The following is a 72,089-nucleotide window of genomic DNA, read 5'->3' as shown; positions in this document are numbered from 1 at the left end:
ATATAAATCAACAAGTAAATGCCTAAAAATCATTCTAGAATGATAATATAATAGCATGGAACAATAAAAAATTATAGATACGCTGGAGACATATCAGCATCCCCAAGCTTAATTCCTTCTCGTCCTGGAGTAGGTAAATGATAAAAACAAATTTTTTGATGTGACATGCTACCCAACATGTAATCTTCGTAGGTATGATCATTGAGAAAAGATGAATTAACAAACATTAACATAGTAATATCCATAAACATAAGTAACATCATCATCAATTTTAAAAATATTTGATCCTCAAAGAATGTTTACCCCCCATTCATTTTATCATATTAGCATGGCATGGCTCCTTCTTTGATACGTATCCAATGTATCAATAATTTATGAAGTATTCATGCCAATATTCTACAACTTCCATATACTTTTGGCAACACTTTATATTATTTTTTGGGACTAACTTACTTACCCAGTGCCCAGTGTGAGTTCCTATTTTTTTGTGTTTTTTGTTTCACAGAAATTCCATATCAAAGAAAGTCCATACGCGCTAAAAAATTACGGAGATTTTTTTTTGGAGTATATGTGAATTTTTGCAAGAAGAATCAACGCTACATGGTGCCCGAGGAAGGCACAAGCCAACAGGGCACGACCATGGGGGTTGGCCGCACCCTGATGGCTTGTGGCTACCACTTAAGTCGGTTGGGGGCCTTCTTTCGCTGCAATGAAGATTTTTCATGATCCACGTGCATGCAAAGTTGACGCTCTTCAAAAATAGTGGGATTATCATCAACTAAAGTCATGACTTCTCTAAACCCACTTTCAACATTGTTGTAAATATCATATTCATCATGAGGTTTGAACAAATTTTCAAGATCATAAGAAAAATCATCACCCCAATCATGACCTTTGCAACAAGTAGTGGTCATAGCAAGACTAGCATCCCCAAGCTTAGGGTTTTGCATAATTTTAGCATGATTGTCACTAATAGAATTTATAGTGAAACCATCGCAATCATGCTTTTCATCCAAGGATCCTTCATGAATCACTTCATAAGTTTCTTCATCACGATTTTCAGACTCACGCATCTCAAGCAAAACTCCATAAAGATAGTCAAGTGCCCTCAACTCACTAGCAATTCGTTCCACATAAGTGGGTCTCTTAAAGAGATTAGCTAGTGGATGAGGATCCATATCACTAGATTTTCAGCAAGCGAAGATGCAAGCATAATGAAGGCACATGGCACACAAGCGAACAGAAAGCAAGCCAGAGAAAAGGGCGAACGAAAAGGCAAACGAAAAAGGCAAAGGAGAAAGGCAAACGAAAACGGCAAATGGGAAGTGGGGGAGAGGAAAACGAGAGGCAACTGGCAAAAAAAGTAAATGCAGGAGATGAGTTTGTGAGACCTACTTGGATAGATCTCTCCTCCCCGGCAACGGCGCCAGAAATACTTCTGCTACTGCAACAAAAGACCTTCCAACGGCGCCAGAAACACGTGCTGACGGGAGACTGTTCTTGTCTTGATTCTCCTCATCAACGACACCAGGAATCCTTCTGCTACGGCTATGCCTTTAGGGACTTCCTAGGCAAATATGCAAAGGATTTCCCCGTGGCCTTGGAGCCTTGTGTTGGTGTTCCCTCAAAGTATTTCCCTCAGTTTTGAGAACCAAGGTATCGATCCAGTGAAGGAGTATCACAAGTGCCTGCACAAACACAAAGAACCTGCTCCCAACGCTATAAAGGGGTTGTCAATCCCTTATATATTGTTCGCAAAGTGAGATCTGAAAGCAACAAAGTAACAAAGCAAAGTAAAAGCGGAGGTGTAAACGATAGATGTGAATAGACCCGGGGGCCGTAGTGTTTACTAGTGGCTTCTCTCATGAAAGCAAGTAGACGGTGGGTGAACAAATTACTGTCGAGCAATTGATAGAGCCGCGCAAAGTCGTGACGTCATCTATGGCAATGATTATATCTATAGGCATCACGTCCAAAACAAGTAGACCGATACTGTCTGCATCTACTACTATTACTCCACACGTCGACCGCTATCCATCATGCATCTAGTGTATTAAGTCCAAAAGAACAGAGTAACGCCTTAAGCAAGATGACATGATGTAGATGGACAATCTCATATCAATGACAGAGCCCACCTTGTTACCCTTGATGGCAACTACTTAATGTGTGCCTTGCTGCCCCTACTGTCACTGGGAAAGGTCACCACATGGTAAGAACCCAAAACCAACTTCTCCCATTGCAAGAATCATAGATCTAGTTGGCCACACAAAACCCAAGACTCGGAGAGACTTACAAGGATATCAAATCATGCATATAAGAAATCACCAAAGACTCAAATATATATCATAGATAATCTGATCACAAATCCACAATTCATCGGATCTCGACAAACACACCGCCAAAGAAGATTACATCGGATAGATCTCCATGAAGATCATGGAGAACTTTGTATTGAAGATCCAAGAGAGAGAAGAAGCCATCTAGCTACTAACTACGGACCCGTAGGTCTGAAGTGAACTACTCACGAGTCATTGGAGGGGCGATGATGATGATGAAGAAGCCCTCCAACTCCAAAGTCCCCTCCGGTAGGGTGCCGGGAAGGGTCTCCAGATGAGATCTCGCGGAAACGGAAGCGTGCGGCGGCGGAAAAGTATTTTCGAGGCTCCCTTGATTTTTTCTGCTTTTTAGGGAATATATAGGCGCAAGATCTAGGTCAGGGGGGCGCCAGGGAGGCCACAAGTCGTGCCACTGTGGCGGAGTGGGGGCTTGTGGGCTCCCTGCAGCCCTCCTGGCTTGGCCCACAGGCCCCCTGATCTTCTTCCGTTCGGGAAAAAATCATTTCGGGTATTTTATTCCGTTTGGACTCCGTTCCAGAACCAGATCTGAAAAGAGCCAAAAACACAGAAAAAACAGGAACTGGCACTTGGCACTGAATTAATAAGTTAGTCCCAAAAAATATATAAAAGGTACATAAAACATCCAAAGATGATAAGATAACAGCTTGAAACCATAAAAAATATAGATACGTTTGAGACGTATCAAGCATCCCCAAGCTTAACTCCTGCTCGTCCTCGAGTAGGGAAATGATAAAGAATGAATTGTTGATGCTTTCATGCTACCTAACATAGATGTCTGTTGTAACTCCTCTTATGTGACGTGAATGTTCAGATCCATTTGATTCAAAACAATAGTTTGCTATTGACGTGGAAACAATAATAATTCAAGCAAACTAAGAAGGTAATCATGAACTTTCAAAATAACAAGGCCAAAAGAAAGTTATCCCTACAAAAGCATATAGTCTGGTTATGCTCTATCAACATTGCACAACGAATTTAAATCATGCACAACCCCGGTATTGGCCAAGTAATTGTTTCACACCTTTACTTTCTCAAACCTTTTCAACTCTCACGCAATACATGAGCATGAGCCATGGTTATAGCACTATAAGTGGTGTGGAGTGTGGTGGAGGTTGCAAGACAAAAAAAGAGAAGATAGTCACATTAACTAGGCATATCAATGAGCTGTGGAGATGCTCATCAATAGATATCAATGTGAATGAGTAGGGATTGCCATACAAATGATGCACTAGAGCTAAGAGTAAGTGAAAGCTCTTAAAGAAAACTAGTGGGTGTGCATCCAACTTGCTTGCTCACGAAGACCTAAGGCAATTTTGAGGAAGCCTATCATTGGAATATACAAGCCAAGTTATATAATGAAAATTTCCCACTAGCTATATGGTGGTGAAAAAACAAGACTCTCAATCATGAAGATCATGGTGCTTAATATGCACAAGTGTGGAAAAGTGGTAGCATTGTCCCTTCTCTCTTTTTATCTCATTTTTTTTATTTTTTTTTTGGTGGGCTCTTTGGCCTCTTTTTTTTATTTTGGTGGGCTTCTTTGGCCTCTTTTATTTCCTCACATGGGACAATGCCCCATCAATGATAATCATCACACTTTCAACTCAAAACTTAGAGCAACGATGACTCTATATGGAATGCCTTCGGTAGTGTACCGTGGCAATGATCTAGCATGGCATAGACATTATGGAAACATCATGCTAGCTATCTTACGATCATGCAATGGCAATGTAGACGTGGTGGCACATGTCATGGTGGTAGTTGCATGGCAATATATCTCGAATGACTTTGAAAAAGCCATGGTAGGTAGGTATGGTGGCTGTTTTGAGGAAGGCTAATGGTGGGTTTTGTGCACCGGCGAAAGTTGCACGGCACTAAGAAGATAGTGATGGTGATAGGTAAAAGTGCATCTAAACCATGGACTCAACATTAGTCATGAAGAACTCATATACTTGTTGCAAAAGTTTTATTAGTAATCGAAACAAAGCATTCAACGCATACTCCTAGGGGAAGGGTTGGTAGGTATAAACCATCGCGCGATCCCGACCGCCACGCAAAGGATGACAATCAATAGACTAATCATGCTCAGATTTCATCACATAGCGGTTCACCATACGTGCATGCTACGGGAATCACTAAATTGAACACAAGTATTTCTAGATCCACAACACCTTACTAGCATGACTTCAATATTACCATAACCACAACTCAAAACTAATTGAGATGAATCAAACTTCTCTAACTATTCAATGCACATGAAGGTGGAAGTTTTCGTATCCCTTTGGTTAACTACACATTTTGAGACTACTTTCAAAGCATAGATCAACTACCAAGCCACGTACCGCTGTGCTCTAAAAGATATAAGTGAAGCACACAGAGCAAAAGTATCTAGCTCAAAAGATATAAGTGAAGCACATGTGAGCTGAATTGTCTACCAAAAGATATAAGTGAAGCTCGACAAAATCACGGTGTGTGCATGTCTCTCTCTCTAGGTGTGCAGCAAGGATGATTGTGACACAAAAAAAATAAAAAAACTCCTACGATACAAGACGCTCCAAGCAAAAACACATAACATGTAGTGAATAAAAATATAGCCCCAAGTAACGTTACCGATGGATTGAAGACGAGAGAGGGGATGCCTTCCCGGGGCATCCCCAAGCTTAGGCTTTTACGACATCCTTGAATCTCTTGGGGTGCCTTGGGCATCCCCAAGCTTGAGCTCTTGCCACTCTTTATCTCTTTGTCCATAAGAACTTCACCCAAAACTTGAAAACTTCACAACACGAAACTTAAACAGAAACTCGTGATAACATTAGTATGAGAAAGCAAACCACCACTTCCTTAGGTACTGTAGCAAACTCAAATTCTACTTATGCTGATGTTGAGTTACTGTATTTTCAATCTTCCATGGCTAATACACCCGATACTATCCATAGTTTCATCAAAATAAGCAACCAACACAACAAAAACAGAATCTGTTAACAGCAGACCAGTCTGTAGTAATCTGTATATTTAGTATACCTCTGGTACTTCAAAAATTCTGAACAATTACGACAGTCTGAAGAATTTGCGTAGAAAACATCAGCAAAAAGAATCAACTCAAAAGCTCTTACAGAACAAAAATGAAAATTCTTTTTGTGAGCAGAAAGTTTCTGTCTTTTCCAGCATGACCAAAGGATCATCCCCAAGACTAATCATAACAGTTTTGCTTGGCACAAACGCAAAAATAAACACAAAAAACACAATCATAACAGAATTATTAAAGTGTGGAAAACACAAAACAAAAGAAAAAAAGGAGATTCGTTGGGTTGCCTCCCAACAAACGCTATTGTTTAACGCCCTTAGCTAGGCATTCAATGATGCTCTCACAAAAGACAAGAATTGAAGCACAACGAGGGCATCCTAAAGCATGTGAAAATCCCATCTAAGTATAACATACTTCCTATGCATAGGCATTTTATAGGAAAATAAATTTTCAAGACAACCAATAGCTTCCATATGCAAGGAAGAAGAAAGAGACAAGAGCAATCTCAACATCACGAGAGGTGATTTGGTAATATGTAAGTTTGTACCAAAATATTTTCCTCTCTCATAGCAATTACATGTGGGATCATATTAAAATTCAACAATATAGCTATCCCATAGGATATTCTTTTCATGATCCACATGCATGCAAAGTTGACGCTCTTCAAAAATAGTGGGATTATCATCAACTAAAGTCATGACTTCTCCAAACCCACTTTCAATATTGTTGCAAATATCATATTCATCATGAGGTTTGAACAAATTTTCAAGATCATAAGAAAAATCATCACCCCAATCATGATCTTTGCAACAAGTAGTGGTCATAGCAAGACTAGCATCCCCAAGCTTAGGGTTTTGCATAATTTTAGCATGATTGTCACTAATAGAATTTATAGTGAAACCATTGCAATCATGCTTTTCATCCAAGGAGCCCTCGTGAATCACTTCATAAGTTTCTTCATCACGATTTTCAGATTCACGCATCTCAAGAAAAACTCCATAAAGATAGTCAAGTGCCCTCAACTCACTAGCAATTCGTTCCACATAAGTGGGTCTCTTAAAGAGATTAGCTAGTGGATGAGGATCCATATCACTAGATTTTCAGCAAGCATAATGAAGGCACATGGCTCACAAGCAAACAGAAAGCAAGCGAGATAAAAGGGCGAACGAAAAGGCAAACGAAAAAGGCAAAGGAGAAAGGCAAACAAAAACGGCAAATGTGAAGTGGGGGAGAGGAAAACGAGAGGCAACTGGAAAAAAAAGTAAATGCAGGAGATGAGTTTGTGAGACCTACTTGGATAGATCTCTCCTCCCCGGCAACGGCGCCAGAAATTCTTCTGCTACTGCAACAAAAGACCTTCCAACAGCGCCAGAAACACGGGCTGACGGGAGACTATTCTTGTCTTGATTCTCCTCAGCAACGGCACCAGGAATCCTTCTGTTACGGCTACGCCTTAAAGGACTTCCTAGGCAAATATGCAAAGGATTTCCCCGTGGCCTTGGAGCCTTGCGTTGGTGTTCCCTCGAAGCGGAAAGGGTGATGAGGGGCAGCGGTGGTAAGTATTTCCCTCAGTTTTGAGAACCAAGGTATCGATCCAGTGAAGGAGTATCACAAGTGTCTGCACAAACACAAAGAACCTGCTCCCAACGCTATAAAGGGGTTGTCAATCCCTTATAGATTGTTCGCAAAGTGAGATCTGAAAGCAACAAAGTAACAAAGCAAAGTAAAAGCGGAGGTGTAAACGATAGATGTGAATAGACCCGGGGGCTGTAGTGTTTACTAGTGGCTTCTCTCATGAAAGCAAGTAGACGGTGGGTGAACAAATTACTGTCGAGCAATTGATAGAACCGCACAAAGTCGTGACGTCATATATGGCAATGATTATATCTATAGGCATCACGTCCAAAACAAGTAGACCGATACTGTCTGCATCTACTACTATTACTCCACACGTCGACCGCTATCCAGCATGCATCTAGTGTATTAAGTCCAAAAGAACAGAGTAACGCCTTAAGCAAGATGACATGATGTAGATGGACAATCTCATATCAACGACAGAGCCCACCTTGTTACCCTTGATGGCAACTACTTAATATGTGCCTTGCTGCCCCTAGTGTCACTAGGAAAGGTCACCACATGGTAAGAACCCAAAACCAAGCACTTCTCCCATTGCAAGAATCATAGATCTAGTTGGCCAAACAAAACCCAAGATTCGGAGAGACTTACAAGGATATCAAATCATGCATATAATAAATCAACAAAGACTCAAATATATATCATAGATAATCTGATCACAAATCCACAATTCATCGGATCTTGACAAACACACCGCCAAAGAAGATTACATCGGATAGATCTCCATGAAGATCATGGAGAACTTTGTATTGAAGATCCAAGAGAGAGAAGAAGCCATCTAGCTACTAACTACGGACCCGTAGGTCTGAAGTGAACTACTCACGATTCATTGGAGGGGCGATGATGATGATGATGAAGCCCTCCAACTCCAAAGTCCCCTCCGGCAGGGTGGCGGGAAGGGTCTCCAGATGAGATCTCGCGGAGACGGAAGCTTGCGGCGGTCAAAAAGTATTTTTGAGGCTCCCTTGATTTTTTTCTGATTTTTAGGGAATATATAGGCGCAAGATCTAGGTCAGGGGGGCGCCAGGGAGGCCACAAGCCCCGCCACCGCCGCCTCCCCCTGGTGGTGGAGTGGGGGCTTGTGGGCTCCCTGCAGCCCTCCTGGCTTGGCCCACAGGCCCCCTGATCTTCTTCCGTTCGCGAAAAACATCATTTCGTGGATTTTATTCCGTTTGGACTCCGTTCCAAAATCAGATCTGAAAAGAGCCAAAAACACAGAAAAAACAGGAACTGGCACTTGGCACTGAATTAATAAGTTAGTCCCAAAAAAGATATAAAAGGTACATAAAACATCCAAAGATGATAAGACAACAACGTGAAACCATCAAAAATTATAGATACGTTTGAGACGTATCACATATGAGCAATATTGGAGCAAAGAACCACCATAGGGGAGCCACCTGTGGGCCATAAGGCAACAGAGTGCGAGCACCCCCCTAATCGCGTGTTGATGCCTTGTGGGGCCCACATGGCTCCGTTTGGCGTGATTCCATCGCAAAAAGTTCCTATACACACACACACACACACACACACACACACAAAAACCCTTAGAAATAAAAGGAGAACTTTCGCTTCGCCACTGCAATTTTCTGTATCAACGAAAAACCCATCTAGAGCCTTTCCAGTACCCTGTCGGAGAGGGGAAATCATCTTCGATAGCCATCTTCATCATCCCGGTGGACGCCATGACGAGGAGGGAGTATTTCACCCTCGGGGCTGAGGGTATGTACCAGTAGCTATGTGTTTGATCTCTCTCTCTCTCTCTCTCTCTCTCTCTCTCCCGTGTTCTTGACATATCCCGATCTTGATGTTTCACGGAATTTCTTCATATGGTTAGATCATATGGTGTTCTTCCCTTGCTATCTTGTTGTGATGAATTGAATCTTTCCCTTTGGGATCTCATTATGTTGGATTGAATATTGGATTTGAGAACACTTGGTGTATGTCTTTCATGCAGATACCCGTAGTGACATTGGGGTATTCTATTGATACACTTGATATACGTTATGGCATCAACTTGCGGATTCTGGTGACCCTAGGGATCTATCCATAGGGCTTGATTGCACGTTTTCATACTACATTCTTTGATAGAAATCTTAGGGCACTCTTGGATGTTCTTTGTGTTGGATTGAATATGATGAATGTGAAATTGTTTGATGCATGTCGCATAATTAGACCACTCATACTTGAGGTGACATTGTAGTATCTAGGTGACATGAGGGTTGATTGATATGTACCATGGGTGTTATTCTAGTATGAACTCTAGGGTTGTTTGTGACACTTACAAGAATAGCTCAAAAGATTGACAAGAAATAATAACTTTGAGTTGGTTCGACTACCTACACCAATCTCATCTTATGTTCTCCGCTACGTATGAACTATCGAATGATTCTTTGTTGTACATTGAGGGATGATCATATTATTCTACTATGTTAGCATTGTTGAGAGATTGCATTAGTGAAATTATGTAACCTAGGCATTATTTCCAAGCATTTATACAACGTTTTTCTCGTTGTTTTCTACTTGCTACCTTGCTGGGTTTTTTTCAGATTATAAAAACCTATATCTACTATCCATACTACAATTGTATCGCCATCTCTTTGCTGAACTAGTGCACCTATACACTTTGCCATTGTATTGAGTGTGTTGGGGACACAAGAGATTTCTTGTATTTGATTGCAGAGTTATTTGAGAGAGACCATCTTCATCCTACACCTCCCACAAATTGATAAACCTTAGGTCATCCACTTGAGGGAAATTTGTTGTTGTACTACAAAACTCTACACTTGGAGGCCCGACAATGTGTACAATAATAAATTTGCATAGTATACATGAGGGAGACTCTCTCCCCCTCTCTTTCGGTGGCGCCGTAGTACCGTCAGCGGAACCATCGTTGCGGTGATTGTCTTCGTCAACATCACCGCCTCCATCACCTCCCCTCATATATCTATGGCGGTCCACTCTCCCGCACCCCGATGTAATCCCCTACTTGAACATGGTGTTTCATGCCACATTTTATTAATCAATGATGTGTTGACATCCTATGATGTTTGAGTAGATTTATATTGTCATTTGGGTTGATTGATGATCTTGATTGATTTGAGTGTATGCTTTATTTTTGTGTTGTCCTATGGTGCCCTTCGTGCTGCGCACATGTGAGTGAATTCTTGTTGTACAATTTGCAATATGTTCATAATTCGCTTATAGTGGGTGGCTAGAGTGACAGAAGCTTACACCCGAGTAAGGGAGTTGTTTGTGTATAGGAGTAAAGGGGACTTGATGTTTAATCTATGGTTGGGTTTACCTTAATGATTTCTAGAAGTTGCGGATGCTTGCTAGAGATCCAATCATAAGTTCACAAGATCCAAGTACAGAAAGTATGTTAACTCATGTCTCTCCCTCATATAAAATTACAAGAATGATTACCGATCTTGTTATCAATTGCCTAGGATGATTCCACACACAACACCATCATTATTCCACGCTCCCTATTTGTAATATATTATTATATATTCTAACTTTATTTAGACAGTGACTATTTTCATATTTTTGTACTCCAATTTCATGCAAAGATATGCCCTTTATACCCACAACGCAGTTTTATTTTTTGTTACTAGATAGAAGCAAACGTTCGGTGTATGTAGAGTCGTACCGGTGGCAGATAGGGCTTGAGAGAATATTGATCTTACCTTTTGATCCTTGTGTTTTCGATTCTCCATACTTATTGTTAGAGCATATATCTCCGTATGTGGTTTTGGTAATTGATGACAATTCCTATGGACTAATGGTTGCCTTAAGTTATATTTATAGGATTTGTCCATAGGCACTTCTTGAAGTCCATCTGTTGGGTTCAAGGAGTTTATATGATGATCAAGATGGTATTCAAGGTATTATCCAAAGAATGGTCATAAAGACACAAGGTTGATCAAGATCTCAGACAAAGAGTAAATCAAGATGATCAACACACAAAGCGTACAAGATGTACCGAGAGGGATCAAGTGATCCCATGGTATGGTAAGCATTGTCCATTACGTGTTTGTGTACTAACCCATGGTCTTTGTGAGAGTTCTATGTGGGGTTAGGTGTGTTTCCATGGGCTTGTGTCTAGAGGAAGATCTCATACAACCTATGAAGGATGACGTCAAGTGATGATCGTCATCAAGATTGCGGCGTGCAAGTTCAAGTGGATTAGCACGAAGATATCATGCTTGGAGTTTGTTTTCCATTGTGGTGGCAATGGGCTTGTGAAGATATGCTGGAAAGAGGCTCACCCATGTTGTGTATGGGGGAGCAATCAACTAGTCTTCATCAAGCCAACGCAATCAAGAAGGTGGTTCATCTTTAGGAAGCCAAGATCATCATCATCTAGCTCAAGAGGTCGAGGTGCAAGGTATAGGTTTTCCCTTGATAGGTTATCTGTTTTAGGATAGAATGTTGTACTGTCAAGGGGGGCTCTCAAGTGAGTAACTTGATCGTATCGTTCGATGAGAGCACAAACCATTTGCATCCTTGCATCATACTTCTTCGTTCTCCTTTGGTGTTTCTCATTGTGAGTTTTAGAGCTTATGATCATCTTCATGACAAGCTCGAGTTTATCGAAAACAGAGTCAATATGCATCTACTATGATGTTTTTGATGTTGGAGTTTTTGCCGGTTTATCATTCATAGAGGTCTCACATCTCTATATCATTGGCATTTTCATATCTGCATGGTCATATTTGTGAGGTCGCTGTTTGGATAGCTCTTGTCGTCCTGAATCCGACAAGCTTGGGTTTGCTCGATTCGGAGCTCGCATGCGAAAGTTATGGCTGTTTCAGTGACGAGCGGTAGTACCGTTGGACCTAGCGGTAGTACGGCTGGCCCTAGCGGTGGTACCGCTAGAGCTGGTGGTAGTACTGCTGGCCCTAGCGGTGGTACCGCTAGCGCTAGCGGTAGTACCGCCCCTGGTCAGCGGTAGTACCGCTCCAGGACTTTAGTACCATCATCTTTGCGGCTGTACAACGTCGGACTTTTTGCGAAGACTTTTTGGTGGTGGTTGGCCTGGTAGTATCTTTGCGCTACCATGGGCTCAGCGGTAGTACCGCTGCAGCCAGCAGTGGTACCGCTGGAGGGCGAGCGGTAGTACCGCTAGAGCGAGCGGTAGTACCGCTGGGCTCGGGCTGTAAGTGGGGGTAACGGTCTGATTCCCTCATGGGCTGATCTATCCGTTGAGCTCATGTTCTACCTCCATTGTTGACATTCTTAGAGCTTGCTTACTCTCAATCCCTCCAATGATTCTTGCTTGTTCTTGAGGGAAAAGAGAGAGGAGATTTAGATCCACATCTCCACCAATCACTTTCTCCTCTATGTGAGGGGAACCCCTTGGATCTAGATCTTGGAGTTCTTTGTGAGCTCCTTGTTCTTCCTCTTATATTTCTCCATAGCTTTTGTTGTCGTGGAGGGATTTGAGTGTGAGGGACTTGTCCACTTCGTGTGTTCTTGCCATTGCATTAGTTGCATCGGTTTGAGTTCTCCACGATGATACGTGGAAGTGAAGTTTGAGAAGCTTATTACCTTTGGTACTTAGTACCCTAGATATTGTTCTTCGTGGATGCTTTGGCGTCCTAAAAGCTTGGTGGTGTCTCAGAGCTCAATCGTTGTGGTGTAAAGCTCCGGGAAAGCGTCGGGGTCTTCAATTAGGTTGTGGAGATTCCCCGAGCAATTTGTACGGGTACCGGTGACCGCCCCCAAGGTTTGCCATTTGTACGCGTTTGGTGACCGCCCTCAAGGGTCCCTTAGTGGAATCACAGCATCTTGCATTGTGCGAGGGCGTGAGGAGATTACGGTGGCCTTAGTGGCATCTTGGGGAGCATTGTGCCTCCACACCGCTCCAACGGAGATTAGCATCCGCAAGGGTGAACTTCGGGATACATCATCGTCTCTGCGTGCCTCGGTTATCTCTTACCCAAACCCTTTACTTATGCACTTTACTTTGTGATAGTCATATTGTCTCTTGTCATATATCTTGCTATCACTTAGTTGTTTATCTTGCTTAGCATAAGTTGTTGGTGCACATAGGTGAGCCTAGTTGTTTTAGGTTTTTTGCTTGACATATTAAACGTTAGTTTTATTCCGCATTTGTTCAAGCCTAAACCTTAATTATTTTAAAGCGCATATTCGCCCCTCCTCTGGGGGACATCCACGTCCTTTCACTTATCACTTCCATCTTTCAAAAATGCTACGATTATTCCTTGCACTTGGGGATTATCAAGCTCTTTCCTCGTGTCGTTGTCAAGGATAAATAGTGTAGGGTTAATATTTTCGTGTATGCTTGTTTGCTTCTATCACTAAGTAGATTTTGTTTTCCTTTTATTTCTGTTTTCTTGTTTTATTTAATTAGTTGTGGTTTAAAAGAATAAAAAAATAAAAACACAAAAAATACTTGCCTTTTATAAGAGAAGCGATTGGAAAGGTATACCTTGAAGAAGTGGGGGTCGACCTTGGACACTTGTGTTCATGCTCATGGAAACAATGTAGATTTTTTCATGGAAGTTTCTCATAAAAATAGTTATCACCTTGTATATACCATTGTACCATAAAAATAATGTGCTTGTCATAATTTCCATGATGCTCTTTTGCATGTTACACGAGCTATGCTTATGTGAGCCTCATTAAAATTATCATGCCTAGCTAAAAGGATTTAAAGAAAAGCGCTCATTGGGAGACAACCCAACACTTATCATTTATGTTTATGTGTGTTCACATGATTAATCTACTATATTAATCATGTTTTGTGTCTCTTATTTTAATAATTTTCCAAGTAAAGACTTTAGGATGATTTGGATGATAAGTAGAAATGATACAATGCAAAAAACAGAAACTTTGATGTCGAGTGCAGAATTTCTACGATTTTATTGGAACACCTTTTTAATATTAATTTTCTGCACAACATTAATATACAAATTCCCCAGGTCCTCCTAATTATCAGAATTATTTGAGTTACACAACTTTAGTATTTGTGTTGATCATTACAAATTGTTCTCTTTTATATAGATTCTGTTTTTTGCTTGCATAGTTTGCTTGTTTTTATGATGCTATAAATTGTATCGGAGGGTATAATCCATGGAGAAGTTAGAATACGGTAACTTATGCAATAATTAAATATGAATCAATTTATAATGGTACCTAAAGTTTATGATTTGCCTATTATACTAACACATCTCACGAGGTTTCTGTTAAGTTTTGCGTGATTGAAGTTTTCAAGTTTTGGGTGAGATACCGATATGAGGAGAATAAGAAGCTTAAATACCCTAAACTTGGGGATGCCCAAGAAACCACCAATGTAATATCGAAGGAAGACTCAAGCGTCTAAGCTTCAGGATAACCCAGAAGGCATCCCCTCTTTCGTCTTCAACACTATCGGTATATCTTACTTGGAGCTATTTTTTTTGTCGCATAATATGTGTTTTTCTTAGAGCGTCATTTTATTTTTTTAGTATTTGCTTTATGTTACTTACAATCTTGTTTATCAACAAAAAGTTCCAAGAATTGCCTTTGAATGTTTGAATTGCATGTGTGAGGTCTGCTGTATAAAAACAGAAACTGTTGTTGTGGTATTCGAATTATTAGATTTTACTCGAACTTGGAAAATATCTGAAATTTTTATACAGTACTTTCATACAAATTCTTTAGCCTTCCCTAGATTTTCAGAATTTGTGGAGATACATAAGTAGATTTTTCAAATGAATTGCTACAGACTGTTCTATTTGGGTAGATTGTTATCATAGTTTTGTTATCTACTTATCATAGAGTTTTCACGGCTTATATTGGTAGATATAAATTGTGGAAATGATAGTATACAGTACTTTGTATTTGAAAATTATTATGAAACTTGCCTTGTAAATACATGAAGTATAGAATTATTCTTATGTGTACTAAACTATCTCATGAATTCTTTTCAAGTTTTCTCTGGATGAAGTTTTCGAGACTTACATGAAACCGGAATATGATATGATTGAACGGAATACAAAAGCTCAAGCTTGGGGATGCCCCTGAGCGATTTGGCTCTTTGGATCAGATGAGCCCGGCATGAACAGTAAAATCGTAGAAAATAGAAAAATAGTTCAAAAAAAATCTAATTTTTTTGTGGTGAAAGATGCATGAATGTCTAATGTTCGTACCAAATTTGAGATAATTTGGACATCTGAGAAGCTCCGAGCAAAAAAGACAAAATTGGGAGCTGTGAAAAAGTTTATTGTTTTGTACTGTTTAGACCTGATTTTATCATTTTTACTGAGACCTGCTCAAATGCCTAAATGCTCTGAAAATTGGCACGGAGATCACGCACTCATGCATCTTTTACCACAAAAAATCAGAATTTTTTTTTATTTTACTCTTCACCGGATGCATCTCAGCTTGGGCTCAGAGATGGATTATCGATTCTCTTCCACGTATTATTGCAGCTTGAGAAGAGAAGTGGTCCTCGTGCACTCATCCTCCGCCGCCCGCCTCTCCACGCCACACCTTGTCAAGACACGGCGTGGCACGACGCGGGTTACGAGAATGAGCCGAGTCAAGGTCATACATATGCGCTTTATGCGTAAATGTTTATGTTGTTAGCGTAGTGTGTGCTTGTGTGATCAAATATCAACATGTGTTTAATATTGTTAGTGTCATGCTCCTCGTTGTTTCTTGGATTAAATTAATCAAAAAAATCCTATTTACTCGACAATTCAAAAACCTAATTTATTTAGGCAATTTATAATTCAAGGTTTTGTTGTTGCACTGAAACCGACACCGTTTACGGAGACATACTTTAAGCGTTGGCGGACCAAATTCACACTGTGGCTCATTGCTATGAACGTGTTATGAGTCGCTGGTGCGACTTGCGTAAAAACGATTGCTCCTGAAAAGGAAAAGCCATTCACGAAGGCCATCGTCGTATTTGTCGGAGTAGTTCCGAGCGTGATGAGAGATAAGTTGGTTAACGTATATTTACATACGGAGCTTCTTAAGGACTGGTGGGAGACGTTCGAATCTAAATTCAGTGCCAGTAATGCTGGAAGCGAAATGTATGTCATCGAGCAGTTTTACGATTACAAAATGGTTGAAAACCGTTCTGCATTGAAACAGGCCCATGAGCTACAGTGCATCGCTAAGGAGCTGGATGCGGTTGGCGTTGGAGATGCCCTAATTTGATCTGAACCTAATTTTCTGTATCTAAATAGCTAGCCCCCATTAACTATTGATCTCAACATGCAAGCACGCCGCATCATCCCACAACATGCGTGAAAAAAAAGCCCACCTTCACTATCATATGTCTTTCAACATGTAAGAATGTCACTTCATCATTAAACATGCGTGAAAAAAAGACTCATCTCAACATGCAAACACACATGAATTTATTTTATTTTATTACGTAACTTATATTTAATAAACATTTTACAACTATATAGTAATTAAACATAATAAATTGTATGTATTCTTAGTTCTAGCTTACTTCAAATATTCATATTTCATATTACAAAATATTCGCGCAAGTGTGGTTTATCGTCTACTCCCTCCGTTACTAAATATAAGTCTTTGTAGATATTTCACTAATGGACTACATACAGATGTATATAAACATACTTTAAAGTATAGATTCAATCATTTTGCTCCGTATATAGACCCTTAGTGAAATCGCTTAAAACTTATATTTAGAAACGGAGGAGGGAGTACTGGTTATAGATGCGAGGGGCGACACACTGGGGCCGTGATCATGGTGCAGAACCGGAGATGTAAAATAGCAGCACTGCACAAGCACAAGCACTGGATTTAACGTGCATGTTTCCATGTTTGGTGCATGCACGCCCCGCAATATCTGGAGCCGTGCTTCCGTCGATGCAGAGAAGAAGATGGGCAACAAAATAATAGAGTAGTTTTCAGTGTGGCATTCAAGTCCGGTGCCTCTCTCTCCGGGTCTACAAAATTAAGCAGGGACGGTGAGGAGATCAATTCAGATAGATGGGTTTACGCGCATGGTGCCAAGCCGGGAACTGCTGCCTATGGCAGGAGCGCTACATGGGGGCGTGCAGGCTTTTGTTGGTTCGGGAGGCGGGCCCTCTGCCTCTGGCCGTAGATATTTGCGCATGCCCTGGCTGACATGGCGGGCCCCGTCTTGGGTAGTAGATGGTAGGGTAGCTGTGCGTATTTGCTCCAGCATTGACTGCCTGCCTGACCGACATGGAACCGTGAAGAAAATTGCGATGGGTTCTTCCATGTTGGCTTGAGATCCAAATACATATTCCCTCCTTCTGGAATTACTCGTCGTATAAATGTATGAAAGTAAATGTATCTAGAATTAAAGTATTGTTAGATGCATTCATTTTTATGACAAGTATTTTTAGACGGAGGAAGTATCAACCAAGATGCCACGAATGGTTTCGAAAATTCAAGTGTGATTTTTGGAGATTTTTGGACGAAACATCGTTGAACCCCCCTTCGTCTTTGCGGCTGCCAAGCAAAGCTAAACACGTGCGCATGGCTGCTGCCACATGCATGGCGATGGTGCCGCTGCGTGTTGCACTATCCCATACCGTACCCATGGGTATGTATGTAATGTACGTGTTCTTGGACCGGATTTAATTAGCCTCCTGTCAGCATTGAAATTAGTCAAGGAAACCGTATGGCTTATGCGTTTGTTGTCAGATGATGCGAGGGTCATACACAAGGCAGCACGGTGATTGAGCAGATGCCGACGGTTTCTTTGGTCAGGTGATCTAAGAAATGCCCACGCACTACTCCGCTGATCATTTTGCCGCCGTTAGTTAATAACCGTATCGGATCCCAAGATTTCCACACTGTAACGTATGCTGACCCCCATTGATTTCTTTCTTTTCCCTAGCTCCGTCCCGTGCCATCAGCCCAGCAGTTGATTAATATCGAGGCTGACGGCTCGGGCGAGGAGTATGTCCACTAACAGTCATCTACTAATGCAGAATCAGGACAAACATTGTGACAGTTTGAATAAAATTTGTCTCAAAAAAAACTAATGCAGAATCAGGATAAGCCCTCCGTTTCCTTGAGGGAAAAAAATCGTACGGTGGACGACGTGCCAGCAGCCCAGCATGTGATGTTTCTACGCATTCGTTGTCGGCTACTGTAGGTACGAGAGCGAGAGAGTGGCTGGTGAATGACCGGTGCAGCAGGCACTGCAGCACGGTGATTGAGCCAGTGATGAAGGCGACGCCCATGCTTTCCTTAAGTTGCTCATAGAAATGTCCACGTGTATTAGCTTTGACGCCGTTAATTGGCATACCAGGGGCAAGATTTCCGTTACGCTGTTGTAACATACGCTGACCCACATTGATTGCTTTTCCTCGCTACGTCTTGTACCATTTCTTTGGTCGGATATTTGATTCGATTGGACGGCTCGGATGAGTGGTACGTATCTCGACACGCACTTTTTCTTTTGGGATGACATTTTGGATTAGGACGTCCGGTCACTTTCCATGTGTCTGACCGATCCTGCACGCTTGATTCCGTCTTCCATTCCATTGGACGGTCGGGTCAGTAGTCTAATCTCTAATATCCAGTGTTGCCTTGTTTGTTACGCTCTAAAATAATCGAGGACGACGTCTCGCACCAGGGAAGCTCAGCCTTCATTTTTCGATAATGAGACAAGACACTGCAGCACAAATGTGTAGCCAAATGAGATAATGCATCATTCGCATCACTGGCCATGCAGCGTGACAGGACGCGAGCCGCAGCATTTTATGGCCAGATCGCCGGGACAAGTTAGAATTTGAGAGGAAGAATATAAAGAGCGAGAAGAAAGAAACATTTCTCAAATGGAAGCTTGAGAAGGAGATGTTGCAATTTGCTCTAGACACACGAAGAATTTAAGAATAATGTTGATGAACACAAGCCTTTTGGACCAAGAAGAAAGTGGCTTGAGGAGAAGATCAACGAACGTAAAAAAATAATACAAAATGATGAGGCAAAACAGGTGGCACCGGATGGCGCCCATGCAAGTGATCTCGTGTTGGGCAGCCGTGGCTCGGACTTGGATTTTATTGTGACATGTCCATGTTCATTTGTTGAAGAACGATTTAATTTTGCTTTGTTGAATTGTGATAAATTTATGCTATATGAACGTGAATTTGAGGAGTGTGACGGTCCCGCAGCAAATAGGAGGGACTTCCGGTGCTGTTTGCGGACACATCCACAGACGTCAATCATGCACACGCAAGCAAGATCAAGATTGGGTTTGCTTTGGGGGCTTTTCTTCTGCTGCTCCTTGAATTGTGTGACCCGAAGATGGATTTTTCTTTCTTTTTTGTCACTGAAGCGACCGTGTGCTTGTGCGTGTGTGTGACATGGCAGCAGCAGGAATGCTTGCTTCCAACCGGGGAAAAGAATCTTGAGACAGACCACAGGCCAAGAATCTCACAAGTTCCAACTCTTGGGGGGCAGCTGGCCACTGTTCTAGATAATGCGGCTCCACATTGCATCAGAGCTGGAAACTTCTGCTAAAAGCAAACAGGAATCAGGGTTGAAAATCTCATGTAGTTATTCAACACCCTCTTTTTTCTTTTGAGAATTAGTTATTCAACATTCTCTAGCATGGAATACATGTAACAGACACAAATCTCATGTTCCTTTTTTCCTTTCATTGCTGGAACTTTACAACGCACGTGTTCAAAGAATGGCAGCTGGAACATTATGATGTTTCTATTCATATTACATTCACAAAATGTACAGGGGAGAACTTTGATGTCTTGATCAGATGATTAGGACCCTATGTTGCAGTATCGTCCACTGGCCCAGACTCCATCCCATTGGTGGCAGCAGCATTCAGAGTTTCCTCACCCACAGAATTGCCCATGTCAGGGCATTTGCTTCCAGCGTTTTCAAGATCACTTTCCTGTCTTAGCAGCTCTGGTGCCAAAAGGAAATCCCTTTTGACGAGGTCGTTGCGGTCCTCTTTATCGGTGACCGACGAAATGTTATCAGATTCAGTAACAACGCTCTGCTTCGACACGCTCTTGTCGCTGAACTGCCTCTGGAAGTACCAAAGGAAATCCTTGTTGAAGTCGGCGCGCTCCTCTTGATCGCCGACCATAGAAATGGTGTCGGATTCAGAAACAACGGTTACTTTCGACACGCTCTTGTCGCTGAACTGCCTCTGGAAATACCAACGGAAGTCCTTATTCATGAGGTCACTGTGTTCCTCCTGATCAGCGACCAAAGGAAGGGTATCTAGCTCAGAAACAACGCTCAGCCTCGACAAGCTCTTGTCACTAAACCACCTCTGGAAATCCTTCTTGACGAGGTCGTTGCACTCCTCCTGATCGGCGACCGAAGAAAGGGTATCAGACTCGGACACAGCGCTCAGTTTCGAGAAGCTCCTGTCACTGAACTGCCTCTGGAAACTGCCCGCGCTTTCTTCCTCGATGTCCATTGCATCGAGCACAAAACATGGCTTGAATCTAGAACGTTGTCTCTCTTGGCCGCCAAAGTTGAAGGTATCATGCCTCTTGAAGACCATGTCTCGGCGGGAACCTGTCATGATTTCTTGAGAGTCCAAGTTATCATCTGCAGATACACCACTATCATCTGATTGTTCAGAAGGGGGTTCAAACAGGTTATTTCGCCGATGCATGATTGAAGGAGCCGAGCCAGGAATGGCTGCCTCATCAGGATCAGAAGCAAGGTCAAAAGGGTTTCTCCTTGATACTGAAATAGGCTGAACTTGCATACGGAACCGTGAAAATCTATCTGCACTCTGACAAGCATCATTTCCATCAAGATCAAATATTATGTTCTTCCTTGATCTTCTCTTGGCCATCAAGAACTCCAACCTACGACTTCTTTCCACCTCGGAGTACCCAAGATCCATCGCATTTTTATCTTCATCTGATGTCCCAAGAAATCCAGGTTTATTCCCATCATCATCCTTCTTCTCTTCTCCGTCCTTAGCATCATTCTCAGCTTTACCAGTATCGGCCTTGTTGTTAGTATCACTGTCCATTTGAGAATCCGGACAGCAGAAGTTGGAACCACAGCCAGAATCATCATTGTCAATGGGATCAGGGCTAGGGAAATCGTTGCCTAAAGGAGGATCAATCTCATCAAGCATTGGAGCACAGTCAGCCATAGTGGTATCACAAGAGAAACTCTCTGGCTTGACAGAATCATCATTGCCTGAAGGAGGATCAATCTCATTGAGCATTGGAGCAACATCAGCCATAGTGATATCAGAAGAGGAACTCTTCGGCTTGGCAGAACCAAAACCTGACGAAACATCATGGTCACTAACTCTTGCACATGGTGAAACTAGAGAAGAGTCTAATTGGCTGTTGACACCAACATTGATAGCCTCAATCTTTATGCCATCAAGCTTCTTTCTTTGACGCACGGAAAAAGCACGGCCCCATTTACAAGTAGGTGCAGGTTTTTGAGCTGGTTCATCTTCTGAAGCCCCTCTCACATTATCACTTTGTGAATCTGTTAGCTCCCTTTCTTGGTTTTCCTTGGCCACCGCTTCACCATTTTCCCTATCATTCTCACCAGAAGAGCATAAGCCAAATGCAACCTCCTTCTCATCAACTCTACTCTGATCGACATCCTCAAAGAAATTATCATAATCAGTACTCTTATCACAGCTGGAAAATGGATCTTTGGACTCGCGTTCGTGACTAGCCTTCATGAATTTCTCCATACAAAACTCTTGCTGCAGTGTCACCATGGAAGGAATAGAAGAGATCACTTCATTGAGTCTATCATCTGCTTCAACCCTCTCATCTCCTTGATCAACTGATCCCTTCAGAAGAGGAACAGTATCATCCAGCTCAGCAAACTTGAGAGCCCTCTCCTTGCCAAAACTTGGGTTTCTGATTTCCCAGCATTTGAAGCCAACCGTGTTGTCCTCAACTGCAGGCACTGAAAATTCCTTATGTGCTTCAAAATGAATATTTCCTGGAAAACATCCAAACTTGGGAGCTGAATAATCTGCGTCAGTCTTCCGGTCTTCAACGGCCTCAGGAAGATCTGTGCTCCCATAACTCAGCAGTATGCCAAGAAGAAAGGTGGCACATATAACTACAGGGGACGAGGATATAATGAAACCGAAAAGACCCGGTGAAGACCTGTACAGCAGGTAGAGCAGCAGGACTAGACTGAAGAGAGCCCAGTGTTCAGAGGCACATCTATAGCTTATTCTGATCGAGCACCTCAGAACTCTCTTGATGCCTAATGTACCACTACCATGCTTTGCCTCAGCACCCATGGCCACTCCTCTCTCACCTCCCAGCACAAACCTAGCAGAAGAAAAAAAAAACGGCAACATTAGCTCATTGAAATGAATTCTGCCAGAGGTTTAATTCTTCAAAAAACTTGTGTTACGACGCTAAACCATATTAAAGTTTATCCTGCTTCAGTTATAGACTATATTAGACTGAACCACAGATGTCGAAGCACATTCAATAATGCAATTCACACTCTGGAGACGCCAAATTTTGTTATGTATAAAGCCAAATCTAATCGTGCAAACGGGCGGCTAATTAATCTCTATTAGCCTCCATCTCAGCGGCATTAGTTACGATGTCTCAAACGGATATAGACTAATCGATCGGTAGCATCAGAAGTCGGTACCTTTAAGCGGACGCCGATCGGAGCCCGAGATCCGATGGGCGGGCCAAGAACAGAGGACCGGAGCCACCGGGGAACTCCGGCGTCAGGCAGCAGCAGAGGCAGAAAAGGCTAGCAAGCCAGGGTGATTGCCGCCGCTTCAGACGAGACCGCGGCCAGCGGCGCGCAGATGCAACGCAGTACGGCGAAGGCTTGGACCGCCGGCCGTGCAGCAGGCAGGCGGCAATGGTGATCCGAAAGAAAAAGGGCAGGGCAGGGAAGGAAAGGCAAGGAAGGGAGAAGACGACAGACGTACGAGCTCAAGAAAGTGAAGCAGGTGACGGACTGACCGACTGGCGAGCCACGAAGTAGCGGCGCCGCGCCGATCGCTGGTAGTGGGGGAAGGTGGCGGGGCCTCACACCTTCTGTTGTGCTAGTACTTCCGCCTTCCGCGGTAGTAGTTGTCCCCGGCCGTCGCCGGACACGGGTGAGGCGGTGGCACGTGCGCCCACGCCGACGGTGGGGCCGACGAGCCAGCGGGGTGGTGGGTGTTGCGTTTTACCTTTCCCGCGTGTTTGGTCGTGGAGGGGGAGCCGCGCCGCGCGGTGGTGGCCGTCGCCATCGCGTTTCTGCGGGATCTCGATCTGCATCTGCCGCCGCCGCTTTCATGCAAAGACTTTTCCGGGGCCGGACGGACCCATGGACGGTGCCGAAAAGCTTCTTTCCGGATTCTTTTCTTTGGTCCCTGATGACTCCCTGTGGTGTTCATGATGGTAACAGGTCAGTCACTGAATTTTTCTCAAAACAAAAGGCCATTGTCTCATTGATGCACCGATTTGAGCTCTTCCCTTTTTGCAAGGCATTCTTTTTTCTCCCCATGTGCTTACGAATTGTTCACATAACAATAGTAGCATGCTTCTTTATAAATAATGAAAATTAATTTAATAGCATGCGTAAATCAGTCAAGAAGTTAGATGAGTGCAATGATGTTTCATTTATAATATTGGGCCTGTGATATCCATGCTCAAATAGTCAAATCGATCAAGAGTTTGGTGGAGCGTTGCTGTTTGCGGTAGGTTTCTGCAAAGTGCAAACTGCGTTCCAAACAGATCCAAAGTAGGTCTCAACTCTTGAATTCCAGAGTCCTATGTGGGAGCAGCATACAAAAGGGGTGTAATTTTGACGTTAACTCATAACCTTTCTTGAGTACTACTCCCTCCCATAATATAAGAGTGTTCTCTTTCATTAATGTAAAAAAAACACTCTTATAGTATTATAGAACGGAGGAAGTACAAAATAAGCCTCAGAGGGCAGTGCCCAAAAACCTCAAAAATACACATGGCGAGGACTATTCTCCTGTAAAAAACCATATGTAAATATATCATTGATCTAGCACAACCCAATGCTGCTCTTTGCTGTGCATACAAAAACTCGGCACAGTGAGAGTAGGCTGAATCACACAAAAGAACAGAAAGAACACCTACTTTTTAAACCTGTATACCACCATATCTACAGCATATGCGATCCAAACCCACAATGATAACCGAATCTATCATATGTACAAATACTCGTCTGACAGTATAATCCTAATAAGCTCCCGCAGATTACCAAACACATTCCTCCCAGAACACTCTGCTCCAATGTAGTTCAAGAGCTGCTCCGTATCCTAACCACCCACCATGGAAAATATGAACATCAGTCTTAGTTTGCATGGGAAACTGGATTAAACAAATATTGTAACGACAACAAGGAGATACTTCCTCCGTCCCGTAATATAAGAGCGTTTTTGACACTAGTGTAGTGTCAAAAATGTTCTTATATTGTGTGACGGAGGGAGTAGAATACAAGACTACGGAGAATACACACCTTGTGCAACAAGTAAATGGCGTAGGACGCCTTTGTTGAGTCATCTTGGAATTCCAAGAAAAGGGGATAATCTGTTAGTTTTGAGTCAGCGCTGTCGATGCTTCGATGTTCCACTGAAGCAATGGATGATGTTTCAGCTGAAGGCAAACGATCACCGATATAAGATCGTGATCCTCCAAAGCGCAAAGGATATCGGAGGCGAATGTCAAGATATGAGGCAATAAGCAAGACTGCCTACAGGAAATTAACAAAGTAAGCAACTTGTGATTCTAACGCTTTTGAATGCCCAGACAAAATTAACAAGGTAAGCAAGTAGTGATTTTAACTCTAGTGACGTTCTGTACCTATAAAATCTACTTCCTCCGTTCCTAAATATTTGTCTTTTAAAAAATTTAACTACGGACTACATACGGAGCAAAACGAAGGAACTTGCATTCTAAATTATGTCTATATACATTCGTATGTAGTCCGTGGTGAAATCTCTATAAAGACAAATATTTAGGAACCGAGGGAGTAGTGTGCAAATGCAGGCAGAAGAACTTGCACTCCTATTATAATTTAGGCTTGATGCCGTGAAAACCCTCACAAAATAAGCAACTTGCGATTCTAACACTTTTGAATGCCCTCACAAAATTAACCAGGTAAGCAACTAGTGATTTTAACGCTAGTGACTGCACTGCGCCTATAAAATCTACTCCCTCCGTTTCAAAACATAAGCCTTTTTTAGAGATTTCATTACAGACCACATACGGATGTATATAGACGCATTTTAAACTATAGATTCACCCATTTTGCTCCGTATGTAGTCCATATTGAAATCTCTAAAAAGACTTATATTTAGGAACTGAGGGAGGAATGTGCAAATGCAGGCAGAAGAACTTGCACACCTATCATAATTTAGGCTTGATGCCGTGAAAACCACTAAATTTTTACCATTGGATTTATTCAAAACCTTATAAAAAAATCGGCAGCCCAAGAAATATTTTTTGTATTTTCTTCATGAAGCATGATAATTGGCCTAGCTAGGCTGGGACATGTGTGCTACACCAAATGTATTGTCTTAATATTTCGTTGTACAAGAGCACTGGGCAGGCAAACTTACATGTGCTGCATACCCAAGCACAGCTGCCGACCTCTGAAGCTCCTTATGGCTGTAACTCGGCTGCTTTGTCTTGGGCTTTCCAATTTGCCAACCAAAAAAGGTGAAGGGACCAACATGCGGAGATTTGATAGCACTGAGCAAATGAATTCCATTTCCATTCTCGTGAGGAAGTGCTCCATTCTCTTGTGAAGGTGTCTGACGCTCTCCTGAAAATGTGGTGCCATTTCATCATAAATGGCTACAAGATGTTATACAAGGACCGATTGTGTTTTCAGTTAGTTCTGGTATAAAAACCAGAGCAAAAACCATTGAGCGGTTTTGCTGCTCAGGGGAGGCACACGGATGCTGAATTCTCACCATTGGTGCGGGAATGGTGGTTTTGTGCGACGGGCAGCTCACGGAAGACCCTCACGGGGTACAGGGCAGCGACCTGGGCAACCATGGACTGCTGCCTCGTCCTGAGCAGCCTCTGCAGATCCCCGAGCCGCGCCTTCTCCGCGGATTTTAACTCTTTGGCTTCCTGCGATCGATCAGGATGAGACGGATGCTATCGGACCGAACGCAGCCAGACACAAATACACAACGCGTTCCGATCTCGCGTGGAGAGGAGGGAGAAACGGGCAGGTACCTGCACCTGTCGGTGCGCGGCGGCGAGGGCCCTGGAAAGCAGCAGCACCCGCTCGATCTGCGCCTGCATCTGCTCCTTCTGCCGCTCGACGCCCTCGGCGGCCCTCCTCCTGGCGACGGCGAGGTCGTCCGCGCGCGCCCGCCGCCGCTCGACCCGCCGCCTCATCTCGTCCAGCGCCGCGCCCTGCCGCAGCGACTCCCTCCTCACCTGCATGCCCGAGACCGGCGCGTCAAATCAAGGCCGTGCCAGAAAGGGGCGCGACCAGCAGAGCGGAGCAAGCGAGAAGCAAAGCATTCGGACCTGGAGCGCGGCCTGGAGGCGGCGTGCGAGGCGTGCCCGTTCCTCCGCCGCGGCCGCGAGCTGCGCGGCGAGGGCGCCGGCCTGCTCGAGGCGGCCCCGGAGGTCCGGCCACGCGACGGAGGCTTCGGCGCCCGGATCCGGCCCGGCCCTCGGGCTCATCGCGGCGGACACCGGAGGCGGGCCGCGGCGGTGGCGGTGGCCATGGCCCTGGCCCGCCGTGAGGAGGCCCCGAGGCGTGTGTAACTGGCGGCCGTAGGAAGCAAGCGAGGCTGCGAGGGGGGCGAAGCGAAGCGAACCCACGCAGGAAAGAAGGTCTCGGTCGGTGGCGTCCGAGGAGGCAGCGCCAGCGCGTGCGTTTCCTTTTGTTTTTTCGGGTTCGGGGTTTGTCTCGGCGACGCGACCGCGGGGGAAGGTGGACGGTGGAGAGGAGGAGGAGGGTGCCACTGCCGACAAGCGTGCGCGCGGCGTGCCGCTGCCTCGTCAGCGCGCGGGCCCTGCCAGCGAGGCGGACAGGTCGACCGCCCGGAATTAACTGCGGCACGGCGGGGGGCCGCCACGTCATTCATTGTAGCCGTCGTTTCTCTTTCTTCCTTTTTTTTTTTGCCGGGTCTCGTTTCCTCTTGTAGCTTGTCACGACGTAATGATCCGTCTGACGTACGTGGTGTCACGGCGAGTCGGCGACGGTGCCAGCCAACCAACTGAGCCAAGTTGTGGCTTTGTCAGTCAATGGAAGCGACGCTTCTGTAGCTGTCATCGTCTGGGGCGATCGACGCCTCTAATGAACGAAGGAGCTCACCAAAAAGAACACAAACTCGTTGGTGCTCGAATCAGAGACTGATTGATGGATGCTCGAATCCGTCAGTCAAGCGGCGCGTAACAAGCGCGTTCTCCTCCCAAAATCCACAAAGGCAAAACCAATCCAGGGAGGAGATGGTTTCCCCCCCTTTTTTCCTTTTTGAAAATTTATTAAATCCAGAAGAGGAAATAGTTGCGTCCACGATTCCGCAGTAAGGCAGCAAATAGCACGTGATTTTACTACTCCTGCATAAAAACTTATAAAAGTAGCACTAGCTTATTGAGATCGAGGATTCAGCAGTTGATGTGCATTTCTGCTATATACTGATCTTCCTCCCATGTGAACTCCCGGATTCCACAAGCGAATGTCAAACGAACCAAACCCGCTGGTCTTTGAATTCGTCGCAAATATAAACCTAAAAAAGAACATCAGAACATGCTGGCACCGTGTACAGCCCTACCACGTGGAATAGAATAACCAAGGAATGTTCAAGCGACACACCAGTGTTACAGGTACAGGCAGGCGACGGAGGTGGCAAAGTTGTGATAAGAATAGCAAAAAAATTAGTGAAACCACTCGCAGTCAGTCGACATGCGTCAAGCGCTCACTTTGGCCATCCAACTTTGAAAATGTCCATCCAGCTCGTTCGATCAACTTGGTAACAAGAGGATCAATGCTGTCCAAAGCGACACCCGCCTTGTGCCCGCTGGCACCCTGCTGGAAGAGAGAGAGAAAGAGTCAAGGCTACCACTTTTCGCCCAGGTGGCGTGCTCTCCTTCCTCCCTCTTCTCCAGGAGGATGCCAGGTGGGCAGCAACGTGGCAGCTTGGCGCGTGTTCGGGCAAACAACGAACCTCTTGACATAGTTATACGTGGGCATTTTCAAGGATGGCCAAAGTGAGCGCGTCGTGCAAGTTGTGTTCATGAACACGAGGGAGTTTTACTCAGGACCATGGTTCTACAGCTTTATTGGAGGCCAGTTGGAGATTTCGTCTGGTTCGAAGGGATGTCGCTCACAGATGCCTGCCTGGATCAGGAAGAATAATGTGTCAGCCAAATGCAAGTCCAAACACTTCCATAGATCACAGGCGACTCGGTCAGTACCTGCAACATTTTTGTGACCCGTTCGGATCGCATCACTGGAAGACGGATGGCATCGCGCTCCAATGGGAGAACGCGTCTGTCCTGGAATCTTCAGGATGAGGTAAGAGATATCCTATTTCGTATTGGGGGACTGTTGGTTCATCGGATCCAAACACAGGGCTCGCTGCTGCAAATGAAATAATTGTTGATTAAACTAGTGAAATCGGTGAACTAGCCGCAGTATCATCAGTAGATGGAGAAGATGGAGTAATCACTAACCAGACGAAAAATCGGAGCACTGTAGCTCATCAGGCGATGCTTGGCAAAGAGGCGGGGCGGAAAAACAGCTGTTGACAAGAGCGTTCAGGTTGGGATCTTGTTCCAAGAGATGAAGCTCTGATGTTTCCACCATAGCATCGCAGGGTGAGCCAGTAGAGGCACTTGAACTCCCCACGGACAGCTGTTGGTTCTCTGCAGAGCTTACTGCATGAGCTTCTGGAAGCGGCTCTTCAAACTGACCGCTGTTCCTTGGTACAACGCACATGTGCTCAAACTTAGCTGATGCCATTGCCGCTGATGAGTGCATGCAGGGATCAGCAAAGTTGGCACCCTGCGCAGCACAGGTCCCGTATGTGGACCAGTTGTTTGGATCAGATCCAGCATATTGGAATGAAGGGAGCTCAATCTTCCAAGGACCAGTTATGGGCCTAGAAGTAGAGAAGTTGCCATTTGAAAAGGCATGGCTGCCATCAAAGGTGCCTGCAGAAGGTGATGCAGTCTTATAGCTAAAGTTGGTCACGCAGTCACAAAAAAATCCTAATAGAAGCTTCTCAGACTTGTTAAAGGATTGATCAGCTGAGGAAAACGTACCATTAATGGCCGCGTTCAATAGAGGAAATGAAATCTCAGATTCTTTCAGAACTTCTGCTTGGTTTACTTGATCCATGAAGCCATAATTTTTTGATTCAAAGTACAGAGCAGGTAAATTGCTGAAAGAAACATCTGGAAGCTGGGGCGCATAAGACAAAGCTTCTTGGTCATCAATGAAACCGCCCCACGTGGAACTGGGATCATATAAACCATTTCCATGGAGGAGATCATTGGCCAGCTTCTCACTAAAACTGAAGTCAGCGGACTCATGCTGATCCTCATTTGAAGCCTGCAGGCATATATCAGCAGGATATATCGGCGTAGAGGTGCGCTGGCATTTCTTTCTTCGAGTGTTCCAGTAGTTTTTTATTTCATTATCAGTGCGCCCTGGCAACTGAGAACGTGTTCTGAAGGTTAGTGACAAAGACAGTGACAACCTAAAGAGAAGAAATGCATGTAGAAGAGAGAAGTTACTTTAAAGACAAACTGCCAAAAAAGGTACGTACACGCAACCAAGACAATTACCTATTCAAAATTTGTCAGTAATACTTTGATCAATCTCTAGCGCTGGGATTCCATGGAAAAACACTATATGGATGTATGATAGAATGATGTCAAAGTACAAAAATGCTACCAGGTGGACATGCTTTTTAACGCAATTACTTTTGTGCATATTTTTGCCAATCAAACAGAAAGGCTGCTCGTTGTCTTACAGTCCTAGTTGCAGTTGAAACCACAATGTGCTCACTTTATTCTATTGAAGATTATGCCGAAAAGATAGAACTGCCAATCATATAATTCAACAAATAAGTGAGATGGAAGGAATTTCACAGATCCACATAAGAATGTGAATGGTCAGAGTTTGAAATGCTGATAAACAAAATGCAGAATAAAAATTAAATGCAGCATTTTTAACAGAAAAACTGAAAAAGGGTCCAAGGAAATTTGATGGGATGTATTATTTGTGCAATATAATACAGTATTGCTATCCAGTTATGGTTGGTAACAGTCACTAAATGAAAAAATCTAACAGCTTTGGAGTGAAACAGTATCACAAAACTAGCAAAGAATATAAATTGACAAGTATAGTGCAAAATGAATGAAAAAAAGGGAAATAATACTAGGCAAAATGTAGGTCAATAAGCCTGATATAATTAAGCAGCACAAATCCAACTAGATGAAAATATTGGAACAATTGATGGATTTGTGCACAAAAGATTCTAAGCAAGTGATTAGCAGGAAATAAGCATTATGTGTGCAATCGACAAAATAACTTAATCTGGACCTGAAGTGCGGTACTTTATCAAGTTGAACCAAGAAAATGATCACGTTTTATATAAAGGACACCATACCTTCGGGAACCATAATGAAAAAAATGTAACTATAACAGAAGTTATATTCTAAATACTCCCTCCGTCCCAAAATAACTGTCTTAAGCTTAGTACAATTTTGTATTAGAGCTAGTATAAAGTTGAGACACTTATTTTGGGACGGAGGGAGTAGGAACTATCACATGGTCAAGAAAGAAACCTCCAACAGCATAAACAGATACTTGCAACATCAAATCCATGCACGAGAAGAACAAAGGAGCATATCACACAAAATATCACGATCTTAACCCTACTAAGGATACTCTGAGATCCGAATCGGATTCAAGATTAAATAGCATATGGAAAAATGTACATGGGCACAATTGATCAACGGAAGGATCTCTTAAATTAAAAACGAACTCTCATGGGAACAAAAAAATTGATGAATGCTGAACAGAAAAATATGAGCTTGAAACTGAACTTACACGAGCAGCCATTCGAGCCCACTTATTCCCCATTTTGGAATGGAGCTTAATGATTAGGTTCTCCTCCTCTTTGGTGAAAGTGCCCTTCTTTAGGTCGGGCCTCAGGTGGTTTGCCCAGCGGAGACGGCAGCTCTTGCCGCACCTTAACAGTCCGGTGTCCTTCTGCACCACATTCCAGTTCTGCACACCATGCTTCTTAACATACGCCTCCAAGACGGCATCCTCGGCCGGTGTCCAAGGGCCTTTCTTCAGTTGTGGTCCAGGTCTCCTACGTGGTGACACCCTCGCGCTATCATCATCGCGAGATGCCAAGTCAGCCTGGTCCAGAGCAGGCATCTCCTGATCGCTCTCGCTTTTAGCCCGAGTCATCTCTCAGAAACACGGTACTGAATTGTGCAAAAAATACTGTAAACTTTAAATGGATGACAACAGAAATGTATAACAGTAGAAGCTAACCAAGACATGAATGAGACAGAGCACTTCTGAAAAATACATCGATAAGCGTGTGCTTTTCCCCCCCTAATCGAGGAACTCTTCGCTCCCAATTTTCATTGCAGAAAGCAATAACACAACCCAGATTCATAACAGTTTACCACACTCAGGCACACGATCAGAAACAGCCATCCACCTGTCCAACTACAACTCCCAGTCCCAGGAACACACTCCCAGCGAGCAAAGTAACTACCTTATTGCAGCAAGCATACCAGCAACACGAGAGCATGAAGGTGATTTTACAGAAGTCAATACTCGTGTTCCTACAAGTCTATAACACGTATGAATCTGCACACGACGCATCCATGGCTGAAGCATCGGAAGAAAAGAAAAAAATCTACGATGTGATAACGAGCCAAGTAATCAATACCAGTAGATCAGAGCTACTTTCTCCCCCGAAATCGAGCGCAGACAAACCTAGAACCTGCTAACTAGGATGAAATTCAGCCACGCAACCTCTCGATTTCCACGTCTTCCCGTAAACAAAAACGAAAATTCCCATCGTTACATGACGCACGAGTGAGGGATCAAAGCTATGAAGCCAGCCTATTATTTGGAGGTAATCACGCGGAACAGCTCTCGCAATTCACAGATGAAACCAACCACGGAACAAAACCCTACACCACGAGCACCGATCACAAATCCCCTCCCGCCGTCCCCACGGAAATGGAATTTCCATCCCGAAACCGCCCAAATCCAACCCCGCGACAACCAATTCCTCCGAGCCTCGGATCGCCCGCCCCGGAAGCCCGAGGAAAGCAGCGATTCCGCGGGCCTCTGCCATTACCTGACCGGGAAACCCGAGGTGGGGGTGGAGGGGTAACTGGAGCGGGAGGCAGGCCAGCCTGATCGAGCCGCGCCGCCGCGACCTCCCGCCGCCCTGCTCTCCTGGATCGGGGATTGGGCGGGTGCGCTTGGGATCGGGCGTGGCGGCGGACTGGAGATCGAGTTGGTCTGTCAGCCTCCGCTGCTGACACACTGGAGTGGGGGGTGGACTAGGGACGGGGAGGGGAGAGGATTTAGCGAGGAGAGATCTCCAGCTCTTGCGGGATGAGGGGGGAGCGACACGTGCTGACTTACCATTCGTCCCATTTGGTCCAAACTGGGTTCGGATACGGGATTATTATCTTTGTGGTCAGTAAAAACTAGGGAAAGCCTATCTCGCACCGTTCGCTGGGAGAGGGGTTTTTAGCGAACCCCTTTTGATAACAGTTTTAGGCCCCGCTAGATTCCGTGTAAATTTATACACCCGGATTTCGATCTACATGTGTATATTACCGGTCTTATTTTCGTCTAGATTGTAAACGGATTTTTTTTCTTCTCTGACAGGCGTCACCATGTCGCTTCGAAGAAAATGCCACCCCATTCTAAAGAACGTCCCCTAACTAGGTGGGTCCTAAAGGAAAATGATCAAAATCATCTGACTGAACTTTCGCTCACGTAAACCGCGTCGCTAGCCGTCCGATGGAGGTTTGATATGGCGACGCGCGTGAGTGCGCATTCGTAACAGCTTTGTGTTGGCACACCATGCGTTAATGGGCCCACCAACCGTTTATTCTTATCTCCTTATCTCCGGCGCGAGGCCATGAGCCATCCATTTTTTACCTTTCTTCCACACAACATCGCTGCTCCTCTCTTTGTCTCTCTCGCTGGTTTCTCGCATCTCTCCGCCATGAGGGTTGCTCCCCTAATTCTGTGCTTCTCTAATCACTGCTCCAAATTGATGTTTTTGGCGATGCCCAGTGCTGCAGATCGCGTTGCTACAACGAGCGTGTGTTGCTTCCGCTGTCGCTGCATGGACTTCTGTTGCAGCGGGTTGTCCTCGCCGACGACGCCTGCTGCAAAGCATCCAGAGATGTGGTGCGGAGCGGCGGCGTGGTAAGCAGTGTTGCGCTGTGCCCGGCGTTGCAACCAGGGGGCTCGTCGATTTTTTTACAGCATGACCCTTGCTGCGAATGGAGCTCCGATATGGCTGCAATGAAGCATTGTCAGCCTTTCAGTGGAGCTATGCTAGCACTGTCACGAAGCGCCGCCGGCAGTTGTCGGTGCTGCGATGCAGCGGTTGTCGGCGCTACCCGGAGCTGCGATGCAACCTCGGTGCTGCATCGGAGCTTCGTCGTCCGCTCCCTGTGCTGCAATGCAACGATCGCCGGCGGTCCGAAGCTGCGATGCAACCTCGGTGTTGCAATGGAGCTTCGTCGGCGGCCCCAAAGTTGTGATGCAGCACTCCGTGTTGCAATGAAGCTTCACCGGCGGCTCCCGCTACTGTAGTGCAGCGCTTGCCGGCGGCGACCGTGATTCTTTTCCAGCGACGATGCATCGCCTTGCTACGGCGTCGATGTAAGTTGCAAGGGGTTGTTCACCAGCAAGAGGTGGCACTGTTGGGAGGACGAGGACGATGCCTTGCTGTGACGAAGGAGAGGAACGAAGCACTGATACAGCGAAATTGTGTTTGCCCGAGAAGGATCCAGTTGACTCATCCAACGTGTGTAACGGTCTTGATCGAACGGTAGATAAGGCGGCTGGTTATCAGCCGGTTGATTTGTAGTACGGGCCGGTCCTAAAACCAATCATGATTGTCATCTCTCAAAACAAAAACAGAAAAAGAATAGCGTGTTGATGTTTATGATATATAAAGCTAATAATGAGGAGAGGGGTTCTATTGTTCGTGTGAGTGTCAAAGAATATTACTATGCACTAGCTTCATGCCCGTGCGTTGCCACGGAGAAACAAACTTAGAGTTAAAAATATTTATATGAAATATCATTATAATTTATAATGTGCATGTTGTACGTGGCTTATGAATATGTTGAGATAATATCGTCTTGGAATGTGTGCTCACGACCTCCTTTATTCAATCGCTTGTTGTTAACGTACGCCAGACTGCTTTGTCTCTGTTCTATCATGTTGTTGCTGCCACGTTAAGCGTAATAATGATAAGCTCTTCCTCACAAAATAAAATAAAATAAAATAAAATAATGATGAGCTCTTGTCTATTGTTCCTTCTTTAGCCTTCTCTATCGTGCCTTCCTACCCGATCTTCTATACCATCGCCCACCGCGGATGTTATATTTCCCAGTCACCTATAGCACTCACACCACTCCAAAACATTGCGGTCTCACTCCCACTTGCTTTCTCGTCCACGTATGGATCCTCCTATCTCCTAAGCGCGAGTTTTTAGTCATTCCATCGTGTCACACTTGCTGACCCAGTTGTGATATATAGATAGATAAGTAGTGCTAGTGCCCACATTAAATTTCCAACTACAACTTAACAACCACCAAGCTTGCAATATCTTGTCGCTTGCGACCCAATAACCTAAGTATGTGTGCGTCACTTATTCTATTTGTCGAATGCATCCGAACATAACATATCTTTAGTTTTTCACCACTTAGCTATAAACATGAACATTTTTCTTTCATTCCCTCCCTCTCAGCCCCCATGTGCGTCTCCATTGCTAGTCCCCCCATCTTCAACTTCACAAACGAAATGAAAATTGACACATGCATAGGGATATACAATGTCCTTTCTATGTCAAATTTTTAGTGAGGGGGGTGGTTCGATAGCTCCAGAAAAATTCAGTTAGGGTGAAAAATTGAATATTCTCAAAAAAATGTTTGCATGAACATGAAAGAAAATTAAATGACAAGGTACATCATGTTATAATCCACCTTGAAGGTACGAACATAATAATACATTATATGTCATGAACTCATGATTCCACGATCATAGAAAAAGGAAATCAATTCATTCTTTATCACTATTGTGAAACTATTCCGAGCCAGGAACCTAGTATTTAGGTGCAAAAAAAAGTACAGTGTTGGGGAATGGTAGAAATAAAACCAGCAGCCAAACCAACCGTTGGACTTCATAACACTTTCTCTTCTTACTATACCAAATAACTAAGCACTAATTCAACACAATGCAATCATTGCAGGCAAGGCCTAACCTGAGAACTGAAAATTATTTGTGCTGATACAAAGAAAATAATTCCTAATAGTTCACATGCATTTATATTTATCTTAAGCAGGAAAGTGAGGAACATTTTCTTCAAAAGAGAAGACAAAATCAAAACAAAGAAGAACATTGTGTCGTATACAATATACATGAAAAATAGATCATGTGCAATATTTCAAATAGAACCAGGAACGGACCCCATGTGTGTACTTCTTGAGAGCAATAGAAGGCACGGCTGAGCCAGTGATCAGCGACCTTGAGATCCATGGTCTTGTGGCCTAAGATCTAAGTAAAGAGAAGAAAAATAAATCACCGTTAGCTCCATGCCTTCGACAGTTCAAGACCGTCTTCATTTTCCCGCATGAGTAAATGGGTATACATTAAAAACAAATCATGTATTAACATTTGGAGTCACATATTCAACGTAGATAACACAAAACATCCAAGGCTAATTGTTACAGGTTGTGAAAACTGGAAACTGTAATGTATTCAGAAAATTGTACTCATAAAATGTTCCATGTTGTGGTCTATAACAGATTCTACTATATTTCATGAAAAAAATAGATTCTTCTTTTGCACCGATCCTCCCACCTCGATGCCTGGATGAGTCATTATGAACTGCCCAAGGGAAGGGTCAAGCGTGAAACCGTTGACACCATTTCCAGTGTTCGGGACAGGGTGCAGAAAATAATGTACACAAGCACACCAGTTATCTTGTTTGTCACGAATTGAGGAGGATTGATAAATTACCGTCCAGGAACGTCCATACATGTAGTATCCAACAGCAAGCATGTCCTTCCCAGGCTGCAGTACTTCCTCCATAGTCCCTGTGTCTTGGTTCTTGATCATCTACCAAGGATCACTGGGGCAAAAGAAAGGATATAAGTAACCATCCAACATATATATATATTCTTTCTTTGAAGATAGTGACTCTTCTTTTTTTGCAAGTTAGATAGTGACTCCATTGTGTGTTGCGTTGAACCTTTCTAGCGGTGAAATTACTTGTGTGTACCGTTCCAACGGGGATGCCGTATTCGATGGTATGGAGGAGACATCCAAGGGATCAAAGCAGACACAATACCGGTTGGATGCCGCAAACAACAGTGAAGCTTAGCATCATGCGGCTACCGGCTAGATGCAAAAGCGTGCATAAATGTTTTAAACATGAACAAATGTTTTAAAGACATGTAAAATTGCTTTCACAAATAACGTTCGAGGAGCTCTCATAAAACATAACAAAATCACTGATCAATGTTTTCTGCAGTTTTTAGTACATGCTTTTTTTGAGAGCTCCTCACGGGTAAAACTTTGCAACAACCTAAAACATTTAATCATGTTTCATGTCGCAAATTTTCAGGATTTTTTATCACGTTTGATAATGATTTTTTGTTTGTTTCTGTAAACTCACGCGTAGTACACCTGACAGTAGAACATCCACTCTCATGAAACATAGGGTTTGAAAGGCAGCTCAGGTCATGTGATTCAAAGGAAATTTGTGAAATCCACAATGCACAAGTACATTAGTGATTAGTATTACCTTTCACTTTTCCTTCCATCAGCTTGCTTCATGGCAAGCATGCTTGCTCCTGCACCGCACTCCATGTTGGGCAGTAGCTGGTCAACACTACAGTTACCTTAAAGGATGAATTTTCCAGGTGGGGAAAAGCCGAGAAGTCTAACCTCTCAAGTGTGCCGTTCAAACTTGTGTTAAGGTTGAGCTCTGTCATAAGTCCAGCTGAGCTGCAAGTGATATGCGTCCACCTGCAGAGGCTGGTGGAGTTGGCCATCGACCATGACCCAAGGGACTCATCAGCACCATCCAAGCTAGCCTTCCAATTCACAAGTGCTTCAGCTTCACGCCGGATATCGGCTCTCACCGGCACGGTGGCGCATAGTAGGAGACAAGTGTAAGAGAGTACATAATGGAGATGCTTCATGATGGCATGGAATGAATGGTGCTTCACTGCCGCAGAGGATATAAAACTTCTGGAAGAGCCAGCCGGACTGCCAAATGTTCTTTACAGTGGTCGTCTGGTGGACCTGGTGGTTTAAAAATGGAACATTCTCAGTTAATGACGTAGTACTCTCGGTTTAGATTAAGGAGATAATATATGCTAGTACTACAGATTGCATATGCTAGGAGTATTTTATAGTCCCCATGAGAATAGGATATCACAAATTGCATATTGTATGCATGTTTCATTATCAGTGAGACACTTGCAAGTCATGGCACACTTGCATATGCTTAACTCGAGATTATAAATAACTTCTGAACTACGATACTAGAGCGTATCATCCAATATATTGATTATATCTAATATACTGAAGACAATAAGCTACCAACCCGACATCCATGATTAAGAACCTTGCTCCTAGCCTCCTACATCAGCAATTCGCCTGTGCCCAAAGAATAAAGAACAGAAAAGAAGAGAAAACAAGCAATGGAACTACAGGTCATTACCTTGATGCAGCAAAGGAGACACTGATGGGTGGTTCTGCACGACAACCCATAAGTAAATCATCACACCCTTCTTTTTGCTCATGTATGTCCTCTTATTGCAGACATGTCATGTGCCTAAGTAATAACATCATTAAGTCATCATTATTATGGCAAATTATAATTAAGCTTACAATTCTATAGCTAGCAACTATTTTATTCCAAGATTACTCCCGTTCTCTGCATATAATATTTGGAGTCTATTGGTACGATCTAGCAGTATCGTTTGCAATATAATTTAATAGACAATCATACCTTGTGTAGACACGCATGAAGTACGTGATTGCAGTAGCTATAACTCTGAGATAACAATGATTTAAGATCGTCGGCATCATGAGTTAATTCCAGATAGGTCTGGTGGAGAATGGACAACATATCATAAACTGGAAAAGTGAGCTATTCAATAGCAGACATTAAAAAAACTGGAGTAGCAAACATTCAGTAGCATCCATTAACAAAAATTGCAGCACTCTACATATAAAGGAGATGGGAATGCTGCTATCATTTTCATTTTTCTCTTAAAAGCAGTTAGCTTTCGGTATCACTATGTCAGTCTTGAAGTTTAACCAAACTCCACAGAAAAGTTAGAAATAAGAACTGCATGAAAAAAAGAATGAATAACACCAATAAATTAATGTGTTTGAGGTAGTAAACCAGCAATATATATATGCCAATATGTTAAAGTTTCTTAGATACAATGGTAGCCACTTAAAAAATGTAACTGTACACACTACTGTAGAACAAAATCTTGCTAATTATGGTCTAAAGAAAAAATGGGTAAGTTTGTTTGATCATTGAAGTCTACAGATATCATTCACACTATAAACAAAGGTACAGTTAAGGAAATGGAAACAATAAATGGAAACAAAGGTACAGTAGGGAGGTCAAGTTTGGAGTTGGAAATCTCAGGTTGTGGAACCATAACAGAGGGAGGAACTAAACTGTTCATATCCATTTGAGAGACTTTGTTGTCTGCATATCTTTCTCATCTCTCTTCTACGCCATCTGCAAAGAATCCAAATCCATGGTAGAAAAGGGGCTCTCATAGGTTGACATGAAAATATTCCCGAACAAATATGTAGCTAGCCATATGTTCTGTTCCTCCTTATATTCAACCTTATAATCCTATAATTTCTACTCCACGTAAATCTGTCCATGTAGGCAATAGAGAGAAGCAGAGTACTCGCTTCATGGGCGTCAGATGGGAAGTCGTACTTGGGGGATGGAGGTGCTCCTCCACGCACTTGGCCTCGCAGCAGCGCCATACTTAGCCTCACCATGAGCAAAGGCTTGCATACGACGAGATCCTGGCAGCACTACTACCCTTCCTCAAATACTAAGTCGCGACAGCTCTAGCCCCGGCTATCGCTGCAGAAACACTCTCAGTCTTGACCAGGGCGGACTTTGAAGAGTCGAAATTGAGAGATCCCGGCTTGAGAGACAAGGGGTTTCTGGGATCTGGAAGCGGGAACTTGACCGGCAGTGGACCTTGAACAGGCGAAAGACCCCTGGCTGCTCCCTCGTAGACCTGCAATGTAACACAGGACGATACATAATAAGCTCAAGATATTCATACAGTGAGAAAAGAAGGATGCAAAACATTGCTTAAATATATTAGCAACAACCATTGGTAACTAACCCTTCTCTCCAAATTGTACACACCCTGGTAACCGCGCATCTCAAAGGGAACCACCAGCTTCTGCAGAATTCGAAGTGCATGGAAAATTGTAAAAAATAGGAAGAAGAAAACATGCATCTCAGTCTCGGTCATATAAGGTGGGTGCAACGATCAACAGCAAGGTGGGATGTGAATCTAGCCAATGACAACATAGTAATTGTGACTGACTGATACATCGGTGGTTTTGGGGGTGTTTTACCTGCGGATTCTCGCAGAGCCAGCAGAAGTCAGTCAAGCCTTCAAGCCTAACCTGCAATCAATCAATTCAAGAAGCACCATTTTAGCGATGGTTTGAGTGGGCTGTACAAATCAGTCAAGTTGCACAAATCGAGGCCATGGACAGGAGGAGAGGAAAGGGAATGAAGCTGTCTTACTGATTGAGGCACGTCCTCCCAGCAAACGAGCTCCTCGGACCTGACGCAGCCGACCACGTCGACGCACCATGAGAATATATATATAATCAGCAATGGCGTCAGCAAGAATAGGATTTAGGAGGAAGACGATGGATGGGATTGGGATGGGACGGACCGAGGAGGCGGGATACGGGGTAGTGGCGGGGGAAGTCGATGTGGTGGCGCCGTCGACGGCGTAGATCTCCCGGTAAAAGTCCTCCATGGCGGCGACGGTGTCGGGGTCGGGCACCTTGGATGCGGTGTGGATCCATAAGCGGCCTGTGACCGGCGACGGCCAGGAGCGGCCCTCCACGCGCTTGATGCTGTTGGAATTATGCCCTAGAGGCAATAATAAATATAGTTATTATTATAATTCCTGTATCAAGATAATCGTTTATTATCCATGCTATAATTGTATTGAATGAAGACTCATTTACATGTGTGGATACATAGACAAAACACTGTCCCTAGCAAGCCTCTAGTTGGCTAGCCAGTTGATCAAAGATAGTCAGTGTCTTCTGATTATGAACAAGGTGTTGTTGCTTGATAACTGGATCACGTCATTAGGAGAATCACGTGATGGACTAGACCCAAACTAATAGACGTAGCATGTTGATCGTGTCATTTTGTTGCTACTGTTTTCTGCGTGTCAAGTATTTGTTCCTGTGACCATGAGATCATATAACTCACTAACACCGGAGGAATACTTTGTGTGTATCAAACGTCGCAATGTAACTGGGTGACTATAAAGATGCTCTACAGGTATCTCCGAAGGTGTTAGTTGAGTTAGTATGGATCAAGACTGGGATTTGTCACTCCGTGTGACGGAGAGGTATCTCGGGGCCCACTCGGTAATACAACATCACACACAAGCCTTGCAAGCAATGTAACTTAGTGTAAGTTGCGGGATCTTGTATTACGGAACGAGTAAACAGACTTGCCGGTAAACGAGATAGAAATAGGTATGCGGATACCGACGATCGAATCTCGGGCAAGTAACATACGAAGGACAAAGGGAATGACATACGGGATTATATGAATCCTTGGCACTGAGGTTCAAACGATAAGATCTTCGTAGAATATGTAGGATCCAATATCGGCATCCAGGTCCCGCTATTGGATATTGACCGAGAAGTCTCTCGGGTCATGTCTACATAGTTGTCGAACCCGCAGGGTCTGCACACTTAAGGTTCGATGTTGTTTTATGCGTATTTGAGTTATATGGTTGGTTACCGAATGTTGTTCGGAGTCCCGGATGAGATCACGGATGTCACGAGGGTTTCCGGAATGGTCCGGAAACGAAGATTGATATATAGAATGACCTCATTTGATTACCGGAAGGTTTTCAGAGTTACCGGGAATGACGAATGGGTTCCGGGAGTTCACCGGGGGGGGGGGCAACCCACCCCGGGGAAGCCCATAGGCCTTGAGGGTGGCGCACCAGCCCTTAGTGGGCTGGTGGGACAGCCAAAAAGGGCCCTATGCGCATTGTAAGAAAAATCAAAGAGAAAGAAAAAAAAAGGAGGTGGGAAGGGAAGGAAGGACTCCCACCCACCAAACCAAGTCCAACTCGGTTTGGGGGGGGGGGGAGACCTTCCCCCCTTGGCTCGGCCGACCCCCTTGGGGCTCCTTGAGCCCCAAGGCAAGGCCCCCCCTCTCCCACATATATATACGGAGGTTTAGGGCTGATTTGAGACGACTTTTCCACGGCAGCCCGACCACATACCTCCACGGTTTTTCCTCTAGATCGCGTTTCTGCGGAGCTCGGGCGGAGCCCTGCTGGGACGAGATCATCACCAACCTCCGGAGCGCCGTCACGCTGCCGGAGAACTCTTCTACCTCTCCGTCTCTCTTGCTGGATCAAGAAGACCGAGATCATCGTCGAGCTGTACGTGTGCTGAACGCGGAGGTGCCGTCCGTTCGGTACTAGATCGTGGGACTGATCGCGGGATTGTTCGCGGGGCGGATCGAGGGACGTGAGGACGTTCCACTATATCAACCGCGTTCACTAACGCTTCTGCTCTACGGTCTACAAGGGTATGTAGATCTCTCATCCCCTCTCGTAGATGGACATCACCATGATAGGTCTTCGTGCGCGTAGGAAATTTTTTGTTTCCCATCCGACGTTCCCCAACAGTGGCATCATGAGCTAGGTTCATGCGTAGATGTATTCTCGAGTAGAACACAAAAGTTTTTGTGGGTGGTGATGTGCGTTTTTCTGCCCTCCTTAGTCTTTTCTTGATTCCGCGGTATTGTTGGATTGAAGCGGCTTGGACCGACATTAGTCGTACGCTTACGAGAGACTGGTTTCATCGCTACGAGTAACCCCGTTGCTCAAAGATGACTGGCAAGTGTCAGTTTCTCCAACTTTAGTTGAATCGGATTTGACCGAGGAGGTCCTTGGATGAGGTTAAATAGCAACTCATATATCTCCGTTGTGGTGTTTGCGTAAGTAAGATGCGATCCTACTAGATACCCATGGTCACCACGTAAAACATGCAACAACAAAATTAGAGGACGTCTAACTTGTTTTTGCAGGGTATGCTTGTGATGTGATATGGCCAACGATGTGATGTGATATATTGGATGTATGAGATGATCATGTTGTAATAGATAATATCGACTTGCACGTCGATGGTACGGCAACTGGCAGAAGCCATAGGGTTGTCTTTATACTAACGTTTGTGCTTGCAGATGCGTTTACTATTTTGCTAGGATGTAGCTTTAGTAGTAATAGCATGAGTAGCACGACAACCCCGATGGCGACACGTTGATGAAGATCATGGTGTGGCGCCGGTGACAAGAAGATCGTGCCGGTGCTTTGGTGATGGAGATCAAGAAGCACGTGATGATGGCCATATCATGTCACTTATGAATTGCATGTGATGTTAATCCTTTTATGCACCTTATTTTGCTTAGAACGACGTTAGCATTATGAGGTGATCTCTCACTAAAATTTCAAGACGAAATTGTGTTCTCCCCGACTATGCACCGTTGCTACAGTTCGTCGTTTCGAGACACCACGTGATGATCGGGTGTGATAGACTCAACGTTCACATACAACGGGTGCAAAACAATTGCGCACGCGGAACACTCGGGTTAAGCTTGACGAGCCTAGCATGTGCAGACATGGCCTCGGAACACATGAGACCGAAAGGTCGATCATGAATCATATAGATGATGTGATTAGCATAGGGATGCTTACCACTGAAACTATACTCAACTCACGTGATGATCGGACTTGAGCTAGTGTAAGTGGATCATGAACCACTCAAATGACTAAGAGAGATGTACTTTTTGAGTGGGAGTTTAGCGTATAATTTTGATGAAAGTTAAACTCTAAATTATCTTCAACATAGTCTAAGTCCACTTTGAATATATTTGTGTTGTAGATCATGGCTCACGCGATAGTCACCCTGAATTTTAATACGTTCCTAGAGAAAGCTAAGTTGAAAGATGATGGAAGCAACTTTGTAGACTGGGCTCGTAATCTTAAGCTAATCTTACAAGCTGGGAAGAAGGATTATGTCCTTAATGCTGCGCTAGGAGATGAACCACCCGCTACGGCAGATCAGGATGTTAAGAACGCTTGGTTAACACGTAAGGAGGACTACTCAGTAGTTCAATGTGCAGTCTTGTATGGCTTAGAACCGTGACTTCAACGTCGCTTTGAGCATCATGGAGCATTTGAGATGTTCTAGGAGTTGAAGTTTATCTTTCAGAAGAACGCCTGGATCGAGAGGTATGAGACCTCCGATAAATTCTATGCTTGCAAGATGGAGGAAAACTCGTGTGTCAGTGAACATGTGCTCAAAATGTCTGGGTACTCAAACCGTCTAGCTGAGCTGGGGATTGAACTCCCGCAAAGAGGCTATCACTGACAGAATCCTTCAATCACTGCCGCCAAGCTATAAAGGCTTTGTGTTGAACTACAACATGCAAGGGATGAACAAGTCTCCCGGCGAGTTGTTTGCGATGCTGAAAGTCGCAGAGTCTGAACTCCGTAAAGAGCATCAAGTGTTGATGGTGAATAAGACCACTAGTTTCAAGAGAAACGGCAAAGGCAAGAAGGGTAATTCAAAGAAGAGCGGCAAGCCTGTTGCCAATCCGACGAAGAAATCCAAAGCTGGACCTAAGCCTGAAACAGAGTGTTACTATTGCAAGGGTATGGGTCACTGGAAGCGCAATTGCCCCAAGTATCTGGCAGATAAGAAGGCGGCCAAAGAAAAATCAGGTATATTTGATATACATGTTATTGATGTGTACTTGACCGGCTCTCGTAGTAGTGCCTGGGTATTCGATACCGGCTCTGTTGCTCATATTTGCAACTCGAAACAGGAACTGCGGAATAGACGAAGGCTGGCGAAAGATGAAGTGACGATGCGCGTAGGAAATGGTTCCAAGGTTGATGCAATCGCCGTCGGCACAGTTTCACTTCAGTTACCATCAGGATTAGTGATGAACTTAAAACATTGTTATTTAGTGCCTGCGTTGAGCATGAACATTATATCTGGATCTTGTTTATTGCGAGACGGTTACTCTTTTAAGTCAGAGAATAATGGTTGTTCTATTTCTATGAGTAACATCTTTTATGGTCATGCACCCAATGTGAGAGGATTGTTAATATTGAATCTTGATAGCGATACACACATACATAACATTGAGACCAAAAGAGTTAGAGTAAACAATGATAGTGCCATATTTTTGTGGCACTGCCGCTTAGGTCATATTGGTGTAAAGCGCATGAAGAAACTCCATGCTGATGGACTTTTGGAGTCACTTGACTTTGATTCACTTGACACGTGCGAACCATGCCTCATGGGCAAGATGACTAAGACTCCGTTCTCCGGAACAATGGAGCGTGCAAGTGACTTGTTGGAAATCATACATACTGATGTGTGTGGTCCGATGAGCGTGGAGGCACGCGGCGGATATCGTTATTTTCTCACCTTCACTGACGATTTGAGTAGATATGGTTATGTCTACTTGATGAAGCACAAGTCTGAAACATTTGAAAAGTTCAACCAATTTCAGAGTGAAGTTGAAAATCATCGTAACAAGAAGATCAAGTTCCTACGGTCTGATCGTGGGGGTGAATATCTGAGTTTCGAGTTTGGTGCTCACTTAAGACAATGTGAAATTGTTTCACAGTTGACACCGCGTGGAACACCACAGCGTAATGGTGTGTCCGAACGTCGTAATCGTACTTTATTAGAGATGGTGCGATCTATGATGTCTCTTACCGATTTGCCGTTATCGTTTTGGGGTTATGCATTAGAAACAGCTGCATTCACTTTAAATAGGGCACCATCAAAATCCGTTGAGACGACACCATACGAACTGCGGTATGGCAAAAGGCCAAAGTTGTCGTTTCTTAAAAGTTTGGGGATGTCATGCTTATGTCAAAAGGCTTCAGCCTGAAAAGCTGGAACCCAAAGCGGAAAAGTGCGTCTTCATAGGTTACCCAAAAGAGACAGTTGGGTACACCTTCTATCTCAAATCCGAGGGCAAAGTGCTTGTTGCTAAAAACGGAGCTTTTCTCGAGAAGGAGTTTCTCTCGAGAGAATTGAGTGGGAGGAAGATAGAACTTGACGAGGTTGTCGAACCTCTCATCCCTCTGGATGGTGGCGCAGGGCAAGGGGAAACCTCTGTCGTTGCGACGCCGGTTGAGGAGGAAGTTAATGATGATGATCATGAAACTCCGGTTCAAGTTTCTGTCGAACCACGCAGGTCGACGAGACCACGTGCTGCTCCAGAGTGGTACGGTAATCCTGCCTTATCAATCATGTTGTTGGACAACAATGAACCTGCAAATTGTGAAGAAGCAGTGGTGGGCCCAGATTCCAACAAATGGCTAGAAGCCATGAAGTCCGAGATAGGATCCATGTATGAGAACAAAGTGTGGACTTTGGAGGTACTGCCTGAGGGCCGCAAGGCTATTCAGAACAAATGGATCTTTAAGAGGAAGACGGACGCTGACGGCAATGTGACCGTTTATAAAGCTCGACTTGTGGCAAAGGGTTTTTCACAAGTTCAAGGAGTTGACTACGATGAGACATTCTCACCCGTAGCGATGCTTAAGTCCGTCAGAATCATGTTAGCAATAGCTGCATTTTTCGATTATGAAATCGGGCAGATGGATGTCAAAACGGCGTTCCTTAACGATTTCCTTAAGGAAGAATTGTATATGATGCAACCCGAAGGTTTTGTTGATCCTAAGAATGCTAACAAGGTGTGCAAGCTCCAGCGATCCATTTATGGACTGGTGCAAGCATCTTGGAGTTGGAACAAACGCTTTGATGAGGTGATCAAAGCATTTGGGTTTATACAAGTGGTTGGAGAATCTTGTATTTACAAGAAAGTGAGTGGGAGCTCTGTGACGTTTCTAATATTATATGTGGATGACATATTGCTGATTGGAAACAACGTGGAGTTTTTGGAGAGCATAAAGGATTACTTGAATAAAAGTTTCTCTATGAAGGACCTACGAGAAGCTGCTTACATTCTAGGCATTAAGATCTATAGGGATAGATCAAAACGCCTGATAGGACTTTCACAAAGCACATACCTTGATAAAATTTTGAAGAGGTTCAAAATGGAACAGTCAAAGAAGGGGTTCTTGCCAGTTTTACAAGGTGCGAGATTGAGTAAGACTCAGTGCCCAGCAACTGATGAGGATAGAGAGCATATGCGCTCCGTCCCCTATGCTTCAGCCATAGGCTCTATCATGTATGCAATGCTGTGCACTAGACCGGACGTTAGCCTGGCCATAAGTATGGCAGGTAGGTTCGAGAGTAATCCAGGAGTGGATCACTGGACAGCGGTCAAGAATATCCTGAAGTACCTGAAAAGGACTAAGGAGATGTTTCTCGTGTATGGAGGTGACGAAGAGCTCGCCGTAAAAGGTTACGTCGATGCAAGCTTTGACACAGATCCGGACGACTCTAATTCGCAAACCGGATATGTATTTATTCTTAATGGGGGTGTGGTAAGCTGGTGCAGTTCCAAGCAAAGCGTCGTAGCTGATTCTACATGTGAAGCGGAGTACATGGCTGCCTCGGAGGCGGCTAAGGAGGGTGTCTGGATGAAGCAGTTCATGACGGATCTTGGAGTGGTGCCAAGCGCACTGAATCCAATAACCTTGTTCTGTGACAACACGGGTGCCATTGCCTTAGCAAAGGAACCACGGTTTCACAAGAAGTCCAGACACATCAAACGACGCTTCAACCTCATCCGTGACTACGTCGAAGGGGAGGACGTAAATATATGCAATGTGCACACGGATCTGAATGTAGCAGACCCGCTGACTAAACCTCTTCTGCGGCCAAAGCATGATCAACACCAGAACTGTATGGGTGTTAGATTTATTACAATGTAATTCGCATGATGATGTGAGGGCTAGATTATTGACTCTAGTGCAAGTGGGAGACTGTTGGAATTATGCCCTAGAGGCAATAATAAATATAGTTATTGTTATAATCCCTGTATCAAGATAATCGTTTATTATCCATGCTATAATTGTATTGAATGAAGACTCATTTATATGTGTGGATACATAGACAAAACACTGTCCCTAACAAGCCTCTAGTTGGCTAGCCAGTTGATCAAAGATAGTCAGTGTCTTCTGATTATGAACAAGGTGTTGTTGCTTGATAACTGGATCACGTCATTAGGAGAATCACGTGATGGACTAGACCCAAACTAATAGACGTAGCATGTTGATTGTGTCATTTTGTTGCTACTGTTTTCTGCATGTCAAGTATTTGTTCCTATGACCATGAGATCATATAACTCACTGACACCGGAGGAATACTTTGTGTGTATCAAACGTCGCAACGTAACTGGGTGACTATAAAGATGCTCTACAGGTATCTCCGAAGGTATTAGTTGAGTTAGTATGGATCAAGACTGGGATTTGTCACTCCGTGTGACGGAGAGGTATCTCGGGGCCCACTCGGTAATACAACATCACACACAAGCCTTGCAAGCAATGTGACTTAGTGTAAGTTGCGGGATCTTGTATTACGGAACGAGTAAAGAGACTTGCCGGTAAACGAGATTGAAATAAGTATGTGGATACTGATGATCGAATCTCGGGGAAGTAACATACCGAAGGACAAAGGGAATGACATACGGGATTATATGAATCCTTGGCACTGAGGTTCAAACTATAAGATCTTCATAGAATATGTAGGATCCAATATGGGCATCCAGGTCCCGCTATTGGATATTGACCGAGAAGTCTCTCGGGTCATGTCTACATAGTTCTCGAACCCGCAGGGTCTGCACACTTAAGGTTCGACGTTGTTTTATGCGTATTTGAGTTATATGGTTGGTTACCGAATGTTGTTCGGAGTCCCGGATGAGATCACGGACGTCACGAGGGTTTCCGGAATGGTCCGGAAACGAAGATTGATATATAGGATGACCTCATTTGATTACCGGAAGGTTTTCGGAGTTACCGGGAATGTACCGGGAATGACGAATGGGTTCCGGGAGTTCACCGGGGGGGGGGGGGGCAACCCACCCCGGGGAAGCCCATAGGCCTTGAGGGTGGCGCACCAGCCCTTAGTGGCTGGTGGGACAGCCCAAAAGGGCCCTATGCGCATTGGAAGAAAAATCAAAGAGAAAGAAAAAAAAAGGAGGTGGGAAGGGAAGGAAGGACTCCCACCCACCAAATCAAGTCCAACTCGGTTTGGGGGGGGGAGACCTTCCCCCCTTGGCTCGGCCAACCCCCTTGGGGCTCCTTGATCCCCAAGGCAAGGCCCCCCCTCTCCCACCTATATATACGGAGGTTTTAGGGCTGATTTGAGACGACTTTTCCACGGCAGCCCGACCACATACCTCCACGGTTTTTCCTCTAGATCGCGTTTCTGCGGAGCTCGGGCGGAGCCGTGGTGAGACGAGATCATCACCAACCTCCGGAGCGCCGTCACGCTGCCGGAGAACTCTTCTACCTCTCCGTCTCTCTTGCTGGATCAAGAAGGCCGAGATCATCGTCGAGATGTACGTGTGCTGAACGCGGAGGTGCCGTCCGTTCGGTACTAGATCGTGGGACTGATCGCGGGATTGTTCGCGGGGTGGATCGAGGGACGTGAGGAGGTTCCACTACATCAACCGCGTTCACTAACGCTTCTGCTGTACGGTCTACAAGGGTACGTAGATCTCTCATCCGCTCTCATAGATGGACATCACCATGATAGGTCTTCATGCGCGTAGGAAATTTTTTGTTTCCCATGCGACGTTCCCCAATAGATGCCGTGCACCAGCAGCGACGCCCACGGTGGTGCATCGTCAGGCACGGGTTCCACAGCCCACCGCCTCCCCCGCCGCGCATCGCCGCTCCTTGTGGTCCACCGCCGCCCCCGCCACGCATCGCCGCTCCTTGTGGCTCCGGGGAAGTCGATGTGGTGGAGGCGTGGGGGCCTTGGGGTTGGGCTGATCTGTCGGGGAGGGGGCCAACGCCGTTGCCGAAGACGAGGGAGGCGGCGTTGGAGGGGGAACCGGTGGTGACTGCGCCGGTGAGCCCCAACGGCTACAGCGCGTCGGGCCCACGCTGCGGCTCCCTCGTCCGACGGCGGGGGCGGAGGAGGTGGAGGCGTGGGGGCCTTGGGGTTGGGCTGATCCATCGGGGAGGGGGCCAACTTTGTCGTCGGAGACGAGGGAGGCGGCGTTGGAGGGCGAACCGGTGGTGGGCGAGGGGGACGAGATGGAGAGCGGAAGCGAGTTGGGAGTTGGGGAAGGGGGAGACGTGCGTGGGGATGGAATTGTGGGCTGCTTTCTGGGCCATGTCGTACCGTGGGGGTGGGGGTGGAACGATGTGGCCCATGTCGTACGAGGGGTGGGGATTGAACTGGGAGGTTGAACCATAAACGAGGTTGAACCATCACGACGGCACATCCTGCTTTAATAGTAGAGATCCGGTCAGAAGGTTAATTTGCAGAAGTCCTCAATGTTCTTTTCGCAATGGGCGTGCGGAGTCTGTTAGGAACATTGCTAAAACTATTTTGACTGTTTCCAACGTGGCTGACATGCAGATATCTCCTATCACCAATTATCAGCGTATTATACACCTACAAAAGGCATAACAAATCTAAGGAAAAAAAGACCGTTACCTAATGCAGCCTGAAGTTCTGAATCAAATGCAGTTTTCCGTTCTTAGTCATCTTGCATCGTCCTTGTGTGTACAACTTCATGCAAGAAAGAACTGAATGTGAGCATATAGAAAATTATAGTACAACCACTACGAGCATCTACACTTGGACCTTGCAAATCCGATCCGTGAAACGTCTGCGAAAGCGTCAGGATGCGTCCGTGGACACTGATCGGTCACGTCTCAAATAATGCATTTTACATTCGGATATTTTATACTCCCTCTGTTACTAAATATAAGTCTTTTTAGAATTTTCACTAGAAAACTACATATAGAATATAAATTCATTCATTTTGCTTCGTATGTAGTCCCCTAGTGGAATCTCGAAAAAGACTTATATTTAGAAACGGATGGAGTATTAGAAACCTCAAATTCATACTATTACATGCAAGTAAACCTAAAACTAAGCGGAGCTCGTCCGGCTCCGCTGTGCCCATGTCCGACGGCTGGCAGCACCCTCACAGTGTCGGCCCGGTCGTCACCGAGGTAGAGTAGGACATGTGGCACTAGCCGGCTCACAGGAGTCGAACTCCCGCCGTCTCCCATGCCCTACACCTCCTCGTTGGAGCCGGTAACTCGGACGGTGTCAGTCGACGTGAGGTCGATGACGGATCCTTCTAGGGAGGAGCCGACGTCCACCACGACGCGGTTGTGTCGCCCGCACTGGTGCACCCTGCGGGGCGCAGATAGTGTGACTCCGCCTCTCCAACATCCATCGCCGATAGGGCCTCCGCCGCATCGCGTGCCTGCTGCCTCACCCGGCGGGCACGTCGCGCCATGACATTGTCCGAGGACGGCCATGCTTCGTACTCGGCGCGTCAACGAAGGGGTTGCGCTTCCGCCACGGCCTTCGGACGCCACACGGACCGCACCGTCTCCGGTGAGGCAACAACGCCGGATCCAAGCATCGGTTCTGCGGACGCAATGGATTCCCAGCATTGCGAGTCCGGGCATTGCCATCGTGTGGTCGCCTCCCGGGAGCGGCGAAGCGCAAGACGGACGACCATCTCCTCCTTTGGGGCGCATGGGACGAGCTTGTGGTCGACGTATCTGAAGGTGAAGGACTCAAATCCGTTGCCCGTCATGCCGAAGGTGAGCTTGGGTGGCAGAGGGGAGCGGTACTAGACCTTCGGGAACTACCTCCGCAAGTAGAGGTACCGTTACTAGCTTTCTTACTGTAATATATGCTAGTAACTAATGTAGTCACCATTATTGACGTTCATAATGTAGTCACCATTATTGACGTTCTTCAAACTCCATATCTACCATGATATCAGTTAACTCACTGTCCGCCATTTTTCTTACAACAAATAGTAAGTATCATCATAAGGTACGTGAACCCTAGTTAGGTAGATGCCCACGACACCCGTCCTGATCACTTTGGATTGCGAGGAGGAGCACTACCGAAACTAGATAAGTGATAGCATGTGCTGCCCTATACCTAGGTTGGCCGCCGCATCAAATAGCGATAGCCGTCATGCACACAACAGTTGGCAACCGACACTACGTTAACCCTAGACACAAGGAACCCACTTTAGCAGGCGTGATCACTTTGTAAGACGAGGAGCAGCTCTACAGGAACAAGATTCACGATCGCGTGCGCCTCCCGGTAGCTAGGTTACCCGCTAGCACAAAAACGACGGCAGATCGTCCCATGTTGCCGCCGCGAGCGAGAGAAATGTGTGTGGGGGGGATGGGGGGAGGGTTTGTGAGGGAGATGTGGTACCTGGAAGTGTTGGAGGTTGACGATGGTGCCGCGCGCTGTCGGTCGAGATCGCTGCCGACGAGATCGCCGCCGTCGATATTCAAAGGACCTCAACTAGGGTAACGCGTGAATGATGGAGTTGCGTGATTGAGGGAGCTCAGTTAATGATGAATGGCAGGTCGTACGTGGTCGTGGGATCGTGGGATTTTTTTTAGGAGGTTGGTACTTTATCTATACGGTATGGGTTCTACAGGTTATACGGGGCTTGGATCTGGATTCTACGCGGCTTGGATATGGGCTACGTCAGGCTGGACAAAATAAAACTGACAGGGTCAAGAATACCCCTCCGAAACCGAACGAGGGGGGCGCAGGGAAGCATGGTGTCACGCCCAAGATGCGACCCTATCCTCAATTTGGCACGAAGGCCTCGTCAAGGATAGAAGCGCATCTCGTCGTGTCGCAAGAATGGATATCGTTACAAGTACATGTACTGAAAAGAAGAGATATATTTATATAGAATTGGCTTACACTCGCCACAAGCTACATCAGAGTCACATCAGTACATTACATAATCATCAAGAGTAAGAGCAGGGTCCGACTATGGACGAAAACAAACGAGAAAAGAAGAACGACGTCCATCCTTGCTATCCCAGGCTGCCGGCCTGGAACCCATCCTAGATCGATGAAGAAGAAGAAGAAGCAACTCCAAATGAACAATCAACGCGCTCGCGTCGAGTAACCTTCACCTGTACCTGCAACTAGTGTTGTAGTAATCTGTGAGCCACAGGGGACTCAGCAATCTCATTTCCAAAGGTATCAAGACTAGCAAAGCTTAATGGGTGAGGCAAGGTTAAGTGGTGAGGTTGCAGCAGCGGCTAAGCATATATTTGGTGGGTAAACTTACGAGTACAAGAAATAAGAGGGGGAAGATCTACGCATAGCGGACGTGACTACTGATGATCAAATGAATGATCCTGAACACCTACCTACGTCAGACATAACCCCACCGTGTCCTCGATCGGAGAAGGAACTCACGAAAGAGACAGTCACGGTTACGCACACGGTTGGCATATTTTAATTAAGTTAACTTTAAGTTATCTAGAACCAGTGTTAAACAAAGTTCCCGCGTTGCCACATAACCGCGGGCATGGCTTTCCGAAAAGATTTAACCCTGCAGGGGTGCTCCAACTAGTCCATCACAAATTACCACAGGCCGCATAGAAATCCTCAATCACGAAGCTCCCGATCTCGTCGGATTCCCTAGTGGAAAACCTCAACTCTGAGATTATGCCAAGCATCACCGGATCCCGATGCACAAGATATCTCGTCAAAGGTAAAACTAATCCAGCAAGGCCGCCCGGCGTGTCAACGATCCCGATAGGAGCCGCGTATCTCGTTCTGAGGACACGACGGATGAGCGACGCATACGGTGGCCTGATAGAAATCACCCAAGTTGCCCTGGGTTGGCCCCGCACAGTGCTCTGTTTTGGACCGGCACCATCAGCACTGGCCCTCCGTGTATTATGTGAAATTACTCCTCGGATTCATGATGCCCTATGCTTTCAGTATTAACAAAATTATTATGTTGGGCAAATGTAGTACCAATGTTGAGCCTTGCCAGACCAGCTTTAATCTAAAACGAATTATCAAGGGAGTCCCCATAACAACCCCGATCGTGTTAGGAGCGCTCAATTATGGAACATAACACCGGTAGCCGAAACTAAGGGGGCAAAGGTGCAACAAAACACCAGGCTAGAAAGGCCGAGCCTTCCACCTTTTATCAAGTATATAGGTGAATTAAATTAAATAGCAATTAATATGGTGATATGACAAGGAACCCATGTTATCACATGGAAGCAACTACACCTGCAATTAGCAACGCTAACAACCGGGTTAAGCAAGCAGTAACATAGCCAATCAGTGGTTTGCTAGGTTGAACAGTTGAAGGTTATCATGGCATTATTGATAGGCTGATATTTAACATGTGGTAGGCAACGAGACATAATCGATAGAAGCGGTACAACTAGCATGGCAATGATAGTAATGGTATCTGGGGAAATGGTCATCTTGCCTGAGATCCCACTTGGAAGAAGAATGACTCCGTGAAGTCGGCGAACCAACGTAGTTGAACGGGACCTCACATTCCGACACGCTTGCGGAACTCTATCGAGACGGAGCAAACCGGAAACAAACATCAACACAAATATTCACCACAGCAAAAGCAAGACATGATGCATACCCTAATATGATGCATGACCAGTTCAATGATGCAGGCATGGCATGGCAATTCACCTCACGCAAACACTACACATTAAGTGAAGCTCAATATGCAATGGGTTGCATACCGACGGAACTCCACGTTTAATTATTAGTTCAATCCCGTTAATTTACCGGCAAGATTAAATTTTTTTAACATGGCAAGGGGTGAATGTTGGAATTATGCCCTAGAGGCAATAATAAATATAGTTATTATTATAATTCCTGTATCAAGATAATCGTTTATTATCCATGCTATAATTGTATTGAATGAAGACTTATATACATGTGTGGATACATAGACAAAACCATGTCCCTAGCAAGCCTCTAGTTGGCTAGCCAGTTGATCAAAGATAGTCAGGCTCTTTTGATTATATACAAGGTGTTGTTGCTTGATAACTGGATCACGTTATTAGGAGAATCATGTGATGGACTAGACCCAAACTAATAGACGTAGCATGTTGATCGTGTCATTTTGTTGCTACTGTTTTCTGCGTGTCAAGTATTTGTTCCTATGACCATGAGATCATATAACTCACTGGCACCGGAGGAATGCTTTGTGTGTATCAAACGTCGCAACGTAACTGGGTGACTATAAAGATGCTCTACAGGTATCTCCGAAGGTGTTCGTTGAGTTAGTATGGATCGAGACTGGGATTTGTCACTCCGTGTGACGGAGAGGTATCTCGGGGCCCACTCGGTAATACAACATCACACACAAGCCTTGCAAGCAATGTGACTTAGTGTAAGTTGCGGGATCTTGTATTACAAAACGAGTAAAGAGACTTGCCGGTAAACGAGATTGAAATAGGTATACGGATACTAACGATCGAATCTCGGGCAAGTAACATACCGAAGGACAAAGGGAATGACATACGGGATTATATGAATCCTTGGCACTGAGGTTCAAACGATAAGATCTTCGTAGAATATGTGGGATCCAATATGGGCATCCAAGTCCCGCTATTGGATATTGACCGAGGAGTCACTCGGGTCATGTCTACATAGTTCTCGAACCCGCAGGGTCTGCACACTTAAGGTTCGACGTTGTTTTATGCGTATTTGAGTTATATGGTTGGTTACCTAATGTTGTTCAGAGTCCCGGATGAGATCACGGACGTCACGAGGGTTTCCGGAATGGTCCGGAAACGAAGACTGATATATAGGATGACCTCATTTGATTACCGGAAGGTTTTCGGAGTTACCGGGAATGACGAATGGGTTCCGGATGTTCACCGGGGGGGGCAACCTACCCCGGGGAAGCCCATAGGCCTTGGGGGTGGCGCACCAGCCCTTGGTGGGCTGGTGGGACCGCCCGAGAGGGCCCTATGCTCCAAGGATAGAAAATCAAAGAGAAAAGAAAAAAAAAGGAGGTGGGAAAGGAGAGAAGGACTCCACTTTCCAATCCTAGTTGGACTAGGATTGGAGGAGGACTCCTCCTCCCTTGGTGGCGCAGCCCTTGGGGCTCCTTGAGCCTCAAGGAAAGCCTCCCCTCCCTCCTCCTATATATATGGAGCAATTAGAGCTGATTTGAGATAACTTTTCCAAGGCAGCCCGACCACATAACTCCACGGTTTTACCTCTAGATCGCATTTCTGCAGAGCTCGGCGGAGCCCTGCCGAGATTAGATCATCACCAACCTCCGGAGCGCCGTCACGCTGTCGGAGAACTCTTCTACCTCTCCATCTCTCTTGCTGGATCAAGAAGGCCGAGATCATCGTCGAGCTGTACGTGTGCTGAACGCGGAGGTGCCGTCCGTTCGGCACTAGATCGTGGGACGGATCGCAGGACGGTTCTTGGGATGGTTCGCGGGGCGGATCGAGGGACGTGAGGACGTTCCACTACATCAACCGCGTTCACTAACGCTTCTGCTGTGCGATCTACAAGGGTACGTAGATCGGAAATCCCCTCTCGTAGATGGACATCACCATGATAGGTCTTCGTGCACGTAGGAAAATTTTGTTTCCCATGCGACGTTCCCCATCAGTGGCATCATGAGCCAGGTTCATGCGTAGATGTCTTCTCGAGTAGAACACAAAAGTTTTTGTGGGCGGTGATGTGTGTTTTGCTGCCCTCCTTAGTCTTTTCTTGTTTCCGCGGTATTGTTGGATTGAAGCGGCTTGGACCGACATTACTCGTACGCTTACGAGAGACTGGTTTCATCGCTACGAGTAACCCCCTTGCTCAAAGATGACTGGCAAGTGTCGGTTTCTCCAACTTTAGTTGAATCGGATTTGACCAAGGAGGTCCTTGTATAAGGTTAAATAGAAATTCATATATCTCCGTTCTGGTGTTTGCGTAAGTAAGATGCGATCCTACTAGATACCCATGGTCACCACGTAAAACATGCAACAACAAAATTAGAGGACGTCTAACTTGTTTTTGCAGGGTATGCTTGTGATGTGATATGGCCAACGATGTGATGTGATATATTGGATGTATGAGATGATCATGTTGTAATAGATAATATCGACTTGCACGTCAATGGTACGGCAACCGGCAGGAGCCATAGGGTTGTCTTTAAACTAACGTTTGTGCTTGCAGATGCGTTTACTATTTTGCTAGGATGTAGCTTTAGTAGTAATAGCATGAGTAGCACGACAACCCCGATGGCGACACGTTGATGGAGATCATGGTGTGGTGCCGGTGACAAGAAGATCGTGCCGGTGCTTTGGCGATGGAGATCAAGGAGCACGTGATGATGGGCATATCATGTCACTTATGAATTGCATGTGATGTTAATCCTTTTATGCACCTTATTTTGCTTAGAACGACGGTAGCATTATGAGGTGATCTCTCACTAAAATTTCAAGACGAACTTGTGTTCTCCCCGACTGTGCACGGTTGCTACAGTTCGTCGTTTCGAGACACCACATGATGATCGGGTGTGATAGACTCAACGTTCACATACAACGGGTGCAAAACAGTTGCACACGCAGAACACTCGAGTTAAGCTTGACGAGCCTAGCATGTACAGACATGGCCTCGGAACACATGAGACCGAAAGGTCGATCATGAATCATATAGTTGATATGATTAGCATAGGGATGCTTACCACTGGAACTATACTCAACTCACGTGATGATCGGACTTGATCTAGTGTAAGTGGGTCATGAACCACTCAAATGACTAGAGAGATGTACTTTTTGAGTGGGAGTTTAGCAAGTAATTTGATTAAGTTAAACTCTAATTATCTTGAACATAGTCTAAGTCCACTTTGAATATATTTTTGTTGTAGATCATGGCTCACGCAACAGTCACCCTGAATTTTAATACGTTCCTAGAGAAAGCTAAGTTGAAAGATGATGGAAGCAACTTTGTAGACTGGGCTCGTAATCTTAAGTTGATCCTACAAGCTGGGAAGAAGGATTATGTCCTTAATGCTGCGCTAGGAGATGAACCACCCGCTACGGCTGACCAGGATTTAAGAACGCTTGGTTAACACGTAAGGAGGACTACTCAGTAGTTCAATGTGCAGTCTTGTATGGCTTAGAACCGGGACTTCAACGTTGCTTTGAGCGTCATGGAGCATATGAGATGTTCCAGGAGTTGAAGTTTATCTTTCAGAAGAACGCCCGGATCGAGAGGTATGAGACCTCCGATAAATTCTATGCTTGCAAGATGGAGGAGAATTCGTCTGTCAGTGAACATGTGCTCAAAATATCTGGATACTCAAACCGTCTAGCTGAGCTGGGGATTGAACTCCCGCAAGAGGCTATCACTGACAGAATTCTTCAATCACTGCCGCCAAGCTATAAGGGCTTTGTGTTGAACTACAACATGCAAGGGATGAACAAGTCACCCGGCGAGTTGTTTGCGATGCTGAAAGTCGCAGAGTCTGAACTCCGTAAAGAGCATCAAGTGTTGATGGTGAATAAGACCGCTAGTTTCAAGAGAAACGGCAAAGGCAAGAAGGGTAATTCAAAGAAGAGCGGCAAGCCTGTTGCCAATCCGACGAAGAAACCCAAAGCTGGACCTAAGCCTGAAACAGAGTGCTACTATTGCAAGAGTATGGGTCACTAGAAGCGCAACTGCCCCAAGTATCTGGCTGATAAGAAGGCGGCCAAAGAAAAATCAGGTATATTTGATATACATGTTATTGATGTGTACTTAACAGGCTCTCGTAGTAGTGCCTGGGTATTCGATACCGGTTCTGTTGCTCATATTTGCAACTCGAAACAAGAACTGCGGAATAGGCGAAGGCTGGCGAAAGATGAAGTGACGATGCGCGTAGGAAATGGTGTTGGAGAACGTCGCATGGGAAACAAAAATGTTCCTACGCGCACGAAGACCTATCATGGTGATGTCCATCTACGAGAGGGGATGAGTGATCTACGTACCCTTGTAGATCGTACAGCAGAAGCGTTAGTGAACGCGGTTGATGTAGTGGAACGTCCTCATGTCCCTTGATCCGCCCCGCGAACAATCCCGCGATCAGTCCCACGATCTAGTACCGAACGGACGGCACCTCCGCGTTCAGCACACGTACAGCTCGACGATGATCTCGGCCTTCTTGATCCACCAAGAGAGACGGAGAGGTAGAAGAGTTCTCCGACAGCGTGACGGCGCTCCGGAGGTTGGTGATGACCTTGTCTCAGCAGGGCTCCGCCCGAGCTGCGCAGAAACGCGATCTAGAGGAAAAACCGTGGAGGTATGTGGTCGGGCTGCCGTGGAAAAGTCGTCTCAAATCAGCCCTAAAACCTCCGTATATATAGGTGGGAGGGAGGGGACCTTGCCTTGGGGCTCAGGGAGCCCCAAGGGGGTCGACCGAGCCAAGGGGGGAAGGCTCCCCCCCCCAAACCGAGTTGGACTTGGTTTGGTGGGTGGGAGTCCTTCCTTCCCTTCCCACCTCCTCTTTTTTTTCTCTTTGATTTTCTTTCCTAGGCGCATAGGGCCCTTTTGGGCTGTCCCACCAGCCCACTAAGGGCTGGTGCGCCACCCTCAAGGCCTATGGGCCTCCCCGGGGTGGGTTGCCCCCCCACCCCGGGTGAACTCCCGGAACCCATTCGTCATTCCCGGTAACTCCGAAAACCTTCCGGTAATCAAATGAGGTCATCCTGTATATCAATCTTCGTTTCCGGACCATTCCGGAAACCCTCGTGACGTCCGTGATCACATCCGGGACTCCGAACAACATTCGGTAACCAACCATATAACTCAAATACGCATAAAACAACGTCGAACCTTAAGTGTGCAGACCCTGCGGGTTCGAGAACTATGTAGACATGACCCGAGAGACTCCTCGGTCAATATCCAATAGCGGGACCTGGATGCCCATATTGGATCCTACATATTCTACGAAGATCTTATCATTTGAACCTCAGTGCCAAGGATTCATATAATCCCGTATGTCATTCCCTTTGTCCTTCGGTATGTTACTTGCCTGAGATTCGATCGTCAGTATCCGCATACCTATTTCAATCTCGTTTACCGGCAAGTCTCTTTACTCGTTCGGTAATACAAGATCCCGCAACTTACACTAAGTTACATTGCTTGCAAGGCTTGTGTGTGATGTTGTATTACCGAGTGGGACCCGAGATACCTCTCCGTCACACGGAGTGACAAATCCCAGTCTTGATCCATACTAACTCAACTAACACCTTCAGAGATACCTATAGAGCATCTTTATAGTCACCCGGTTACGTTGCGACGTTTGATACACACAAAGCATTCCTCCGGTGTCAGTGAGTTATATGATCTCATGGTCATAGGAATAAATACTTGACACGCAGAAAACAGTAGCAACAAAATGACACGATCTACATGCTACGTCTATTAGTTTGGGTCTAGTCCATCACGTGATTCTCCTAATGACGTGATCCAGTTATCAAGCAACAACACCTTGTTCATAATCAGAAGACACTGACTATCTTTGATCAACTGGCTAGCCAACTAGAGGCTTGCTAGGGACGGTGTTTTGTCTATGTATCCACACATGTAAATGAGTCTTCATTCAATACAATTATAGCATGGATAATAAACGATTATCTTGATACAGGAATTATAATAATAACTATATTTATTATTGCCTCTAGGGCATAATTCCAAGAGTCTCCCACTTGCACTAGAGTCAATAATCTAGCCCTCACATCATCATGCGAATTATATTGTAATAAATCTAACACCCATACAGTTCTGGTGTTGATCATGCTTTGGCCGTGGAAGAGGTTTAGTCAGCCGGTCCGCTACATTCAGATCCGTGTGCACTTTGCATATATTTACGTCCTCTCCCTCGACGTAGTCGCGGATGAGGTTGAAGCGCCATTTGATGTGTCTGGTCTTCTTGTGAAACCGTGGTTCCTTTGCTAAGGCAATGGCACCCGTGTTGTCACAGAACAAGGTTATTGGATTCAGTGCGCTTGGCACCACTCCAAGATCCGTCATGAACTGCTTCATCCAAACACCCTCCTTAGCTCCCTCCGAGGCAGCCATGTACTCCGCTTCACATGTAGAATCTGCTACGACGCTTTGCTTGGAACTGCACCAGCTTACCGCACCCCCATTAAGAATAAATACGTATCCGGTTTGTGACTTAGAGTCGTCCGGATCTGTGTCAAAGCTTGCATCGACGTAACCTTTTACGGCGAGCTCTTCGTCACCTCCATACACGAGAAACATCTCCTTAGTCCTTTTCAGGTACTTCAGGATATTCTTGACCGCTGTCCAGTGATCCACTCCTCGATTACTCTGGAACCTACCTGCCATACTTATGGCCAGGCTAACATCCGGTCTAGTGCACAACATTGCATACATGATAGAACCTATGGCTGAAGCATAGGGGACGGAGCGCATATGCTCTCTATCTTCATCAGTTGCTGGGCACTGAGTCTTACTCAATCTCGTACCTTGTAAAACTGGCAAGAACCCTTTCTTGGACTGTTCCATTTTGAACCTCTTCAAAACTTTATCAAGGTATGTGCTTTGTGAAAGTCCTATCAGGCGTTTTGATCTATCCCTATAGATCTTAATGCCTAGAATGTTAGCAGCTTCTCCTAGGTCCTTCATAGAGAAACTTTTATTCAAGTAATCCTTTATGCTCTCCAAAAACTCTACGTTGTTTCCAATCAGCAATATGTCATCCACATATAATATTAGAAACGCCACAGAGCTCCCACTCACTTTCTTGTAAATACAAGATTCTCCAACCACTTGTATAAACCCAAATGCTTTGATCACCTCAACAAAGCGCTTGTTCCAACTCCGAGATGCTTGCACCAGTCCATAAATGGATCGCTGGAGCTTGCACACCTTGTTAGCATTCTTAGGATCGACAAAACCTTCGGGTTGCATCATATACAATTCTTTCTTAAGGAAACCGTTAAGGAACGCCGCTTTGACATCCATCTGCCAGATTTCATAATCGAAAAATGCAGCTATTGCTAACATGATTCTGACGGACTTAAGCATCACTACGGGTGAGAATGTCTCATCGTAGTCAACTCCTTGAACTTGCGAAAAACCCTTTGCCACAAGTCGAGCTTTATAAACGGTTACATTGCCGTCAGCGTCCGTCTTCCTCTTAAAGATCCATTTGTTCTGAATAGCCTTGCGGCCCTCAGGCAGTACCTCCAAAGTCCACACTTTGTTCTCATACATGGATCCTATCTCGGACTTCATGGCTTCTAGCCATTTGTTGGAATCCGAGCCCACCATTGCTTCTTCATAATTTGCAGGTTCATTGTTGTCCAACAACATGATTGACAAGACGGGATTACCGTACCACTCTGGAGCAGCACGTGGTCTCGTCGACCTGCGTGGTTCGACAGAAACTTGAACCGGAGTTTCATGATCATCATCATTAACTTCCTCCTCAACCGGCGTCGCAACGACAGAGGTTTCCCCTTGTCCTGCGCCACCATCCAGAGGGATGAGAGGTTCGACAACCTCGTCAAGTTCTATCTTCTTCCCACTCAATTCTCTCGAGAGAAACTCCTTCTCGAGAAAAGCTCCATTTTTAGCAACAAACACTTTGCCCTCGGATTTGAGATAGAAGGTGTACCCAACTGTCTCTTTTGGGTAACCTATGAAGACGCATTTTTCCGCTTTGGGTTCCAGCTTTTCAGGCTGAAGCTTTTTGACATAAGCATCACATCCCCAAACTTTCAGAAACGACAACTTTGGCCTTTTGCCATACCACAGTTCGTATGGTGTCGTCTCAACGGATTTTGATGGTGCCCTATTTAAAGTGAATGCATCTGTTTCTAATGCATAACACCAAAATGATAACGGGAAATCGGTAAGAGACATCATAGATCGCACCATCTCTAATAAAGTACGATTACGACGTTCGGACACACCATTACGCTGTGGTGTTCCAGGCGGTGTTAACTGTGAAACAATTCCACATTGTCTTAAGTGAGCACCAAACTCGAAACTCAGATATTCACCCCCACGATCAGACCGTAGGAATTTGATCTTCTTGTTACGATGATTTTCAACTTCACTCTGAAATTGCTTGAACTTTTCAAATGTTTCAGACTTGTGCTTCATCAAGTAGACATAACCATATCTACTCAAATCGTCAGTGAAGGTGAGAAAATAACGATATCCGCCGCGTGCCTCCACGCTCATCGGACCACACACATCGGTATGTATGATTTCCAACAAGTCACTTGCACGCTCCATTGTTCCGGAGAACGGAGTCTTAGTCATCTTGCCCATGAGGCATGGTTCGCACGTGTCAAGTGAATCAAAGTCAAGTGACTCCAAAAGTCCATCAACATGGAGTTTCTTCATGCGCTTTATACCAATATGACCTAAGCGGCAGTGCCACAAAAATATGGCGCTATCATTGTTAACTCTAACTCTTTTGGTCTCAATGTTATGTATGTGTGTATTGCTATCAGGATTCAATATTAACAATCCTCTCACATTGGGTGCATGACCATAAAGATGTTACTCATAGAAATAGAACAACCATTATTCTCTGACTTAAAAGAGTAACCGTCTCGCAATAAACAAGATCCAGATATAATGTTCATGCTCAACGCAGGCACTAAATAACAATGTTTTAAGTTCATCACTAATCCTGATGGTAACTGAAGTGAAACTGTGCCGACGGCGATTGCATCAACCTTGGAACCATTTCCTACGCGCATCGTCACTTCATCTTTTGCCAGCCTTCGTCTATTCCGCAGTTCCTGTTTCGAGTTGCAAATATGAGCAACAGAACCGGTATCGAATACCCAGGCACTACTACGAGAGCCGGTTAAGTACACATCAATAACTTGTATATCAAATATACCTGATTTTTCTTTGGCCGCCTTCTTATCTGCCAGATACTTGGGGCAATTGCGCTTCCAGTGACCCATACCCTTGCAATAGTAACACTCCGTTTCAGGCTTAGGTCCAGCTTTGGGTTTCTTCGTCGGATTGGCAACAGGCTTGCCGCTCTTCTTTGAATTACCCTTCTTGCATTTGCCGTTTCTCTTGAAACTAGTGGTCTTATTCACCATCAACACTTGATGCTCTTTACGGAGTTCAGACTCTGCGACTTTCAGCATCGCAAACAACTCGCCGGGAGACTTGTTCATCCCTTGCATGTTGTAGTTCAACACAAAGCCTTTATAGCTTGGCAGCAGTGATAGAAGGATTCTGTCAGTGATAGCCTCTTGCGTGAGTTCAATCCCCAGCTCGGCTAGACGGTTTGAGTACCCAGACATTTTGAGCACATGTTCACTGACAGACGAGTTTTCCTCCATCTTGCAAGCATAGAATTTATCGGAGGTCTCATACCTCTCGATCCGGGCGTTCTTCTGAAATATAAACTTCAACTCCTGGAACATCTCAAATGCTCCATGACGCTCAAAGCGACATTGAAGTCCCGGTTCTAAGCCATACAAGACTGCACATTGAACTACTGAGTAGTCCTCCTTACGTGCTAACCAAGCGTTCTTAACATCCTGATCAGCCGTAGCGGGTGGTTCATCTCCTAGCGCAGCATTAAGGACATAATCCTTCTTCCCAGATTGTAAGATTAGCTTAAGATTACGAGCCCAGTCTACAAAGTAGCTTCCATCATCTTTCAACTTAGCTTTCTCTAGGAACGTATTAAAATTCAGGGTGACTATCGCGTGAGCCATGATCTACAACACAAATATATTCAAAGTGGACTTAGACTATGTTGAAGATAATTTAGAGTTTAACTTTCATCAAAATTATACGCTAAACTCCCACTCAAAAAGTACATCTCTCTTAGTCATTTGAGTGGTTCATGATCCACTTACACTAGCTCAAGTCCGATCATCACGTGAGTTGAGTATAGTTTCAGTGGTAAGCATCCCTATGCTAATCACATCATCTATATGATTCATGATCGACCTTTCGGTCTCATGTGTTCCGAGGCCATGTCTGCACATGCTAGGCTCGTCAAGCTTAACCCGAGTGTTCCGCGTGCGCAACTGTTTTGCACCCGTTGTATGTGAACGTTGAGTCTATCACACCCGATCATCACGTGGTGTCTCGAAACGACGAACTGTAGCAACGGTGCACAGTCGGGGAGAACACAATTTCGTCTTGAAATTTAGTGAGAGATCACCTCATAATGCTACCGTCGTTCTAAGCAAAATAAGGTGCATAAAAGGATTAACATCACATGCAATTCATAAGTGACATGATATGGCCATCATCACGTGCTTCTTGATCTCCATCACCAAAGCACTGGCACGATCTTCTTGTCACCGGCGCCACGCCATGATCTCCATCAACGTGTCGCCATCGGGGTTGTCGTGCTACTCGTGCTATTACTACTAAAGCTACATCCTAGCAAAATAGTAAACGCATCTGCAAGCACAAACATTAGTATAAAGACAACCCTATGGCTCCTGCCGGTTGCCGTACCATCGACGTGCAAGTCGATATTATCTATTACAACATGATCATCTCATACATCCAATATATCACATCACATCGTTGGCCATATCACATCACAAGCATACCCTGCAAAAACAAGTTAGACGTCCTCTAATTTTGTTGTTGCATGTTTTACGTGGTGACCACGGGTATCTAGTAGGATCGCATCTTACTTACGCAAACACCACAACGGAGATATATGAGTTGCTATTTAACCTCATCCAAGGACCTCCTCGGTCAAATCCGATTCAACTAAAGTTGGAGAAACTGACACTTGCCAGTCATCTTTGAGCAACGGGGTTACTCGTAGCGATGAAACCAGTCTCTCGTAAGCGTACGAGTAATGTCGGTCCAAGCCGCTTCAATCCAACAATACCACGAAATCAAGAAAAGACTAAGGAGGGCAGCAAAACGCACATCACCGCCCACAAAAACTTTTGTGTTCTACTCGAGAAGACATCTACGCATGAACCTCGCTCATGATGCCACTGTTGGAGAACGTCGCATGGGAAACAAAAAATTTCCTACGCGCACGAAGAACTATCATGGTGATGTCCATCTACGAGAGGGGATGAGTGATCTACGTACCCTTGTAGATCGTACAGCAGAAGCGTTAGTGAACACGGTTGATGTAGTGGAACGTCCTGACGTCCCTCGATCCGCCCCGCGAACAATCCCGCGATCAGTCCCACGATCTAGTACCAAACGGACGACACCTCCGCGTTCAGCACACGTACAACTCGACGATGATCTCGGCCTTCTTGATCCAGCAAGAGAGACGGAGAGGTAGAAGAGTTCTCCGGCAGCGTGAAGGCACTCCGGAGGTTGGTGATGACCTTGTCTCAGCAGGGCTGCGCCCGAGCTCCGGAGAAACGCGATCTAGAGGAAAAACCGTGGAGGTATGTGGTCGGGCTGCCGTGGAAAAGTCGTCTCAAATCAACCCTAAAACCTCCGTATATATAGGTGGGAGGGAGGGGACCTTGCCTTGGGGCTCAAGGAGCCCCAAGGGGGTCGGCCGAGCCAAGGGGGGAAGGCTCCCCCCCCCCCAAACCGAGTTGGACTTGGTTTGGTGGGTGGGAGTCCTTCCTTCCCTTCCCACCTCCTCTTTTTTTTTCTCTTTGATTTTATTTCCTAGGCGCATAGGGCCCTTTTGGGCTGTCCCACCAGCCCACTAAGGGCTGGTGCGCCACCCTCAAGGCCTATGGGCTTCCCCGGGGAGGGTTGCCCCCCCCCCGGTGAACTCCCGGAACCCATTCGTCATTCCCGGTAACTCCGAAAACCTTCCGGTAATCAAATGAGGTCATCCTATATATCAATCTTCGTTTCCGGACCATTCCGGAAACCCTCGTGACGTCCGTGATCTCATCCGGGACTCCGAACAACATTCGGTAACCAACCATATAACTCAAATACGCATAAAACAACGTCGAACCTTAAGTGTGCAGACCCTGCGGGTTCGAGAACTATGTAGACATGACCCGAGAGACTCCTCGGTCAATATCCAATAGCGGGACCTGGATGCCCATATTGGATCCTACATATTCTACGAAGATCTTATCGTTTGAACCTCAGTGCCAAGGATTCATATAATCCCGTATGTCATTCCCTTTGTCCTTCGTATGTTACTTGCCCGAGATTCGATCGTCGGTATCCGCATACCTATTTCTATCTCGTTTACCGGCAAGTCTGTTTACTCGTTCCGTAATACAAGATCCCGCAACTTACACTAAGTTACATTGCTTGCAAGGCTTGTGTGTGATGTTGTATTACCGAGTGGGCCCCGAGATACCTCTCCGTCACACAGAGTGACAAATCCCAGTCTTGATCCATACTAACTCAACTAACACCTTCGGAGATACCTGTAGAGCATCTTTATAGTCACCCAGTTACGTTGCAACGTTAGATACACACAAAGCATTCCTTCGGTGTCAGTGAGTTATATGATCTCATGGTCATAGGAATAAATACTTGACACGCAGAAAACGGTAGCAACAAAATGACACGATCTACATGCTACGTCTATTAGTTTGGGTCTAGTCCATCACGTGATTCTCCTAATGACGTGATCCAGTTATCAAGCAACAACACCTTGTTCATAATCAGAAGACACTGACTATCTTTGATCAACTGGCTAGCCAACTAGAGGCTTGCTAGGGACGGTGTTTTGTCTATGTATCCACACATGTAAATGAGTCTTCATTCAATACAATTATAGCATGGATAATAAACGATTATCTTCATACAGGACTTATAATAATAACTATATTTATTATTGCCTCTAGGGCATAATTCCAACAAATGGTTCCAAGGTTGATGCAATCGCCGTCGGCACAGTTTCACTTCAGTTACCATCGGGATTAGTTATGAACTTGAATAATTGTTATTTAGTGCCTGCGTTGAGCATGAACATTATATCTCGATCTTGTTTATTGCGAGACGGTTACTCTTTTAAGTCAGAGAATAATGGTTGTTCTATTTCTATGAGTAACATCTTTTATGGTCATGCACCCAATGTGAGAGGATTGTTCATATTGAATCTTGATAGTGATACACATATACATAACATTGAGACCAAAAGAGTTAGAGTTAACAATGATAGCGCCATGTTTTTGTGGCACTGCCGCTTAGGTCATATTGGTGTAAAGCGCATGAAGAAACTCCATACCGATGGACTTTTGGAGTCACTTGACTTTGGTTCACTTGACACGTGCGAACCATGCCTCATGGGCAAGATGACTAAAACTCCGTTCTCCGGAACAATGGAGCGTGCCAGTGACTTGTTGGAAATCATGAATACCGATGTGTGCGGTCCGATGAGCGTGGAGGCACGCGGCGGATATCGTTATTTTCTCACCTTCACTGACGATTTGAGTAGATATGGTTATGTCTACTTAATGAAGCACAAGTCTGAAACATTTGAAAAGTTCAAGCAATTTCAGAGTGAAGTTGAAAATCATCGTAACAAGAAGATCAAGTTCCTACGGTCTGATCGTGGGGGTGAATATCTGAGTTTCGAGTTTGGTGCTCACTTAAGACAATGTGGAATTGTTTCACAGTTGACACCGCCGGGAACACCACAGCGTAATGGTGTGTCCGAACGTCGTAATCGTACTTTATTGGAAATGGTGCGATCTATGATGTCTCTTACCGATTTGCCGTTATCGTTTTGGGGTTATGCATTAGACACAACTGCATTCACTTTAAATAGGGCACCATCAAAATCCGTTGAGACGACACCATACGAACTGCGATATGGCAAAAGGCCGAAGTTGTCGTTTCTTAAAGTTTGGGGATGTGATGCTTATGTCAAAAAGCTTCAGCCTGAAAAGCTGGAACCCAAAGCGGAAAAGTGCGTCTTCATAGGTTACCCAAAAGACACAGTTGGGTACACCTTCTATCTCAAATCTGAGGGCAAAGTGTTTGTTGCTAAAAACGGAGCTTTTCTCGAGAAGGAGTTTCTCTCGAGAGAATTGAGTAGGAGGAAGATAGAACTTGATGAGGTTGTCGAACCTCTCATCCCTCTGGATGGTGGCGCAGGGCAAGGGGAAACCCCTGTCGTTGCGATGCCGATTGGGGAGGAAGTTAATGATGATGATCATGAAACTCCGGTTCAAGTTCCTATCGAACCACGCAGGTCGACGAGACCACGTGCTGCTCCAGAGTGGTACGGTAATCCCGTTTTGTCAATCATGTTGTTAGACAACAATGAACTTGCAAATTATGAAGAAGCAATGGTGGGCCCAGATTCCAACAAATGGCTGGAGGCCATGAAGTCCGAGATAGGATCCATGTATGAAAACAAAGTGTGGACTTTGGAAGTACTACCTGAGGGCCGCAAGGCCATTCAGAACAAATGGATCTTTAAGAAGAAGACGGACGCTGACGGCAATGTGACCGTTTATGAAGCTCGACTTGTGGCAAAGGGTTTTTCACAAGTTCAAGGAGTTGACTACGATGAGACATTCTCACCTGTAGCGATGCTTAAGTCCGTCAGAATCATGTTAGCAATAGCTGCATTTTTCGATTATGAAATCTGGCAGATGGATGTCAAAACGATGTTCCTCAACGGTTTCCTTAAGGAAGAGTTGTATATGATGCAACCCGAAGGTTTTGTCGATCCTAAGAATGCTAACAAGGTGTGCAAGCTCCATCGATCCATTTATGGACTGGTGCAAGCATCTCGGAGTTGGAACAAACGCTTTGATGAGGTGATCAAAGCATTTGGGTTTATACAAGTGGTTGGAGAATCTTGTATTTACAAGAAAGTGAGTGGGAGCTCTGTGGCGTTTCTAATATTATATGTGCATGACATATTGCTGATTGGAAACAACGTAGAGTTTTTGGAGAGCATAAAGGATTACTTGAATAAAAGTTTCTCTATGAAGGACCTAGGAGAAACTGCTTACATTCTAGGCATTAAGATCTACAGGGATAGATCGAAACGCCTGATAGGACTTTCACAAAGCACATACCTTGATAAAGTTTTGAAGAGGTTCGAAATGGAATAGTCCAAGAAAGGGTTCTTGCCGGTTTTACAAGGTACGAGATTGACTAAGACTCAGTGCCCATCAACTGATAAGGATAGAGAGCATATGAGCACCGTCCCCTATGCTTCAGCCATAGGTTCTATCATGTATGCAATGATGTGCACTAGACCGGACGTTAGCCTGGCCATAAGTATGGCAGGCAGGTTCTAGAGTAATCCAGGAGTGGATCACTGGACGGCGGTCAAGAATATCCTGAAGTACCTGAAAAGGACTAAGGAGATGTTTCTCGTGTATGGAGGTGACGAAGAGCTCGCCGCAAAGGGTTACGTCGATGCAAGCTTTGACACAGATCCGGACGACTCTAAGTCGCAGACCGGATACGTATTTATTCTTAATGGGGGTGCAGTAAGCTGGTGCAGTTCCAAGCAAAGCGTCGTAGCTGATTCTACATGTGAAGCAGAGTACATGGCTGCCTCTGAGGCGGCTAAGGAGGGTGTCTGGATGAAGCAGTTCATGACGGATCTTGGAGTGGTGCCAAGCGCACTGAATCCAATAACCTTGTTCTGTGACAACACGGGTGCCATTGCCTTAGCAAAGGAACCACAGTTTCACAAGAAGACCAGACACATCAAACGACGCTTCAACCTCATCCGCGACTACGTCGAAGGGGAGGACGTAAATATATGCAAAGTGCACACGGATCTGAATGTAGCAGACCCGCTGACTAAACCTCTTCCACGGGCAAAGCATGATCAACACCAGAACTGTATGGGTGTTAGATTTATTACAATGTAATTCACATGATGATGTGAGGGCTAGATTATTGACTCTAGTGCAAGTGGTAGACTGTTGGAATTATGCCCTAGAGGCAATAATGAATATAGTTATTATTATAATTCATGTATCAAGATAATCGTTTATTATCCATGCTATAATTGTATTGAATGAAGACTTATATACTTGTGTGGATACATAGACAAAACACTGTCCCTAGCAAGCCTCTAGTTGGCTAGCCAGTTGATCAAAGATAGTCAGGGTCTTCTGATTATATACAAGGTGTTGTTGCTTGATAACTGGATCACGTTATTAGGAGAATCATGTGATGGACTAGACCTAGGGGTGGGCATAAAAACCGGAAACCGAAGACCGGATCCGAAAAAACCGAGACCGAACTGGAAAAAACCGGGGACCGAATCTTTGGTTGTTCACTCGGTTAACTAGCATCAGAAACCGAAATTACTTCGATGCATTCGGTTGTTGGAGTGTGCTAACCGAATCCTCCGAACTAACCGAAATAATATGTATTGTACTATAGTACAACCAGCCAATGAAACCCAGTCCACGTTAATATGCACCATCCAACAACACATGCTTTCCTTAATTAATAAATAAAATAATTGAACAACACATGCAGCCCCGTCAAGAAATGCACACGCAAGCCAAACTTATCCTAGCCAGGCTCGCTCCAGACTTCCAGAGGCTTTGCACAGGCGCATGATGCATGGCACATGGCCGTCCGCCGCCTCCGTTTCCAATCGCAGTCCCAGCGGCCGCTAGGTGTGCGTGCTTGGATCAACAGGTCTTGTCCGGCCGTTCGTGTCTTCTTACCCAGAAATTGACTTACGATTCCTTCCTCCTAGCATATATCGGGTCTCTTCGGGTATAACCGAGGACCGGACCGAGTTTCTGGTCGACCGAAGTCTCGGTTAATGATTTGTGTGAGAACCGATCGGTTAGGAAAATTAGGAAACCGAAAATTAAACTAAACCGAGGCACCGAACCGACCTGTTCGGTTTAACCGAATGCCCAGGCCTAACTAGACCCAAACTAATAGACGTAGCATGTTGATCGTGTCATTTTGTTGCTACTGTTTTCTGCGTGTCAAGTATTTGTTCCTATGACCATGAGATCATATAACTCACTGACACCGGAGGAATGCTTTGTGTGTATCAAACGTCGCAACGTAACTGGGTGACTATAAAGATGCTCTACACGTATCTCCGAAGGTGTTCGTTGAGTTAGTATGGATCGAGACTGGGATTTGTCACTCCGTGTGACGGAGAGGTATCTCGGGGCCCACTCAGTAATACAACATCACACACAAGCCTTGCAAGCAATGTGACTTAGTGTAAGTTGCGGGATCTTGTACTACGGAACGAGTAAAGAGACTTGCCGGTAAACAAGATTGAAATAGGTATACGGATACTGACGATCGAATCTCGGGCAAGTAACATACCGAAGGACAAAGGGAATGACATACGGGATTATATGAATCCTTGGCACTGAGGTTCAAACGATAAGATCTTCGTAGAATATGTGGGATCCAATATGGGCATCCAGGTACCGCTATTGGATATTGACCGAGGAGTCACTCGGGTCATGTCTACATAGTTCTCGGACCCGCAGGGTCTGCACACTTACGGTTTGACGTTGTTTTATGCGTATTTGAGTTATATGGTTGGTTACCGAATGTTGTTCGGAGTCCCGAATGAGATCACGGACGTCACGAGGGTTTCCAGAATGGTCCGGAAACGAAGATTGATATATAGGATAACCTCATTTGATTACCGAAAG

The 72,089-nt window shown here is 45.1% G+C and overlaps 3 protein-coding genes and 1 pseudogene across 6 annotated transcripts; all 4 read right to left on the bottom strand.

The window, feature by feature from the left end:
• Window positions 1–19,548: 19,548 nt before the first annotated feature.
• On the bottom strand, window positions 19,549–23,847 carry LOC123444179. Its single transcript, XM_045120819.1, has 2 exons — window positions 22,633–23,847; window positions 19,549–22,298 (listed from the first exon to the last, which is right to left on the bottom strand). The coding sequence occupies exon 2, from the start codon at window positions 22,265–22,267 to the stop codon at window positions 19,778–19,780; it is 2,490 nt and encodes an 829-aa protein (XP_044976754.1). The 5' UTR covers window positions 22,268–22,298; window positions 22,633–23,847; the 3' UTR covers window positions 19,549–19,777.
• An 87-nt stretch (window positions 23,848–23,934) lies between these two features.
• LOC123444210 (UV radiation resistance-associated gene protein-like) lies at window positions 23,935–26,432 on the bottom strand. 2 transcript variants are annotated; one of them, XM_045120852.1, is made up of 5 exons: window positions 26,205–26,432; window positions 25,934–26,096; window positions 25,577–25,782; window positions 24,475–24,708; window positions 23,935–24,274 (listed from the first exon to the last, which is right to left on the bottom strand). In XM_045120852.1, exons 1-5 carry the CDS (start codon window positions 26,415–26,417, stop codon window positions 24,161–24,163), a joined length of 930 nt encoding a protein of 309 aa, XP_044976787.1. In that variant the 5' UTR covers window positions 26,418–26,432; the 3' UTR covers window positions 23,935–24,160. The 2 variants fall into 2 exon arrangements, 1 of the variants encoding a protein (XP_044976787.1); XR_006630968.1 differs by having other exon boundaries at window positions 24,079–24,274; window positions 25,577–25,814.
• A 1,317-nt stretch (window positions 26,433–27,749) lies between these two features.
• On the bottom strand, window positions 27,750–32,552 carry LOC123444189 (transcription factor GAMYB-like). 3 transcript variants are annotated; one of them, XM_045120842.1, is made up of 6 exons: window positions 32,327–32,552; window positions 31,048–31,433; window positions 29,253–29,646; window positions 28,662–29,141; window positions 28,404–28,566; window positions 27,750–28,326 (listed from the first exon to the last, which is right to left on the bottom strand). In XM_045120842.1, exons 2-5 carry the CDS (start codon window positions 31,414–31,416, stop codon window positions 28,436–28,438), a joined length of 1,374 nt encoding a protein of 457 aa, XP_044976777.1. In that variant the 5' UTR covers window positions 31,417–31,433; window positions 32,327–32,552; the 3' UTR covers window positions 27,750–28,326; window positions 28,404–28,435. The 3 variants fall into 3 exon arrangements, with proteins under 3 accessions (XP_044976777.1, XP_044976769.1, XP_044976764.1); XM_045120834.1 differs by having other exon boundaries at window positions 28,404–28,569; window positions 32,327–32,540; XM_045120829.1 differs by having other exon boundaries at window positions 28,404–28,569; window positions 31,048–32,540.
• Window positions 32,553–37,456: 4,904 nt separating this feature from the next.
• LOC123400353 lies at window positions 37,457–49,439 on the bottom strand (annotated as a pseudogene).
• Window positions 49,440–72,089: the final 22,650 nt, after the last annotated feature.

The sequence above is a fragment of the Hordeum vulgare genome, chromosome 1H (assembly GCF_904849725.1).
Source record: "Hordeum vulgare subsp. vulgare chromosome 1H, MorexV3_pseudomolecules_assembly, whole genome shotgun sequence".
In the NCBI taxonomy this organism is placed as follows: domain Eukaryota; kingdom Viridiplantae; phylum Streptophyta; class Magnoliopsida; order Poales; family Poaceae; genus Hordeum; species Hordeum vulgare.
The sequence above is the reverse complement of the archived record's forward strand: the minus strand, read 5'-3'. Positions and strand labels throughout refer to the sequence as shown.

Excerpts from the sequence above, each read along its gene's own strand:
- LOC123444210 (XM_045120852.1), bottom strand. The coding sequence starts at position 26,417 with ATGCAGGTGAGGAGGGAGTCGCTGCGGCAGGGCGCGGCGCTGGACGAG. Across the intron at positions 26,097-26,204 it reads CCGCGCACCGACAGGTGCAG|GAAGCCAAAGAGTTAAAATC; the intron begins GTACCTGCCCGT and ends GATCGATCGCAG. Across the intron at positions 24,275-24,474 it reads CCATTTACTTGTTGCACAAG|GATACGGAGCAGCTCTTGAA; the intron begins GTGTGTATTCTC and ends GTGGGTGGTTAG.
- LOC123444179 (XM_045120819.1), bottom strand. The coding sequence starts at position 22,267 with ATGGGTGCTGAGGCAAAGCATGGTAGTGGTACATTAGGCATCAAGAGA.
- LOC123444189 (XM_045120829.1), bottom strand. The coding sequence starts at position 31,416 with ATGACTCGGGCTAAAAGCGAGAGCGATCAGGAGATGCCTGCTCTGGAC. Across the intron at positions 29,142-29,252 it reads ATTGAACGCGGCCATTAATG|GCACCTTTGATGGCAGCCAT; the intron begins GTACGTTTTCCT and ends CACCTTCTGCAG. Across the intron at positions 28,570-28,661 it reads GTGCTCCGATTTTTCGTCTG|CAGCGAGCCCTGTGTTTGGA; the intron begins GTTAGTGATTAC and ends TTTCATTTGCAG.